The sequence below is a fragment of the Vigna angularis genome, chromosome 6, assembly GCF_016808095.1.
Source record: "Vigna angularis cultivar LongXiaoDou No.4 chromosome 6, ASM1680809v1, whole genome shotgun sequence".
NCBI classification, from domain to species: domain Eukaryota; kingdom Viridiplantae; phylum Streptophyta; class Magnoliopsida; order Fabales; family Fabaceae; genus Vigna; species Vigna angularis.
In genome coordinates, this window is record NC_068975.1 from 30,492,798 (window position 1) to 30,550,575 (window position 57,778).

Sequence of the window (57,778 nt, forward strand, 5' to 3'; positions counted from 1 at the left end):
ACTGTGACAGTTATCTTTCCATTTTGTGAACTGTTTAAGATGATAAATATAAAGAAAAAGAAATGTTCACACAAAAAAAATAAAACTAATTATTTAAAAAAAAAAACGTTATGGACAATTGTTTACAATTTGAAGTGATTTCAATATTCTGTTTTTTACTAAGTATGTTTCTGACTGATAAAAAACGTCTATGTATTATTAAATCGAGTAAGCAATTTAAAAATCGTTAAATTGGTAAGAAAATTATTGATATTTATTTAATATAACCATTGCTCAATAAGTATTTAAACAGTATTGATAAATATACTTTTAATAATATATTAAATATTTAATATATACTAACACAAAACTTCTATAATTTAGATTATTTGAAAAGTTTTGATAGGTTGGCTACAGTTATGAATTGATTTGGTCTGTCTGTCATCATTTTATCTTCATATTGATAAAATAAGTTCTATATTCCATGTAAACAATTAAAAAAATAGATCATTATTAAATAGGTAAAAATACTGATTAATAATTCCATTAATATAGCACTTGTTGAATTAGTATTTAACAATATTAATTAAATATATTTTGATGATAATATAGTTAATGAGATACTAACATAATAGTAATTTAGTTTTGGCCAAAATCTTTTGATAATGTTGTTGTGAGGATATAAGCATTTTCTGTGAAAAGTGATTTGTGAATTGGACAATATTATAGCGATCGACAACATAACTCTAATTAAATATTATTCTTGCAAGTTGCTTTTGAAAAATGAAATAAGTTCATACTATCTATCAAGAATTTGTAAATAAAAAGTCAATACAGATCAATAACATTAATTATGAAGGCACTCAATTTTGAAAATGTTAGCTATATTACAATAATTCAGTTTGACTTTTTTTTTTTCATGACTAACTAACTCGTGATTAACTCGTTTCAGTATAAAAGTCTTAAAAGTAAAATATTATAAAAAAAATTAATATAATGATTTGTCTATTTTACACAATTTGTGTGGACAGTAATTTTTTTTCAAATATTAAAAAGTAATATTTTTAACGGTAAACAACCAACCAAATCCGTAATTGCTTTCACATTGAAGAGTAGTTGCAAGATTTATAAAGCAATCAAACTAAATATCTCATCTTGATTTTGTTGTATGTATTTATTACATATACACTCGTGAGTTTGAGATTTATATATAATATAAATGAAAAAAGTTAAACTAACATGTGGATTAATTTTGACTAAATATAATACGGAAAAAAGTGTTTAAAAAAATAAGCATGATTAAGAGAAATTTTTTTCACCTTTCTTTTTAAGTTTATAATGACATCTTCTCTTTTGAGGTTGTCACATTCTATAAAAATAAAAGGCTTACCCTTTGTTCACTTGAATGGATTTGGAAGAAGTGATTGAGTGTATTTTAGAGGATTTGAAGACAAATTTTGTTGTTGTTTATTTGAGTGAATTTGAAGGTAAGTGAGAGTGAATTTGGAAGCAACGTTTGTGATAATTAGTGTAGGATTTGATTGATGTGACAGATTAAAAAACATTTACTTCCAAATCCACTCTCACAAATTCATTCAAATAAACAAAAAAAAATTATTTTCAAATCCTCTCAAATTCATTCAATCACTCTCTCTCTCCCAAATTCATTTAAGAACAAAAGAGAAATCTGGTTCAATAAAGTATTTTCACCACACTCCTAGTTTTGTTAGGAAGACTATGAGAGGGAAAAAAGAAAAGCATTTTAAGAGCAATAACCACCATATACACATGAAAATGAAAGAATGTATTTTTTTTTTAAGATTTTTGTGATCCTCTCACCACTCTCTCCTGATCATTATTTTTGTAAAAGATACTTTTTAATTTTGTTAAGAAGTTCTTCATCTTTGTATTATTGATAGGATGTTCATCTCTTGATATATTTAAGATTATCCTTCCACTTGTAAAGGATTGTTAAATGAAGAAGTAAAATTATTAAAGTCATTTTTTGTGTGCTTGGCTCTCTTTTAGAGTGAATTACTTTTTAGTCTTATCTTAAACCTTGGTTCATCGGCCACAATCATCACTCATCTTGAGTTGGTCAATCTCTTAAGAAGCGCATGTCATCTTTCTCATCTCTTCTATTATTTTTCTTTTTCATCTTTGATCTTTTATTTCAAATCATTTATGTTTTTCGTCCATTTTATGCTTTTGCAATCCATTGACTTTGTTTATTTTATTATTTTCATTCTCTTAATTGAGTTCATCATCTTTTCTTTTTAGTTGAATCTCTTGAAGTGAATATTAACATTTAGATAACATTGTTAGTTTAATGTTTAGTGAAGATCTTTTTGAAACTTATTTTAAACAACATAAACACATACAAAATGTCTTCTAAAATCAATTATCTCATGTAAAGGAATAGATCTAAAATTTTATTATTTCAAAAGTTATGATGTTTTTGTTTTTTCATATGAATTTATTCATGATCATGGGTATAAAATTTTCTTAGTATTTTTTTCTTAAAAAGAGCCTAATAATATTAAAGTGAAGCTATATGAAGATCTTAAAGGAAGAAACCTATGACATGGTATGTACAAGGAGCTATCGTGATTTAGTAACTGTTTTGTGAGTAAGTTCAAAATTCAAATAAAGTGTTAAGACAGGTTTAATACTTCTAGTGCACGTTTAGTTTTAATTTATTCATATCTTCGATGTTGTTATGAATTTTGATTGATAGATATATTTATGATTGTGTATTATGAGATATGGGATTAGAGAATTTTATTACAAATGATGAAATACTAAAGTTCATATTATTGGTCTTTATATTTTTAATTACATTATATTATCTTATTTTTCGTGTTAAATATTTTTTATTTTAATACTTAGTGATTGTGTCTCAAAATGTTAATAGATGATTAAACAAATATAAGACTTTTACAAAAACAAACATAAAACACTTAAACTAATATTTTTGTGTTATATTTACTTCTTACCATGTTTTGAAAAACACATTGCATACATATAGATTTGTAAACCCTTGTAAGTATGTTTAAATTTAATTATTTTTCATCTAACAACCAGATAATGTATGCAATTGCTATTAAATAAAAATATTTCTTATTATAAAGAAATAATTATAAATATAAATACGTAAATCACAAACTTATTTTTCAATTTTAACTATTTATTTATGGTTTTATGTTATTAAATGTTTTAATCAGAAATGAGTGTTATACGTTCAAGGTGAAATGAGATATGCCTTTAAGATATGGATATCATATTATTTGTTGAATATCAAAACCCATTTGCAAAATATTTTTCAACATTCAAGTTAATAAGAACTTTTTTTTTTAGAAAACAGAAAATATATAAGTGTATTTAGTAAAAAAAGTGAGTGAGTTATCATTTATTTATAATTCTTTGTCACAATAATAAAAGGTTAAATTAACAACCAAACTACTAAAACAACTTTGAGATGTTCCCCTTTCTCTTCTCAATGTGATAGATGGAGAGAATCAAATAGCATGTTCATCCAAGACTACTACAGAAAAGGGATGCAAAATACCACACTGTAGATTCTGCCATATTTTATCTAATTAGTTAGAAAACAGAAGCTGCACAAACTTATCAGTAAAAGGATGGTATGTTACATAGTAAATATGAAGAAAGAAAATGATACACTAAGCAAGACAACTGATTTTACCCACCAAACAAGTTTCTCTATTTTCTAGTTTTAACAACTAAAAACAGTTTTTGAAAATGAAATTCAAGCATACCCCAGTTTTTATTTTTTGGTATAAGCATAACTATGGCCAGTAATAACATCACTTTTAAGGCTAAGGTTGTTCGTTTTCCTGCCACAAACACGATAAGTGGTTTTATTCCTTTTCATATAAGGTAATTGAAATGTAATGAAAACAGTATCAATCTGAGAGAAGTCAACTGCATTTGTTGCAATGACCTCTTTGATAAATACAACTCTTTAACAGTGACAGAAAGTAGAAAGGACAATACCTTGCTTACATTTATGCACTTGTAAAAAAGAAATGATAAGAATGGAGACTACTAAGTTCATATATAGGGAAATGAGGATTGCTCTGAATGTTTCAATTTCAAAGATTGCAATTACTATTCTCTCTATCTTCCCTTTTGACGGCCATGTTCTGATTTTTTGCTTCTTGCCCTTTGAATGCTGTTCTTAGAATCCAAGTCCAACTTGCTGCTTGACATTCTCTCTTCTTTAGCTACCCTTAACTTTTCTGATCCTATCTCTTCAGTGTCTTCTCTTATAACCATCTTTCTTTCCAAATCCAATGCTAACTTAGCATCTGATTGTTTAGCTTTGTATTGACCCTTTTCTCTATCTTCAGCATGAGAGGTTCTTCTTGTGACTTCTTCTTTGTTCATTAAAGACCTCTTGCCATGACTATCTCTAGTGACTGGTCTCATTTTTGCTCCTAGAAGTAGATCATGTGATTTTTGCAGCTTGGAACTAGTGGTTTCCATAGAATCTTTTTCTTGTTCAAAGTAGAGGAGCTGCACCACAGTTCTTAATGGCAGAGATTCATTTTTAACTGCATGTGCACGCACTTCTGGAGTCAGCCTTTGGCACTCCAGAATCCCACACAAACGCTTTTTGTCTGCCTTGCTCAGGTCAGGATGCACCTGTGTATGCATTGAGCATAAGTCACATCATGCATGCACCATAATAAGAACCAAAGTACAAAAAAATAAAAGTTGATCCTTAAACTAAAATTAACTTATATATAATGTTTTGATGTGAAAAGTGTGTTAGTGCATACAGTTGGCATCTCAAGGTCCTCAAAAGAGTGCTAAAATGATGAGCATCTTTATTAGTATGTAATAAAAAAAGCTTAGACATGTTATGTATGGCGTAGAAATTCACCTTCAGATAGATGTTGATAGCCTGGTAAAGATCATCATGCTCTAGTCGGCCAATAGCTGGCACAGTTTCAGCCAGAGATACAAACTTTGACACTGGCATATTATCATCCCTTGCCACCACTTGAAGATAGGAATCAATGAGCTTACCAACATTTCTGATTGATTTTAACAAGCTTCTGTTATCCACAGCACCAGGGTAGAGTCTTTTCCAAAACTTCAAGAAACTTTCCAGCACTGCTTGAACTAACTCGGTGTCATAAAAATTTTGGTCCAAAGAGGATGTTGAAGGACAAAGCAGGTCACTCACTGTTGCCTCCTCAAACTGTATACTGGCTCTCTTCACAAGTTCTGTTTTTGTCACTGGGGAGACTCCAAGAGGGCCTGAAATGCTGAGGAGCCTTAACAAGAAGCCTGCTGAAACTGACCCTCTATCTGCGGGAATCATGCTCACAATTGTCTCCAGAATTTTTCGGTTAATCGCTTTGGATTCTTCTGTTATTGCTGCAGAACCAAGTGAATTTTTAAGCTTTGTGATGCCAGGTAGCCACTTACAAGCATAGACATGCAAAGCTTCACCAATAAGCTGTGGTGGGAGCACATATGTTGATCTAATAGCCATTATTATGCATCTGAAAAGATCTATGTTAAGATCAGACACATCCTCAGTCCACCAATCCTTTGGGACTGAATGATGCTGCTTTCTAGTATAACCAGGCCTTGTGTAGGTGTAGGACCATTTGACCTGCACATAATCAACCTTGTTAAACAAAAATATGTGTCGAGTATCAATCTGTGAAAATAATTTATGGTCTCAGTTCTTGACCTGGGGTGGGGGTGTAAGAATTTTCTCAATAATTGAATCAATGCATTTTCTTGTTATGCCAAGATTCTCGGACCACTCAGGTAACTTGTCAGTGGCCTGCAGTGCTGCAATAGAGTCCTTCCATCCTTCAAGAATGCATGAACTGAAGAAAGCCTCAAGTTTGCCTACAAAGTTTCCCTTCTCAATGGACTCATTCATTTGTAGGAGCTTAGCGGCGCAGAGTGCAGGTACAAAGTTATGAGCACTGATATTGATTGAAACTCCATAGCAGAACTTAGCACAGAGTTCAAAAGCATCTGCACCTCCGGGCATATCATGAAGATCTAGAGGAACATTCTCAGAATCACTAGAATCTGAGCAAAGTCTTTGTAGGAGGCCACATTTTGGAAGAAGCGAAGACTGCGGCCAACAAAAATGAATTATAGATTTAACAAATATCGAGTTACTACTATCTTTTTGCACACTTCACACTCTATCTAATTCTTATACCTTGTGTAGCAGATAAGTAGTATCATTGATTTTTATCACAAGATCAGCTTGTACATCTGAAACCAGACTCCTGCATTTATGATATTTCAATACATGTTAGTTTGTGTAAACATAAATAGAGAGAGGGAGAATAGGTTGCATGCCACTCTCGGACCAAAGCTCGATAAAAATACCTGGTGGCTTGTTCAGTGTAGAAAGTATCAGGCCTTGTACCAAGTTTCATGAACTTCATATTTACTTATTGTGATCTATTTCCCAATGGTCAAGAAAAACCTCTACTTGAAAGCCTGAATAAATTCGCATACCACAACTTTAATGATACTACAAATCCCATAAAGTGAATGTTAAGATACCGTGCAATTGAACATAAAGAAAGACAGAGAGAGAGAGAGAGAGACAGAGAGAACAACAACACGTAATTTATAAGAAATCCCTTTTCATGCTTGAATTAAAAGGGTCATGTAGTAGTGGCAAACTCGAAAGACATGGTGAACAAACATGCTTGCTCGACTTATATCATGGTTCTGGTTCATGATTATGCAACATTCAATCTAAGAGGTGGAGGAGAGAGTGAAGAAATAGCTATAGATGAAGGTCAAAGACCAGGACATGAACTCATTTGATACCATGTCATCCCCATACTACTATGTGAGAGAAAAATCCAGAAAATAAATGAGAAGAAAAGATATGCAAGAAAACCTTACCGCAACTTTCATATAACAATGCCCTCACAACCTCATTTATTTGCGTATAACTCTGCAAGAACTTCAATTTATAGATGTGGTGTTCTCATCTACAGATCAAAGGAAACAAGAAACAATCAAATCCAGCTTTTGTCTATATGCACTGAGAAAAAGTATGCAGAACAGTAACTATATAGCGGTGTACTACTTATGCTAGATGACATGCGTTGATGCAAGTTTGTCTCCACTCTAGAGCCTTTGGAAATTACTTCCAACTTCACGCTAAATTAAGCAAGTGAAGCAAAATGATTAAAATTAGGTGGCTGTCGACACTCTAATTGAGTTAAACCAGGTTTCAGATCTTTATGCTCACTGTGCCAGGTCCAGACATGTAACGACTGATAAGAAACTGAAGAACTCTAAAATTTGAGTACTGATGAATGCGTGATGACTCATTACGCTATGCAACTCATCTGAATTGGGCTGTTCAAGTTTTGAGAAAGGAAAACCTATGTCATCCAACAAGAGAAGCACAAGGAAACTGATATTGGAAAATACTCATATCAATGTTCCCTTATAATAACATGACTGCTACTTAAGCCCCTGTGCCGACAAAGTAGTATCCATTTGATTTTGATTAGAAGTGAAGTTTCTTTGTCCTGTTTCTACCTTAATAGTTATAGCACATGGTTGTTCAAGAGCTTTGTCTCTAAGGCGATCAGTTGATATCTTAAAAAGCCACCCTCTATTATAAGTTATACATACCATTTGGGCAAATATTCAAATGATCTTAAAGGGGTTTGTACCAAACTCTCTATTTATGTCTGCATATATTATTTTCTGAGAAATCATATTGGATAAAGCAACAGCATGATTTAAACTTGACTTAAATTATTGCATATACCAGCATCTTTTTCCTACTCTAAATATCTCCAATGCTTATTGGAAAAGGTGAAAAGTAAAAACTCAATAACTACTCTAAAGCATATAATGCAGAAAACAGGATAAATTTGTAACTTTCCTGCAAACTGCACAGCCGTTTTACATGTATAGCTTGGAAAACTAATGTGGATAAATATCTAGAACTAATACTTGGCTGCACTGCTCAATTTGATTTTGTAGAAGAAAATCATCCTTACATCCAAAACCAACTTTAGGAGTTTCTTGTTGGACAAATCCGAAAGGTGAATCTCCTAACTGATGCATACCTACTTTTACTTTGGTGTCAGACCCTGGTATGCAACTTTGTATAGCGACCTATCCGAATCAAGCTACATTGAATCTCCCAACTGATGCATTCCCATTTCATTACCTTACTAATGTTCCTACAGTTTTTCTTTTCTGGTATTCTAGAAGAAATTTGGCGGTATGTGATATCAAATACGACTCAGTGGTTTCAATTACTAGTACTTGGTCCAATTATTTATCATATAAGATAATGACTGATATCTACTGATGGAAAAAAGCACGAGTAGTTTGTTAATTGAATGATAAACATTGGTAGTCAATAATAAAAACATAAGCAACCAAGTAAGTAAAGATATAACATTATTTCCTTTTTACACTCCTCTCAACATTACATATTGCTCCCATTCTCAAATAAATGTCACTTCAGCAAAAATTTGTTCTAAATGATCTGTTGTTTTTCACTGCCAAGAAAAAATTTATTTCCTTTTTTCCTCACCAAAACTCCCTTCTCCCTCCAAGAGCATAAATTAACAGCATGTGCTTTCAAGAAAATGACAATACTTTCCTGTTCTGGTTTTTTTTCATAGTTTTTCAGAACAGTTGTTCGTTTCCTATCCTTGTACAGTACTCTAAAGTGACACTAATTTGAGAATGGGGGAGTGCAATAAACATTGGTAAAATGAAAAAAATGACAGAGAACCAATTATATAGACAGAAGCACACAAATAATATGCTGAGAGACTTTTCAATATTTTGTGTACTGATGAAAACTCATCCAACCCACCCAAAAAATTATATATGAAGAAAAAAGCAGCAGCATCGAAAAAGTTGCCTTTATACAGCAAAACATACATGTTTTACGTTGATAGATGGTGCCTGAGTTGTGAAGTCGAAAATTAACTGTTATGTGAGACCAAAAAAAAGATACTATAGCTTTAAAAGTGCCTTCCTGTTGGATCGTAAGGGTATATAAATCCAAAGCAAATATGGACCAATACACACAGCAACCTTTTCAGAAAAAAAAAACTATTGATTCCACATATACAAGGATGCATGATTATGTTAAGAAAATACTAGCATGGAAATCCGAGAGAAAGTGATGCTCCAATCACATGACCACTGACCAACAGCTTCCTAAGATAATACAAATGTCATCCATGTATAATTTTTGTGAGGCTACCTTGCTCAGTCGCTGTCATTGTGTATCCAAAGAACTTACATATATATAAACTAACATAAACCTTCTTTTTTCTATTGAAAATTATAATTGGTCAGATTGGTCATTATCCAAAGTTTGGTGTTCTCAATTATCCTACCCTTTATTAAGTACATAGGAACCAAGAAAGACGGACGACAACTTTTTCTTTCTTCCATTATTTCTCTTTTTCTTCCCAATTTTGTTCATATAATAGCTGAAAGAGCACAGCATTATTAGTTCCACAAAAGCAAGTCTTTAGGCAAGCTTCATATAATATAAGGGAATTAAAGAAGAACTTATATACAATGCTTCTGAAAGTTGAGGACAATAGTGCTATTTCTGTGAGGCCTTTTCCACCGTTCATTTGTTAAAATCTGGCATAGAATTTGGTCTGTGCTTTCACAGACAAGTGGAGGCAAAGCAAAAAGCACCGTGTTTGTAGCACAGCACCAATTGCTTTCAACAAGACACAAAAAAAAGGGCTTCATGTGTTTTTCTTCCAAATAATATGGCATCAGAATCTTACAAGGCACTATTTTCTTAGAGGTAATAACTCTCACAGATCCCAATTTAATGATCACCGCCAATACTCAGAAAGTGCATAGTTAATTTCAGCTGCCTTTGCTCAACACAGAACCATTGACATCCCATGTTTGATTCTTTGGTGGCATTTAGCTAATTATGTGGCTCTTCTCTTCTCCAATTGATAAAAGTTCTCTCTACTAGTCACTCTCCTCTCACCCTTCACAAGAAGGTTTTACCACTTCCTTTTTGTCTTTTTTCTCTTGGATTGCTTTTTCAGAAAAACAAATTTATGGCTGACAAAAGTGCTCTTCATCTGTATAACATAATGAAAAAGGTTTTTAACTGGTTGTGAAGTGGCAAGTCAACCAGAAATGCTTTAATAAAAAACGCTCCCTACTCCCTAGTTATCTTCCAACGCTTTCACAATTAGGCCTCTCATCACAGTACTAAGCAAATGCTTTGGAAATGTCCAAAGAAATGTAAAAAGTAAAGAAAGCAGAAGACGTACCCGTGAACACATCATTGATGTTAGTTGAATGATATGAACCAGAGAAAAGCATTCACAACTGAAAAAGCTGCAGTTCCGAAGCAACTGTACAAAACGAAGAAAGTAGATGAAGCAGAAGCAGAAGTTTTTGAAGTAAAGGTAGGCAGAGTAGAGATATGTGGTGGCCTAAAGTCAGAAAGAAGCATATATGCATGGACATGTGAAGCAGGAAAGTGAATGCTTTACTAGTTTCATGCAAGTAATCCTCAGAGACAAAGAAATAGAGAGAGGGTTAGGCTATAGTTGAAAAGGCTCTTGTAGAAGCAACCAGGGAAGGCACCAACACCAAGTGAAGAAAAACTAGTAGCACAATGTCTCCTTACCAAGAGTGCTATAGAGTACAACATTGAAAAGAGAGAGAAGGAGTGGTTCGTTGGAATTAGTCAACATAGTAATGCATCAAAAGCATGGCATGATATAGTCCTTTGAATAGCAAATGAGAGAGAGAGAGACAGAGAGAGAGAGGGGGAAAATTGAAATGAAGTCTTTCAGTCTTCACCTCAACAGCTTCAAAATTGGTGCTGTATGATTAAACCACAAAAAGCATGCAAAGCAAGTGGGTTATGGCATTGGAGTGCTCTCCTATACTAATTGAAAAAGAAGCTTGTAGTGGGACCTAGTCTCAACATAGGTGAAAGATACACTGTGCATTCATCATCATGCTTCCCCCCACTAAACCTTGGGATATTCTTCTTCGATTAGGCCTATGCTTGGGCCACCCTTGTGTGCATGTTGCCCACGTGTCCATTTCTCTGCCGTTTGTTACATCAACCCTCATCAGATTTTCCTCTGACTTCTCTCTTTTGCCTTCTTTTCAATGCCAAACACAGACAAACCTTTCTCTTTCTCATCCCCATTCTCTGTCACTGCATGATTTTATTTTGGTAAAAACTTGCATCCATTTTTCTCTCTCAGGCTGCTATAAGATATTGATGCATGAGAAAAAAACGTCTGTTCATTACTATGCTGATCTTTAACATAAATCTTACCACACGTATTACTAGAATAAAAGTCTAATCTTAAATGAAAACTAAAAGCACCCATAAAAAAAATTGTCTTTTTATATTTGGTTAATGATTCATGTGTGAAAGCTTCTTCTCTCTGCTCCTGTTCATTAATTCATTCGTGCATGGAGTGTTGAGCTCCCCACTGGGGTCCCCAGATGATTTTATTTGGTGTCATAGAGAAGGACAAGGGACCCCTCAGCAATCCCTTCCGCTGAAAGAAGATGGGGTAACCATTATCAAAAAGTCTTTAATTAGCACTAAGAAACAACGAGATAGAGAGCAAAAAACTTAATGCTTTGGTTTTGGTGTCAATCTTAACAGCTAGCTAGCAGAATGTGTATACCAACAAGTGGGTTTAGCAAGAACATAGTCAATTAAGGACTCAACTTTTAGTGAAAAGAAATTATTATTGAAATAGAAAACTAATTCCTTTTTCAGTTAATTATACAAACTCTTGTATTGTTTTTCTTTACCTGCATAAACTAGTTTATGAAAAAAAAAAAATTTATCTAAATGTGTTAATGAAAATATCTAAATATGTTTGGAATTTCATTGTATTTATTTTTATCTAAACGTATAATTATTGTTTGCGTCTGAAACTTATGAAAGAGATGCATGTGGAGGAAAAAAAACAGGGAAAAATGAGAAGAAAATGTAGAAAGATAAGGTGAAAGCAATATATTTGGTTGATTAATTTTTGGTCAAGTCCAACCCAAATGATGTTATGACTAAGGGATGATGGGATTGGAATGATGAAGATGATGATCTGAATAACACATGATCATGATAACGGTGATGATTATCTTGAATTTGTTTATAGTTTGTGAAAAAGATGTTGGTATTATTGTACAGTGTCCAAAGAAATTTACGAACCGACCATGTGACTTTCCATGAAGATTGTCAGTAATTTCTGTGCGAATCCATGCCAACCTGTGTTGTTTATTGTGCATGCACCACTTTAATTAACGTGCTTTTCTTTTCTTTCTGACCCTCCTCAAATTTTTATATATACATACCCTTTTCATTAGTAATAGTGATTTAATTCTATATACATCAAATTAAAAATCGTATTTGTAAAGTTAAATGTCTTTTATTCTTTTAATAATTTAAGTATTTTTAATTTAGATTTTATTAAAAATTATTTACATAGTTCTATTTTTTTTATATTTTTAATTGAGTTTTTGTTATTTAATTTTTTGTTAATTAAACGACAATTTTGTTATATTATTATGTTATTTTGTTTATTTATCTCAACCTAAAAAATTTAAGATTTTTTAGTTGATATAAAAATAATATTAATATTAATATAAATTTATAAATAATTGTTATTATTCTTCTTTGAAAAATTTTGAATAAGAAGATCTTTATGTTGGTAAATAATTTTCATGTCATCAATTAATAATAAATTATTCCATTATTACATATTGTCTTTATTATCAAAATAACAAAAGTTAATTGTAAATTTATATTAAATTACCTTATATTAATTATAGAATCTTATCACTTAAAAAATAAGTAAATAAGTTGACGGAATAAGATAATATACACGTATCACCTGATTCAGAAAAAATTAAAAGAAAAATCAATTAAGAACTATAAATTTAAACACTTAGATTACATAAATATTAATAAAATTCAATTAAAAACCCATAAATTTACGATATAGTTCATTCCTAGTTTTTCTATTTTAATTTATAGCAAATAAGCAAACATATCAAATTAGGGAAATAGTAAAGTTTAGTGAATTCGTACGTTAATACTCAATGCAGTTCCAGCTGTCTTCCTCTCACACCTTCAATTTTCTATGGTCTTATCCTTCATATATATATATATATATATATTTAGAAAACCCTTCTTTTATACAAGAAGAATTTCATTATAAATTGTTTTAAACATAAAATAAATTAATCTAAATAATTATTAAATTAATTTATACCCAAACTATCTTCTTCGGCACTAGTTTTGAATTTGACAATTATTATTATATACAAGTCTCTTTTATATATATATATATACACGACTTTCACTAAAAGGAAGCTTGTAACTTTTTTGTTACATCAATTATTGTTGATATTATGAGATGTTACAACAAATCTATGAAATCTAATGCTTTTAGCCTTTTACAACAGCTTCATGCTTCCATATCTTCTGGTTTAGCTTTTTCTTTTCATTTTCTTTTATTTTGTGGATTAATTAATTACCCCATTTTAGATCTTCCTTTTCATTACTTTTTATTTTATTTTACCCACGCAGCTTCTAGCATATAATAACTATCATAATAATAATAATTATATTATTTATTATAACCTAAAATAATATGGTAATTAAGTATAAATACATTAATGTATATTGGTGGGGAAATAAATGGCTACGGTTCTTACCATTTTCATACATAATATGATGACCCTTTTCTACAATGATGCAAGTGTAGACATGTTTTGACACTTAAAATTTCTTATAATAGCATTTAATTATTGATTATTATGTCTATATTTATGTGAAGTGGGAGATTTTGAAACTTGGCATTTAATTAATGGGTTGCTTTGATAATTTGTGAAGATACATATGGTGAGGCATGGGGCATTAATTAATTGGTAAAGATTTTATCAATAATGGCAATGATATATGTGTAAACCTCCAATTAAAATAATACAGCTATGGTCAAAGGCTACTTCATCATAATGGGTCCCACTAATTGGAAGCAAATTAGGGTTTTTTTTGCTACCCATTTGAGCAGACAAGTAGTTTAGTGCACAAAAGAATGTTTGACAAGGTACAAAGTGATTAATTATATTCTTTTATGTAAATAATTAACAATTTCTTGAAGCAATGCATTCCAAGCCATGACCAATAATAAAAGATGTACCCCACATCTTAGGCTTCTTTCGTTGGTTCTATTCGAATTGATTGTATGTTAGGTTTCCATGAGATGCTATTTGTAAAGAATTTCTTCATTTATTAGTTGGTTTGTTTATGAAACTATTTATCCTTTGATTACTTTTAGAATACATATAAATTGTCCTAATGCAACCATAATAATTATAGAAAATCTATTAAATAAATTCTAGCATGAGTACTCAAACTTTGATTTCGAAATCTATCAAAACTTTACAATTTTCGAAGCTGAACTGAAAATAAGTTAGGTGAATGAGATTTATGTCTTTTTTATATAACTCAGTGCCTTTTGGGATGGAGTCTATAATTAATCCATAACCATACATAATACAATAGGAGAGGAATCTCATTGCATGCTCACAACATGAAAATGAAGATAAGTAATGACAAGATAAGCATGCACTTAATATGCATGTCATTAATCCACAAGCTAAACACTCTCATAATAATAATAATAATAATAATAATAATAATAATAATAATAATAATAATAATAATAATAATATATAGAGGGTTTGTTAATTTATGTAAACTATTTTTTCAGTTAGTACATTTTAATAAAGTGTACCAAGTTTTAGTAAACAAAAAAATCTCCATTTATAAAAAAATACATACTTTAAACACATGGATATTTTAATAATTTTTATTTTTAATTTAAAATAAACAAAATCAGAAACACTCACCTCATTCTAACTCATCTTCCTCACTTATTCAATTTGTTTTTCTCTCATCTTTATCATTTCTCTCACCCACACACAACAATCGAAAGCTTATCTAGTAATTAAATAGAAATGATGAAATGCTCGTTAGATTTACTAAGAAAACCTAATCTTTTATATCTCGAATAATAATATTTGATAAAACATTTGACCATCTTGCTGTTGAATGAATTTTATTGTTATAATTTCCATCAACTTTTGATGGTTTTCTATTGTGATGGATTAACTTTTTAGTAATGTAGGAAACTATCACATACAATTTTAAGTTAAAAATATTTTTGGGGTTGAATGCCACATTTTTTAATTTGAAACTTCTAAAAAAATGGGTTTTAATCTTTATATCTAGGGTTGAATATGTTTTTAGTCCCTAAACTATCAAGCGATTTTAGTTTTAGTCCCTCTTTCAAACTATAGTACACTTTGATCCTTGTTCTTAAGGAAATTATAATTTTTCGTCCTAAAAAACGAACAGCATTAAATATAACATGATGTGGTTAACGGAATGCTACGTGTACACTTAAAAATTTGGAATCTTTTCACAGCAACGACCAGCTCTTCTTTTTATTCTTCATCACCGACGACCAAGCTACATTTCAACTTCCTCTATCTTCCTCTCTCTCCTGTTAAAAGGTATCGCATTTGCTTCTCTCATCTTAAAAACATTTCCATCACATTACCTCCAACCATAAACACACACGCCTCTTCAAAACCCCATTCATTCATCTACAACCAAAACCCTAAACCGCGCCAGAGTGTGTGACAGTGGAATTGATTGAGCGTTTATTTTTTAGTAGAAAGAGAATTGATTTGATTTGAGTTGAAAGTCAACGAAGTCACACAACATATAGTCATAGAGTCCCAGTGTTGTTAACAGCCAGATCGTTATTTTCTTTCTCTGCAATCCCAATCTCATTTTCTTCCATTCTTCCCTTCACTCTCACAATGCGAATCCTTCTCCTTCTCTCCCTCGCCCGCAACCGACGATGACAATGAAGACCTCAGTTTCTGTAACGTCCCGGCAACTCACAGGGACCATCGACTGCCCCCACAGATCACCACCAGGCTTTCCAGTGTGCTTTGTCCTCACTCGCACACTTTCCGGGAAAACTTCCCAGAAGGTCACCCATCCCAGAATTACTCCAGGCTAAGCACGCTTAACTATGGAGTTCTTATGAGTTAGGCTACCGAAAAGCAAATGCATTTTGGTAATATGAGTAGCCAAATCAATCCCTTTAAGCTATCCTTCAACTGTATAGTCCCATACCTACACAGTCTCCAGATCCCTCTCATTCCGGTGTATGTTCGATTCATCCATGTACCCCTTCCACCAGAAGCTGCCAGGAGCCGCTCCTTGTCTGTGCCCCCTGCACCATGCTTCTTGCACCGGCGTCACTCCCCGCCCTCGTCTCCGTGCCCGGGTGTCACATGCCCACCAGCTTTTGCTCTGGTTCGTCCTCGAACCACACCGTACTGGGAGAGGCTAGGCTCTGATACCACATGTGACACCCGGGCACGGAGACGAGGGCGGGGAGTGACGCCGGTGCAAGAAGCATGGTGTAGGGGGCACAGACAAGGAGCGGCTCCTGGCAGCTTCGGGTGGAAGGGGTACATGGATGAATCGAACATACACCGGAATGAGAGGGATTTGGAGACTGTATAGGTATGGGACTATACAGTTGAAGGATAGCTTAAAGGAATTGATTTGACTACTCATATCACCAAAATGCATTTGTTTTTCGGTAGCCTAGCCCATAAGAACTCCATGGTTAAGCGTGCTTAGCCTGGAGCAATTCTGGGATGGGTGACCTTCTGGGAAGTTTTCCCAGAAAGTGTGCGAGTGAGGACAAAGCACATTGGAAAGCCTGGTGGTGATCTGTGGGGACAGTCGATGGTCCCTGTGAGTTGCCGGGGCGTTATAGTTTCCGCAAAGAGGAGACCTCCACACCGAACCACCACCAACACCACTTCGATGACGCCAATGACGACTTCAACGACTTCAAAGACGACTCCGAGGCCTATAAGCAGCCTCAGCTTGACGAGAAAGATGTCGTCGTTTTGAAGGATTAAAACTAAAATCGTTTGATAGTTTAGGGACTAAAAATATATTTAACCCTTATATCTATAATTTTTCTTTTTTGTTCTTATTATTCATTGTTATCAAATACTATGAAATTAACATGAACTTATTATTAAGTGTAAAAATCGTTTTAGAATTTATGGTTAAACATGGTTTTGACTTAGGAAATAATCCGTCACAAAGTAGTAAGTACAATTTATTATCAACATGAACACATTTCTAAATTATTATTCATCTCTAAGGTTCCAGAACTGTAACTGAAGTTTTTTTTTTTCAACTTTTGAAAGACCTGAACTTTAAGTTAGTAAAAGTCATATATTTAGTTAGTAAATTTAGGACTAATTCCTATTTTTACTTGATTTTTTCTAATAAAGAAAAAGTGGATTGTAGAACTTTTCGTGATTTGTTCCATATATCCAATTGACTCAACTAGCTTCCAAGTAAAATTTTCGCGCAAAACTCATTATTAAGAAGCGATTTAAGATTATACCATGAATTTTCTAACTTAATTGAAGTTCTTTTTTTAATCTCAATTGTAATCCCAATAATACAAATTTCAATCACTTTTAAAATGAAACGACAATACTTTAACATGATTTCAGTATTATATTCTTAATTATCAAAATGCTAATCCCAAGAAAAAGAATCTCAAGATGAACCCAATATAAAAGTCTATCAATACTACAATTTTCAAGATTATAATACTTTAGACATGGCTCTTTCTTTACCAATTCAATAGTTTAAAAAAGTCTCCTAATGACAATTACTAAAAGAGATATTACTAATTTTATACACTAAGATATATGAAATATTCCAAAAAGGATGAAAAATTATTTGAAAATTTATGTATACCTAAATCGCCAAAGCATGATTCTAATGACTTTGTCGCGTGCATAATGTATCTAAAGTGGCATTGATAAATACCTACATAATTAAGAAATTAATATTTTCCATAAAAGATTGTTAATGACTAAATCACAAAACGGAATCCAAATATTGCAGAAATGAAAATTTTTACATGAAAATACATTAAAATATAAATTATATAAAAAAAATTGTCATTGACAATTTAAAGATGTATACATTCTATATGTAATTATATAGTTATTTCATATGTATATTAAACATCTTTTTCACATATTTACTACAAAAAGATGCATCACTATTTAGCAAATTGTTTTTATGTGTTAAAATATAAAAAAATATAGGAAAGTTAACGGTATAAATAATAAAAGAGTAATTAATTTTATTTTAAACTTTGAAAATATAAGTTTAATATGAAAAAAAATCAATAATACGATATTTAAAGATAAAAATATGTTCATGTTAGCAATATTAACTGTAAAAAATATAATCTTAATAAGTAGTTTGATCAAAATAGTATGTATAAGGGTAAAAGAAGTGGATGGAAAAATACATTAAATGTTTGGGTAAACTTTATTTATTTGTTTATTTCAATGAGATAAAATAAGTTAGACATTGAATAAAATTTAGTAAGAAAAAGTTTTCTGCAAAATAAACAATTTTCATGAATTGACTTATAATAGATATGAAACTAATTATGTTAAAAATGTTTTGAATAAACTTAAAACTACTTACAATTATAATTAATTATTAAATAATTAAAGTTTTGCAATTATCCTAGATAGCTTGTGTTGAAAATGATTTGAAGAGAAGGAGGTTGGTCTAAAAGTTGGGACAGATAAAAGTTGTGTGTTGAAGGATGTCACCTCAGTTCTCTATTGGGTTATGCTGTGTTTGTTTCAATCATTAGAAAAAGTGCTTATCACTTCCTCTGCTTCTCCATTCGCTTCTCTTTTTTGACTGCAACAATTTTCTTTGACTCTTACTCTTTTTTAACTTTAATCGTCTTTTCCACTGCAACTATACATGTCAAATTCCATTTCGCAGAAATTAGTGCATATAATTTTTTAAAAGTTTCTCTTAAATATATGATCATTTCGTTGAAAGGCATTGTTTGTTTTTTTAGTCCTCGATTAGATTAGAGATAAAGCCAAATTATAATATATAAGTGATATGTAAATCTTACTTTACAAGTCGATTTTATGGAATTGAGTTAGGGTTAAAAATTCACTTTCTAATATGGTATCAGAACCATAGTTAGAGTCTATCCTAACAAGTTCTAAGTGGACATTCTATTCTTCTATTCCACCCGTTATCAGGTTGATCCTTTTTGTCTGTGTACTAAAAACACAAGAATTAACATTATCAACCATATTAATTGTAAATTGACACTAGGATCATTTTAAAACTTAAACCGAGTTACTTTTTTCTATCCCTGAACAAGATTTATCATTAGTAAAATTTGATCAGAAATTGTTTTGCACAAAAGTCAAATTTAACCTAAGTTTAGTAAATAAAACTGAACCTTTTAAAAGATAAAAATAATAGCTTGACTCAAAAATATGATAAATAAAAGTGAATTTAGCCATTTATTATCATATTTACTAGTTAATATGTTTTTATTCATATAATAAGTGTGAAATTAACAAAATGTCAATGAGAACAAAATGTGAAAAATGAAGACGTGTAGTAGAAGGAGAAACAAAAGTAACGTACACATTCAACATCTTCCATATAGAAGTTGTTACTAGATTTCAAAATTTAAAATTGAAGTCTTACAAAATAGTTTAATTAAAACATACTAAAAATGGAGATGATTTTAAATATAAAACTCACTCTTAAAAGTTAAAAAATATTTTCACTTTTGTGTTCTCATTACATTTTGTTAATTTCACTTCTTGGTATGAATAAAAACATATAAAAATAATTATTAAATTTGACATGTGTTTTAAAAATTCCAATCTCAACATAATAATTAAATGAACTTTTTAAGTTGTAAAAAATTGAAATACAAATAATAAATCATAAAAATATAAAAAGTTCTAATGGAAAGAACTCTTGTAAGAAAATCTCAATAAGATGATAAAATAAGACGGATTTAGAGTAGAATAAGAATAGATGAGAGAAGAAAGAAAGTCATGATGGCAAGGAAATATTCTACTCATTAAAATAGATGAAAGAGAGATAGGTTAGATAAGAGGAAAATACGACACTTAAATCAAGTTTCACATGTGTTGTTTTCACCGAAAGATTTTCCCTAAATACAAGGCAAAAATAGGGGTGGACAAATGGAACTGAACTATAAAACTGTTCAAACAAACTGAACTGAACTATTTTTTGTTTTATCAAACTATATTGAACTGAATTATACTAGATTGTACTAAACTACAATATAAACTGAATTGTACTAATTTTAACACAACACTAGTTCTAAAATATGATTTTAACACTATCTAATAACAAAGTAACTGTCTATACAGAACTATATGACTTACTAAACTAAGGAAAATGTAACAGAAAGTATCTCAACATGATAAAAATTAATATGCAAAAATTACTATGCAAAGCTGAAATTTAAAACTAATCTACTAATTATCAATTAGAATGAGCATATAAAATTTGAACAGAAATAACATACTTAACTGAAACAAAAATGTTATAAGTTCAGTTTTTAAAAACTAAGCCATAAAATAGTATACTTAACTTTTATTAATTATTTAAATAGTCTAAAGAAAAAAAAATTATTAAAATTAACAAAATTAAAACTTTATTAACTAAAACGACACATGAAATAAACAGTTAATTAAAATTAACAAATAACTTTATTAACTAAGACGAAGCAGTCATATATTATATTATTTGACATCTGACCCAAATATGTCGTAAACAGTTAATAACATTGTAAAACAATATATTATTATTATTATACAGTTAAACACGCTTAAAATAGTGAAATATAAAATTATTACAAAAATATATTTTATTATATTTATTAATATGTTATTATATTTTGAGCTATCTTATTTATATTATTATACTAATGTACAAAAGTCTATAAATATCATTTATAGCGGTGCTAATCTAACTCAATATTTATTATTATTAAAATATTTATAAGAATATATTTTACTCATTTGAGTGTTAGAGTCTTTATAAGTAGAATATTTTTTTTTATAATTAAAAACTCGAATACAAGTTAAGGACAAGTTCAATCACATATAAGAATTCAAAATCTGTTATAAAATATTAATAAATAATAAATATTATAAAATCTTTTCTTATTTTAATTATTTATTTTATTAAAATATAAAATAAAAATATTAGTAAAATATTAAATTAAGTTATTTATTTTAATATTTTCTGTTTTAGTTATTTATTTTATTATTAAAATATTAATTAATTAATTTTATTTATCATTTTACTTAAGTTTTTTATATAATATAAAAATATATACCAATATAATTTTTAAAAACATGATATAAACATTTTATTATATATATATATATATATATATATATATATATATATATATATATATATATATATATATATATATATATATATATATATATATATATATATATGGGGTTTGCTAACGCGCGTACTCCTGTTTTTCAGTTGGTACATTTTAGCAATGTGTACCGGATTTTAGTAGACAAAAATACCCTTATATATCATGGATTCTAAGATTTAAGGTTAAGGGTATTTTAATAATTTTCATTCTCAAAACTTAAAAAAAAAAACCCTCAAACCCTTACTCACTCTCTCATTCCTCTGAATCTTTTCTCTTTCATCTCTCTCACTCCAACTTTTTCTCCGTTATCCCTACTGTAGTTTTGAAAAAATTAGTAAAGAGTTGAGTCATTGACATATTCACCTTCAGACAAAGGTTCATTCAAGATCTCTTCAATTTCACGTTGAATCATCATCTCTTAAAAAACCTTCCAGGCCAATTACCAATTCTTTTGGATGTCATTATGCTTGTGAAAATTAAATAAAATTATATACGACAAAAATTATAAAATGAAAACTCATTATAAAGTCATTTTTTGTAAGAAATTGTTTAACAATGAGTGCTTCTGATTTTTTTCCAGGCCAATTACCAATTCCTTTGATGTCATTATGCTTGTGAAAATTAGATAAGACAAAAATTATAAAATAAAAACTCATTATAAAATCATTTTTTGTAAGAAATTGTTTAACAACGAGTATTTCTGAGTTTTTCCAAGTCAATTACCAATTCCTTTATGCTTGTGAAAATTGGATAAAATTAGATAAGACAAAAATTATAAGATGAAAACTCATTATAAAATCATTTTTTTGTAAGATTGTTTAACGGCAAGTGTTTTTGATTTTTTCAATTAGGACTACAGTAGGGATGACAGAGAAAAGATTGGAGTGAGAAAGATGAAAGAGAAAGGGTTGAGAAACTTTTTTGATTTTTTCAATTGGAGCTGACAGATAGAGAAAAGATTAGAGTGAGAAAGATGAAAGAGAAATGGTTGAGAGGAATGATAGAGGTGAGTAAGAGTTTGGGGGGTTTCTTTTTTTTTAGTTTTAAGAATAAAAATTATTAAAATACCCTTAACCTTAAAACTTAGAATCCATGATATATAAGGATATTTTTGTCTACTAAAACCCGATATACATTGCTAAAACGTACCAACTGAAAAATAGACATACGCACGTTAACAAACTCCATATATATATATATATATATATATATATATATATATATATATATATATATATATATATATATATATATATATATATATATATATATATATATATATATATATATTCATTCAGTTAGAGAAAGAGAGTTTATTATTATTATCTTCACTTTATTTGCAAATCATAATGTTTCCCAGTAAAAAGTTTATCATCTATTTTAATTTCCTTTTTCATGATTTTCCTTTTTCATAAATAATAAATAAGACACTCATTTACAATAATTTAAAGATAGAAAAAGATATTTAAAAATACATGAACAAGAGAACAACGTTGAGGTAGAAATAATTTGTATAATACAGTTTTAGCAATTAACTGAACTAAAAATGTTACAAGTTCAGTTTTTAAAAACTGAACCATAAAATAGTATACTGAACCATAAAATAGTATACTTAACTTTTAGTAAGACTTTTAGTAAGAGTGGATCAGTTTTTTTAATATAATATAATACAATTAAGTATAGTACAGTACTGATAAGTTATTTTTACCCAACCCAAAGATGAATGCTTGAAGCTTGACAAAAACACCAAAGCGTGCGAACATCAAGTTCAAGACAAAACAACACAAGATGTGGCTTTCTGGTCAATCCGTATTAGGGATGACATGTCAGTATAAGGATAGCAGAAAGAAAATACTGACAAACCAATACTTAATGTCTCCATACAAAGTTAACACACCATTTAGCCATGAATCTGCTGTCTTTTAAAGCAAATGGGGGAATGCAATGCAAATAATCAATAGCTATCTATGGCTATGCATTGAAACAATTAACTCCAGAAGACAAGAAGCATGCAACATAATTATTTGCATGTTTTGAACTCCCTATGATGTCATGCTCATATAGAGCTACTACAAAAGTATCTCAGTACCCAGTCTGCGTAAGTTCAATGATCACCCAAACAAATCATCATCATCATCTTCATCTCCATCAACAGTGTTAGGATTACTTTCTCGCTTTCCACTTCCTTCACGGTCCTTATCTGGAACTCGTTCACCAGTACTGAGTGCAGGTGAATATGCCCAGGAAGATCCAACTTTCGTAGATAATGATTCTCCATAAAGGTCATCGTAAATGCCGGTTTTAACTGGGGTTTTGATCTTTTTTAAGACTTCTTGTAGTTTATCAGTCACACCTTTTGGGGACGACTCTGCCTCCTTGGCAGAGGTCTGCTCTTTCCCCTTTGGTATTACAGTTATCTGTACAAGAGATTCATATTTACCGACTAGACTACCTTCTTTGACCCCAACTGGACCAGGTTCTGTTTCTACATCTGCGCCATCTGAAATTCCAACCACCTCAACTAACTCTCCCCCAACTTGATCCCTGAAGGCAACTCTTGTTTTCCTAACTCTCTTGGCCGGTCTTTCAGATTGATAGTCTTTAGTTCTACCACTTGCTGAACTACCAGATTCACCAGATTTGGACACTAGATCAGCCTTGTTGATACCATAACGATTCAGTAGCGTATTATAAGCTACAACAGCTTCTTCATCAGATGGGTCAGGTGGAGGTGGGAAATTTATCTCTGCTGGTGGTGGAGGACGAGGGAAAAGAGCTGCATCATTCTTTCTTAATATGTATGTTCTTGTTGATGCAGCAAACCGCAAAGATTGTCCCACTTCAAGCTCAACTGGTGAATCCTTAGTCAACCTCTCATTTGCAACAAATGTACCATGTGCAGACCCCAAATCAATTACATATATGCTGTAATTAAAAGAAACTGTTAAGGCCAATGAATCACAATTTGCAAGGGATTTTCACTTTTCATAGGACTTAATTAAACCCAAAAAGAGAACAACTAATCTATGAACTCCAAAACATGGCATGTGCCTGCCCTTTAACAATGAAAGATAATGTTTCTTTTCCTTTCAAGCTCCCCTGAGGTTCACACAGACACCACTCCTAAATTTTACCAGAAATGTAATTACCTTCATTTTTGTTGGAATGGCTGGGTAACAGAAATTAACTTGTTTGACCAAGGTTTGAGACAGTTTATTCAGAATATGCAATTCACAGGCATGTCAATGATATTCATATCCCAAAGTAGAGAATCCATTCTAGTAATATTAAATTAGCGGGAGCAAAGTTCTAACCTCCCATTCTTGTGAGGAATAACAGCAGCATGTTGGCGAGAGACAGATTGATGATCGAGCACAAAATCACAAGTCTGGATTTGCCTCCCAAAGATACTCCTCCTTCTGTCCAGATTAATCTGGTCTAGCACCTGACCATCCTTCAAAACTTCCAGGTAAAACACACCTGGCCGTGGCTCAATCGCCCAATCTGGTGGCTGCCATGTTGACTGCCCTCCCCCAACCTGAGTTGCCTGCTGATTTTGTTCCAACAAGGGGGCTGCCTCCACTCCTACAGTCTTCTGAGAAGCCTGCTGGTGCTGGGATTGGTGCCCAGAAACATGAGACTGTGGAGGCCAAGCAGAGGAATGACCAACAACTTTACTAGAGGGTTGGGCTCCATTTCTGGAAGATGATGAGTTGACAGAAACAGAGAACGGTTCCAAGGTCTGAGCCTTCTTAAATCTATCAAGACCGGAAGAAGCCCTTCCATACATTCTCTTCAAATGGTCTTAGAACATGAGCTCCTTCAGCTCCTTCTCAGTATGAGCTCACAATATCACCATGACATCAAAAGGAACCAATGAAACAGGCAACTTTTAAAACATACCTTAAGAAAATGCTACAAAGCTCTCTCTGCACATATCATAAAAGGTTGTTAAGGAAAAAAACGTCAAATACACCTTGTGTGTAAGAGGACCAAGAAATGACAACAAAGAGATTCGTCGTAAAGGATAAAAGTGACACATGGTGATTATAAGCCAAATGAGTAATCGAAAGCAAGATCGCTTTGAATGAATCTACCCTAGACAATAACATGGAATTAATCTGCTATAATATTGGGGGTAAATCTAACAATAATTGTAGTCATTCAAAAGCAAATTGAAGTCTAAGTACGAAAGTGTAATCGAAATCCTGAAAAAAGTATAATTTTTGTGGTTTCCTGGAGGAAATTGGGAGTTGGAGAATCTTACCGATTAGGGTTTTAGATAGCTGCGTCTTTGAAGAGTGGAAAGAGAGAACGAGAAATGCTGATTTTTTACAAACAACTGTTTATTTTCCTACAAAATTGCTCAATTAACATATTTATAAATTTTAATTACAATTTAATGAACACTATTTTGTAATAGTTTAAAGTTTTATATATTCTTATTATAATCATTTTAATCCATGATAGATTGATATATCCATGAAATTATGTGACTAATAAAAATAATTGGTCAGAACTTGTCAAACTACTGATTGTAGAAATCAATTACAAACAAGTGGAAAAATATATTAAAAATTAATTTAATTTAAAATATATTTTAAAATAAATCAAGTTCATATTAATAAAATTGTAGATAAATAAAATATTAGTATTAAAATTATGTAATTTTATAATTATATTAATATATAAATTATAATATGTTGAACGTTAAAAAGTGATATTCTATTTTAATTTTTTAATATTACTAAATATTTATTTTATCTATTGTTTAATTATTAGCAGGAACAAATAGTTTATTATTCATTTGAACCAAGAGAGAGAAAATAATTATATAATTGATTTGATAAAAGAGAAACAATAGAAGAAAATTATTGTTACAGTCATATGTGATCCAATCAAATAATTTAATCATTTAAGTTACAAGCAAGTAATTTGTTGACCCTACAGAACCATTTTTTTTTTCAGAAAATAATTCAGAGGACTTAATAGCAATATAAACTATTGAAAGATCAACATAGCAGTGTACTAAATGAAGCAAATGTTATATTTATGATTTCATATCATACAAGAGTTCTTCTCTTAGTCTTATTACTTAACTGTTTTGTAACAATTTTCTGAGAGTCAAGTTTAGAATTTACTTTCTTGTGTTTTTATATCGAACTTTATACAGTCTTCTCAAACCAGAATAGAAGAATGCTATCTAAGAAAATCAGCAATTAACAAATTCTACATGGCATAGTCAGAAGGCCACAACATAATGAATAATTCTAACCAATGAATCTCTACAAGGAATAGCTTCGTGTCATGAAGGTCTTAGGCCTAAAAATTAATCTTTTACAACATTTCCCATATGACCAAAGTCTCAGCTGTTGATGATATCTTGTAACAATTAATAACTGAGGCAACTAAATGGTGGTGAGCTTTGTAATATGATGTTTACAGCAACAACAAAATACAAAATTTGAATTGCTTGCAACAGGGGTTGGAAATCTGATCTGAGTGAGTATCTTCTGCCAGAGTCAAACTAGTCATGTACAGTGGAACAAATGGTAGCCTTTTCTGTTAGTCTTTGGTTATCTGGTTCAAAGAATAGAGTTGATAGGAAATCAGCACATGACAACAACTTTCAGCATCATTATACAAGTTCCCCCATACTAGAAGGTACTTTTTTTCAACTGATATTTTCAATGAAGTAATGGATAGTGTTGGAAACCAACTCCAAACAGCACAACCACACGAACCTTATGATCTGATGCACCATATATTCCAGTCCAAGCCAACATTTTTGGTAACAGAATTTCAGATAGCTCCAATACTTGTTAAAGTCATATTACAGGAAGATTCATTTCCTATTTTGGTGAAAGCTCTTTCTCAGCTAGACTAAAGGTCACCTTCAAACGTTCCTGCACATTTTGTAGGATGTTCTTTGTAAGTCTTTTCTGATTCTTTGAGCTTTTCAACCATTCCATTCCAAATAATACTTGCACTTTGCATCCCTTTACTTTTGGTGGTAAATCCTCAATTTGGTACCGTAGGTGTATCTGTGTGGCATATAGGAGACAATTCAGTGGTGGTGCAAAAGGTGAAAACAAACAGAAGGATAACAACAACAGGAAATCACGAAAAACAAGAGATAACAGACAAGCACTGAAAGTCTAGAAATAAGCTACACTTGGCTAACTCACATTGAAGTAATCACCAAGAGGAACTCCATGAAGGTTCATAAGCTCTTCCACAAGCCAACCCTTTCCATCTGAAAGGGGAGATCTTTGCTGAGTACTTGTCACTTCACCTTTATAACTTGAAATACGCTTCTCAAATTTGTAATATACAGCTCTCTCGGAGATATCATGGTTCTCTGATACCCAAGGAGTATAAGAATAATTAAGATAACCAAGTTTTTCCATGACGCGTCGGTCCAACTCACCCCCACTAAATATCTCCATGAGGTAACTTGCCTGTATTAATGAAAGGAAAAGAACTATAATCAAACTGAAACATTTAATAAAGAAATGATGAATAAGACTCAATAATTTGCAGTTATGGCAATAACACACAACATGCATGGAATATAGTGCATATTTTTGCACGATGAGAGAGAGAGAGAGATTACAGGAATTGAAAGCGAGCAAGAATAGATCTCAGACATGCTAACATCATCCAGACCAAGGAATGAGCCACTCTCTTCACTTATAAGGCTTTTGCTATCAGATTGTTCTTCAACAAACTCAACCTTCTGTTCAGGACTCAAAGATCTGGCTTTCCAGAGAGCCATGATAGTCCTGCATCACAGAAATATTTTCTTAGTAACATGTGATATCTTCTATTCTATTCTTTTTTAATCACTACACCTTAAATTTTTTCTATATGCCAGCATCTATAGAGAAGAATCTCATGAGATAAGCCTCCGAAAACAAAGGAATCATTTTGTGGTGGTTAAGAAAACTTTCACACCAAAATCTATGTGGAGAATAGGACAGTTGAGAAGCAACTGGATTTGGTGAAAGATAATTTGGAAGGAAAAACCTCCAGATATTTCCATATAACAAGCTCTCCTTTTCATTATTCATGCGCTGTACAAAAAAGTTACAAAACCAGACCTTTGTCACCATTAGACAAAATCATCATAATGATACGGTTCTTCATCATAGTAATACAAGAAATGAAAGAGAGACTGAACATAGAATAGAGATATTTTAACACAAGTTGCAGATATATAAGAAATAAGTTATTCGTCAGATGTTATATAATTTTCTACCTGTGTGCAACGTTGAAAGACACAAATGACTGAAAATGGAACTTCAGCCTGCCTTGTTCATCTTGTGTTTTTGCACCATGCCTTGCATCCACACCTCTACCCTTCCGAAGAGTTATGACAATTATTGGACTCCCCATTGAAGAAAATGTAGGAGGAACGACCTGAATGTCTTCAATATCTTCCCAAAGGAAAAAGAATCTCGTCTTCTTTCCAAACAAATTTGCATGAAATCCAATAATTCTTGCTGAAAGAAACAGGCGGCCCTGCAGAGAAATATTCACAATTTGATGAGATTATACTAAACAAGCACGTACCAGTAAAATCCAGAGTAGGAAAATAGACCATAATTTCAACATCACATAACAGAATAACCACACCTGCAGGGGCATTTTTCTTTTCAAATGACAGGTGAAATCATTGATGAGAAATTCCTCAGCTGGAAGCCCAAAGAGTTTCTGAAATGCTGAATTTGTTTGAGGAGACCGCAAGTTAATCTACAAATTTTTTAAATAAAAGAATAAGCCAGAAAGAAAGGTGACAGACAGAAAGTACGATACAACACAGAGACAGTGTTTTAATACCTTCTTCCCCACTTCTTTCTCCATTTTACTTAAATATTCCTTTGCAACATTGCCACCTCTAGTGTTGTCCAAAAAAATTCTTAGGTGCAACTTAGACTGACATGCCAAAGCCAACTTTCCTTCAAGGGGAACCCATACATCAGCAAGATCTGCTATGTTTGTTTTCAGAAAATTAATTTCAGCATGTCCTAGAGATTCAGCATCATCAAAAGGTCCATCAAAGTCATAAACAACCGCATCCAACACAGAAGGAGGATCATCCATTGCATCAAACTCAAATATTTCTGCAAAGATTGACAATGTTCTTAACAAAAAAAATCATATAAAATACATATCCCGTATAGGGAAAACTGGAGTTACGTATTGCACTATTAGATCACTGGATTCGAACATTTGATCCAGGTAAACACTCACCATTCCATATAGGATTAGATTTCTGGAACTTGATTGAACTAGTTCTTGTTTTCCCATTGCAAGTAAACACCACATATGGATCAGACAACCCACTAGAATCAACAGAAGCTAAATTACATCCTTCAATTAAGGCAACAGTTAGCAACCACCCATCTCCTTGTGCTTTGATTCCATGGTCACTTCCTAATATTGGAGTACCAAGAAAAATCAATATAATCACAGACTCATGGTCATTAAATGAAGCAAATAGGCGCTAAACAGTAAAAAGACAAAAGTGACAAACTCATCATCTTTTTATTAAAAGCAACACTAAGTCAGTGAGAAAAAGGAAAACCAGATTGCTGAAATGTAAAGTATATTAAAACTGAGATTACCCTTTTGTGCTCTGGCCTTTATAAACCGTGAGATTATACCCAGCATGCGTTCACCTTGAAGAACAAAGACTGCACAGAAAACAAATTCACCAATTGAATCTGGCAAGTCCAGCCCACCAAACTCAAGCCCTTGAATTGTGCTGGGTGCAGCCAGCCAAATGTGAACAAGAACATACAACCCCATGAAAACTGTGGTGAATACTGTGAAATTAGCAAAATACTGCACTGCAAGCCTCCAATCTGATTCAGGTTCTGCATGTAATGATGCCAAAGCTTGCTCTTTATTGGAACTAAGGTCCTTTGGATCAGCAGGTTTAACAGTTTGGGATAACAAAGTGGCATACTGATCAAAGCTTTCTTTCATGCCTTGCCGAGCCCCACTTTCTATCATTCCTTTCATCATTGTGCTCTGTAAAAAATTCATTCGCCATGATACAATCAGACGTGAACACTGTTCTCCTGTAGGCAACTCCGCTCCGGGTGTGATTACATAGAGTATTTCTACCCTAAAAGTACCCCCGTACATAACATCAGGAGTGCTGACACTGGCTAGAACAGCAAAGTTCTTGCCATCGGCTTTTAAATATGTGTGCTCCTCGTAGGCTTTGACAGCTTTAATTAATTTACTAGGAGCCTTGAGATAAGAAACTAATCTTTTGAAGATCTTCCCATCATTCTCAAACTTCCAAGGTCCTATTTCTAGTTCTGTACTACCCTGTACCTCCGCCAATGACTTGAGAAAATTTGAATCTGATGAATATAGTAACTCGTTCAAGTCTTCTGGTGCAATAACATATTGTTGATCAATAAACACTCCCGCTGGTAAATTGTTAGGAATTTCATTGCCTTGATCTTCAGACTGTATTTTTCTCATAGCTTCTTCAAATGTCACATTAGAGGACTGATCTTCGTCATTCACCTCACTAACTTCAACTTTGTCAATTTCAGATTGATCCAAGTCAATGCTTCTGTGGGTTGAATACACATCAGTGCTCTTATTAAAAATTTGAGCAATTCTACCTGTTATTGTTTTCTGTGTACTAGATTTTTCATCCTTAGCAGATGTAATTTCTTCACTGGAAGGGGAGGACGAGCTTGAACGGGCTGGGGATGATCTTGAAGGTGATTCTTTTGTTCTTGGATGTGATAATAGATCATCACTACTACCGTGTGTCTCCATGGATGCATTCTTTTGTGAAAAATATATGCTCAAACGAATCTCACCTGCCAGGAAAAGGTAAAAAGAAGAAGGAATTTAAGTTCAAGGTAAACAACAAAACCACGTTTCATATATTCATGTTCAGAGTTGGTGACCAAATTATTTTCCAGATGGTGTTTAAGTGGATAACCCTTTGAGAGGTATGATCCAGATTTCATAGTCTCAAAATAGACGTAATGCAATTTAAACCATTTTATCAGTCCCAACTTTAAGCAAAAAACCAATACAACAACAGTATGAGTAGTTTCTATGGAATGAGATTAAACCTCTCATTTCATCTTTTGAAGAGTATGAAACATCATTGTTTCTTGAAATATTACAACGTTAGTTTGGTCCTACTATGATACTTTTTTTCAAAACCAAGATAGTCTAAAAGTTTATGTTCACTAGCAACAAATTGATGTAACGCAATGACAAAATTGTTTGAGTATAAATTTAGTGTCAATATAAAATAATCAAACAATAAAACTGATAGTTTAAAGGGAGAGAGAACAAACATGGTCCCTCAAATGTTAGGTAAGGAGCAAAGTATTGGATAAGGTAGAGGAAAGTACTGTTCAGCAGCTTAACACACCAGATTCCTTGTTCTTGGACTTCTTGCTTTTGGGTTGCAAAGAATACCAAGCAGTGCCAAGGGACTTGATCTCCTCCTCAAAAACAATGGAAATTGGCACCTTAAGTTGACCCACAAAGTCATCATTGAAGAACTTATCTTCATCCATGACAGATATAACCAACTCCTCGTTAAGGTCATCTACCCTAAAGCTAAACTCCTCATTCCACTTTGGATTCAAGCTCTTCTTGATCACTTTGGTCCTGAACCTGTGCTTCCCCAACTGCAGCCTCACGTACGGATCACTCAACCCATTGGGATCCGTCGGTGGCAAGTTCTTTGCTTCGATCACACGAACCACAAGCTTCATTACGACGTTCTAGAACTCAAAAGGGGACCAGAATCAGAATCTTGAGGTAAAAAAGTCAACTTTTTTAACCGCCACGTAAACTACGGAGCACCCTAGAAAGATCTTCCAAAAGGGTAATGCAGTTTATGACAAAGTTGTAGAAAGAATCAACTGAAAGTGGAAAATCATGAATCAAACTGTTCCAAGCAACATAAAATCTTCAGCCAGCAAAAGAAAAACCAAGCCATGAATCAGACACAAACATATGGAAAAACAGAAATCTTGGTTGGGCCAAGAGAATTGCTGATCTATGTGGAAACGAATTCAGAACTAAATTTCTGCGACGAATTAAGCGTGAACGGCTTAAATATTTGAGAAGGAATCAGAACACTTTGTCAACTACCAAAGCAAGAAGGGCATGAAAAAAAGGAACAAAGATTTTGTGAGAGGATAATCAAGGAGATATAACTGCTGGAATGAATGATCGAGACTGGAAGAGAAATAGGATTTTATTTAATCAATAAAAATAAATTTTGGATATGAAAGTGTGAAAAGAGGATAGAACAACATGAAACCAAGTTTTAAGTTGTTATACTTTTCTCATATTAGATTGACAAGTTTTGTTGAACTTTTCTCATATTGGACCTTACCGCGGTATCTACGTATACAGTGCTAATCATATCTACACTGTTATTAAATTATTTTTACTTTTATACAAAGTAACTTTTTTTTTCCTTTTTCTTTTTCACCAACTTATCAATTAAAAAGAAAATCTTAAAACCTGGTTTCAAGGCTGATTTTAAGTAATGAAAAAGCAAGTGTTCTATGGTAGATTGGTATATCCATGTTTGGTGAAGTAATTTTATTTAAATATCAAGTATTTTATACTAAATTATGCTAAAACTTCTGTGTCTTAAAAACGTGGTTATCAAGAAAATTGGATTAAAGATAGTAGATGCTTGTGATATTTTTTTCCCACTTTTTGTTTCTTGCTGAAGTGGTTCATGAATTTAATATTGATTGGAAGAGTTCTCACCCTTTTCTAAGACGACACCACATGCTTTGGGGGTCCAATTTGGAGGGCACCCAAAATATGTAGCCCCTCCTAAGGGCAAAGGCTTAAATTATTACTTTATATTCTTTAAAGAAAAAGTCAATGTAGACTCATTAATGTATCTACTGGGTGTGGTAGCATTTAAAAATACAGGCATATTTTCCTTGTGGGTTGGAAAAAAATTAATCCAATTTATATGCTTGAAGCTATGAACCCTAGAGAAAAAAAAAAACTTTCAAGAAATATATTTAGTGAGATTTTCTCTCTGGGTTATCTGATTTCTTCATGAATTGCATAGAAACCCTTTCATCAATCATGATGTTGATGGAAAAGGAGTGAAATTTGTCGTTGTGTTTGACACGTTCTTGCTCCTCTCTGCCTCTCATCACACATATATATCAGAAAAGTTATTCAACATGTTTTTAGTTTTCTTAAACACTCCTACGTTGTTATTGGATGACATATTATGGTTTTCCGCAAATATAAAGTAATTTTGAATAGTTAATAAAGTATAACTAACCATAAAAAGTTATGTAAAAATGTAGAGTTAAAGTTTACTAATGGGTAAAAAGATTTACTACAAATATATGAGTCTAATCTAATTTATATTGGAGGATGACACTATTTTCAATTTAAAACTTAAAAATAATAAGTTTTGTAACTTTTTTATTCAATTTTTTCATTCTTATTATTTAATGTAAAATTTACATTCGTTATTAGATTTCCAATGTATCTTTAATATAAATGTTTACTTAAATTTGTTAAGGAAATATAAATAATTAAATATTTTAAAGTAAAATTTTATAATTTAGATATGTTTTAGAAAACACGAGGAATGTATGCATTAATAACAATAATACGAATATTTATTTAATCTATTTAAATGTTAATTATTAGAGTTAAATGAAAATCTTATACTAAAAAATTCCACGTAGCTTGGTATTTTATTTTAATGATATTTTAGAAGTTGTAGATTAATCTAAAATATCTTTTAAAAGGCATTATAATGCGATAAAAATGAAATTAGTGTTTAAAATTATTAATTTATAATATTTTTGGGAATTAATTGACACTTATGTGGTATGTTGGTGAAAAGTTAAACAAACTTCTTTCAAATTGAAAATTTTACAGGACATATAAAAGTATGTAGAAAGTGTTGGTAAAATTACATTGATTCAATTTATAAAAGAAAACAAAATTCTAAGTTATTACATTGATTCTTTCCACCTAATTTTCCTATTAAAATAGAGAAAATCTATAAATATAATTACAAGTATACGTCAAGTCTGTTGCCATCGTGGAATTTAATTTCTCAATTATCATACAATTTACTTTCATTTTTATTAGAAATTCTTAATTGTTCTATAATAAATATCTTCTGTACGAAAGCAAATTTTTCATCCAATCATTCAGTTCTTCCTCAAGGGTATGTCATTCTCTAGTTTCAATCATTCAATTTTTATTAATAACTTTATTTTGTTCATTTTATTTTTTAAATAACTTAAATATGATTTAGGTTTTATAAAAGGAATTTAATATATCTATATATGTATAATCATAATAAATTAAAAAAAGTCTGAATCAACTACCAATACCAAAATTATGGAACGGTAGAGATGAAAGTGAATTGATTTCCGTTGCTTTCAACCATCTTCCATACCTAACTGTTTTTATGGGATGTGACTATGACATAAAATAAAATTTCATAATTCTATTTAATGAAAGCAGTAAATTCATTACTATTTATAATCATTAGATTTCAAAAGTGTTATGAGAATAAAAAAATATAAAAAGTAATTTAGTTAGTTTATGATGAACGTTTAAATTTGTAATAAAAAATCACCTTAATTAATCTATCAATTCATTGATATTTTAACATATTTTATAACTACTGAAAATATATTCGTGCACAAAATTCAGTCAAATAAATTTCATTTGAATTGAATGCAAATATAAGAGACTGAGATCAAATATATAAACAAGAATTTACAACTACTAACACATCAAAATGATATTATTTCAAATTTAGAAAAAGTAATAAGTATGAAACAGATTCTTCATAAAATTTTGATTAACGATTTGAATAATTAAAATGAAAAACAATATTCACGAATTTTCGTACTAATATAATGGTTGCTTAACAAATTGAAAATCATAATTTATTAAAAAAAATTATTATTATATAAACCATTTTTTTCAACTTTCTTTCTCTTTTTCAAAGGTTACAAAAATTAACATTATTTCTTGAGGGCAAAATTGTTCCGAAAAACCCGTGTTTCAAAAAAATTATTCTGAAAATTCTATTTTAAAAATCTCATTTCAGAAATCGTATCATGAAAATTTCGGAAACATTGTTCTAAAAGATTTGTAGAACAGGTAATGTCGAAGTAACTTTTACAAAAAGGCAAAACATCATATTAAGAAATATAGGGGTGTAGTTAGAAATTAAGAGTGTAAAAAAAAAAGCTCAAAATGAATTTTTCCAAGATTTGGACTTTTAAAATACTTGAGAGCCCAAGTCAACATTAATTAATAAAAGAAAAACTATTTCAATATCAGCATTAATTGAGTAGCATTGTAATGTGATAGTGAGATTAATTACAAAATAATCCAATGATCTTTCACATTTAAATTCTAAGGTTTAATAACTATTTCATTATATTTATCACATGGCTATGTGTCAGACCTCATTAAAACGCACTCCAAAACCTTTTTTAGTGGAAACCAAGTGTCGATAAAAGAGTTAGAATTTCAGAGAATGAAAAACAGGTGGCTGCAAGGAATTAGACGTTCGGTTTTGGTTAGTAGAAGCAAAATCTGAGTTTCAAAAGTTTACGTAATTCTCTGCATGCAACCATCTTCCTCTCTAATTTCCGAAACTCCATTTTCTCCTCCTTCTTACTACCAAATCTCACTCTTTCTCTTCTTCGATCTCCGTTCAGATATCGTAGAAGCACTTCCGGCGTCAAGAGCTTCAGTTTGAATCGAACGGTTTTGGGTTCTGAACTGATAAGTTCTTCTTTTCCTTTAGACGTTCGTTTTTTGGCACATGCAAACCAAGAGTCTGGTTGCATGAGTTCATAATCTCATTCTGAGCCATTTTTGGTCTTCTGTTTGGTTTAGTTTTTGGAGGATTGTTGAGCATTGAGGGTAGAAGAACTTGTAGTAGGGCGAACCTTAATTCTGCCTTTGTGAACGTCCGGTCACGCTAGAGGTAAGGGAAACTTATTAATTTAATTTGTATGTTATTTGTATTGCATGAACGTTCGTTGAATTGAATGAATTAATATGATATATGATGGTTGCTATGTTTGGATTGTATGAAGTATGGAAATTGAATATAATATGAATGTATGAACTTATGTAGATAAATGTTGAGAAATTGAATTGAGATAAATGATTTCTAAGTATGAAATTCCTCTATGAGAGTGTACATTCGTAACTGAACGGTCCTTGACCGTTCGGTTTTTCTAGTAAACTTGGTTAGAATTGGATTCTTTCATTTGGGAAGAATCCTAGTTGAGGACGAGCGTCTTCGTTTCGAAATACTGTGCATGAGCGTTCGGCCAAGCATAGTTGGTTCTTGGTGTTCGGTTATAAACTTAAGTATATATAAATATGTATTTGTATATTTTCGTTTATTCTTAAACACTACCCCAATAGCATCTTGTTATATATATCAAGCTTTCTAATATAAGTTTAGTAGTGCTCGGTCTTACACCAAGCGTTCTTACTAAGTAGTGCTCGGTCTTACACCAAGTGCTCATTTTATTTCATATAATCTATATTGATGAAAATAGCGTTCGTCCAACTTCAATAAAGTTTTCTCTCTACCGTGCTCGGTCATTGACTGACATTCGGTTTTCTTGATGCTAAACTCAAATAAGCTAGGTATATATATATATATATATATATATATATATATATATATATATATATATATATACGTTCGGTTTGTTCATGTGAATTCTTCTAAGTATTATTCTTTTAATGTCTTGAAGTGTCTGTATCCATTGGTTTCGGCCTAGAGTCTTAGTACTTGGCATGGTCTCTTCGGTGTGCGGTTGGAGCTCTCAAGAGTCAGTTCATTTAATTGGCTCACTTTGTAATTAACGTTCGTTCCATTCGTTGCTTGCGATATCTATTGCACTCGGTTTCTTTCTCAACCTGATAGTAACCTCTCGGTCTTAGTCTATTCTGGAACGGGAGACCTCCCGGTCACACTTCAAGTGTTCGGTCTCGTTAAAGGTTAAAGTTTAACGTTCGGTTTTACTACCCTTGGTGATCCTTGTAGAAATAGTTTAATTGAGATGATTATTAGTGAAAGATGAAGAGAATATGATATGGATGAAATGTGTGGATTATGAACGAGCGTTTCGGGGAGGAATGACTCATGAATGAATATTGAAATTGGTAAAGTATGAATGTGGGCATCCTAAGCTGGCGGTTCATCCTGATGTTCCGTGAGTACTCGTCCTCACGTAGAGGAGGGTAGGTCATGTGTGGGAACGACAGGAGGTCCTAGTCCTTATGGTTAATTTGGACAGATAGGACTAACCTCGGATGGCAACTGTTGAGGGTATCCCAGTTACTACATCACCCGGGTGCACGAACGTCATAGCTACACAGATTTCATATCGTCCGGATAGTCAGTCTAGTATTAGGCTTTGCATGAAACGTATGATGAATTATCTTGTTGGATTGATTGTGTGAAATGTATGTTTATACATAAATTAAATTATATAAGCTTACCATGTGTTTCCTGTCTTGTCTGTTTTGTACGTTCGTCTTTGTCATTGCAATGATAATCCATGTGGATGTGAGCAGAAGGAGACGAGCTGCTGGAAGAGGCGCTGGAAGAAGAAAACCTAGTCGAGGCAAAAGTTAAGACCGAATAGTAGAACGTTCGCTCAATAGTTTAGTTTGATAGTAAGGTGGTCGTTCGATCACCTTCTTCTTTTGTTTTGTATGACCGTTCGGTGTTGGTTTCTGTAAACCGGTCGTCAGAATTACTTATATTGTACAGTTTAAATTTGTAGCTCTTTCTGTAAGGTCGTTCGGCCATAACCGAAGTTTTCTAACACTGATCTGTATTATTATTTAATGTAATTATTCTATTATATAGTTTTAGACTGTATTTTTGGAATGTTACACTGTCACGTACATATGGGTAATGCTCTTTAAAAATAATGATTGTTCCCCTCATTTTCATTACATTTAATATTTTACAATTTAAATATACGTTCCATAAATGAACAGTTATACAATTTTATTAAACAATGTTAAGTTTCATTACATGAGTAATATAATTAATAAGCATATTGAATCTCAAAAACAACTGTTATTATTACTGAAAAACAACTGTTATTATTACTGAAAATAACAACAGATTGGATCGGTTACTTGCAATAAAAAAAAAAAATCTATTTATTATCTATCTTATTTACACGTATTTTAAAATTTGCAATAATTTATAGATATTTACAAATATTTAAAAACAATATTTTATAAATATTTAATAATAAAATTTAAATAAAATTATAAAAAATATATAAAATATAATATAAATTATATTTTATTTAAGTAAATATAATATAATAAAATAAAATTAATTTTAATTTTAATTAAATTTAACTTAATAAAATATAAATTAAATTTTAATTTTAATTTTTAGATAACATATACACGTGTGGATTATTATAAACCAGTATTAAAATACTTGTTTATAATTACCTATAGATATATATATCAACTATTCATTTCAAATTTTATTTACAAATGTGATAACAATTATTTTTATCATGCTTAATTATTACCTTGCATAGCTTTTTATATCCAAGAAACAGTATCTTTATTAATAAATTCATTTATTTTTCTGTTAATTTTATCAACTTCAATTTCTGTGCTTTACCCTATATATCAAATTAAATATGATACCCACCGTCAACTGTCAGGGTGCTAACTGATTTTTGTACTATATTTGTACTTGTTGTGTGGCAGGCAGGTATACATATCTTTGTTTTTTAATATTTTAAAAAAAATCTTCATAAATATCATTTTTATTTATTTTAGAATTTTACTTTTATGAGTAATTTTTGTTATGTTTTTCTTTATATTTTTATTTTACCATTTTCTATTTTAGATTATTACATTATTATTTTAAGAATAATTTATAATTCTGATTATATAAATACAAGTATAATTGTCATGTTTAATTTTATTACAGCTATGTTTTTTGTTCATTATTACTATTTTTAATTACATTACATTTGTTTAATAAAATAGAGATACAGAGGACAGATATTTTAAATATTATATTATATTATATTATATATATATATATATATATATATATATATATATATATATATATATATATATATATTTTGAGAGAAATTTATAAGAAATAAGAAATAAATTAAAGGTTTAATTGTTTGTTTGCGTAATAGTGGATGAGAAATAGATATAACATTTTGAAAATTATCTAATTTAATTTATTTGATATAAAAAAGGTAGAAATGAATATAACTAAATGAGATTGATTAAGATCAATATCTTTCATGAGTATTAATATGCATTAATTCGGATTGACTTAATAGAGATTGAGTTTAAAATGCATCAATTCAAATATCAAATACACACGAAATAGAAATTTTAAAACAAATTCAACATCTAACTCATTCAAAGAATTAAGAATTTCAGAACAGAACACTGCATAATTGTTTTCCTTTTTTTTAAATATGAAAACGAATCAGTTCACCCACAGTCTGTTTAAAATGAACTTGATTTGACCCAAACCAGAACAAATAAATTTGGGTTGAATTTTTTTAGTGATTAGATCAAACATAACCTCACATAAATCATTCAAGTACAAATTGGATCAACTATCATGTTAATATTATAAAACTAACTTGAAAGAAAATGGTTTTCTATTCATGTATATTATATAAAACATAATAATAATAATAATAGTAATTAAAATATATTATTATAAATAATATAACTAATGATAATGAGCAAAAGGATGAAGAGATTATTAATAGTCAAACCAGTATCCCATGACAGCTTACAAGATAGAAGACAAGAAAATCAACGTTGAAAATTTTGCCGGAACAATATTCGGCTCCAGACAGAAATCAGAACTCTAGTTTCTATTGCACGTTAAAACAATTTTGGTCCTCGCCGTACACTCACTCTACTTCTGCCTCTTGTAAATCTTAGCCAAAAAGGACTTCAATACAGCTTGAACTGCTTTGCTAGGATGAGCTTCAATGGAAGTTACAAGCTTCTCATAGCTCTTGCTCTCATACTCCTCAAATGCACCCTATTCATTCGGATTCAGAGTAAATAATCCAAAGAAAATCAACATCAATCATGATGTGCTAGCTAGATACTTGCAACTAAATTATTAACGAGGTAGATGTAAATGAAGTTCAAACCTTAAGATTAAGCTCATTATACAGGGCCTTTACTTTAGCAACATTTTCTGGATCTGCATTACCATAGTTGTCCTGAAAAACCGCAAAAATAAGTGATTTAGTGCAGTGTTATCACAGGAAAAATGCGGGATATATTAAGATGATCACTTACGTATAGAACTTTCTTTTGTTGCTCATTGCTAAGCTCCAAAGCTTTTGCAACTAACCAAGAGCATTTAAAATCTTCAATATCTGTACCTATCTGGTCCCATAGATAACTAGAATGAGATTAAAGAGAACTTGATGTTTCCAGTATCCATTAATTATCCAGGATGCTCACCTTTCCAATAGTATCAGGATCCCCAAAGCAATCCAAATAATCATCCTAAAATTAGAGGGGAAAGGGGAAGAGAAAAGATACGTCAAAATACAGTTTTTATGAAATATTTTAAGCTGATAGTGAAAGTATACACTAGACATACATCATTCTAGAGTCTAAATGGTCTTAAGAGAAGCGATCAAAACTATACTAGCAAAGTATTACCTGTACTTGAAAGTAGGTTCCCATCTCAACAAGAATGTTCTTCACATCAACATGGTTTTCCAGATTCTCACCCGCCATGAGCAATGCACATGCAACCTGTGTAAGGAGATATATGCATAGATAAATAGCAGATCATGTATTCAAATGGCCAACGGGACTGTTGGAAATGAATCTAATAGATAATAAAAACACACTTTTAAGTGACACTCATCGAAACATATCAACTTTCAATTCAGTTGTATGATAGCCTACAGGACAATTCGAAATGAATCAAATAGATAATAATAAAAAAACTACATTTAAATGATAACTCTTTAGAAACATATCGAACTTTCAATCCAGAAGGAGGTCAAAAGAAAATATGTGATTTCAAATGAATAACACATTACATGCATTTTATTATCTGTTTTCTAGTTTAATCAGAAAAGTGTTAAAGATTCTAGCAGTGTAAAATACTGAGCAACTGATAGCTATTTGGCACCAGTGTTTCTAAGAAAAGGGCAAAGACGAAACCAAAAATAGCGAGGTTATACCAAAAAAAGGATAATAATACATACTGGGAGGTAAAACGAATAATAAGCAGTCTTGTACTGAACAATACGCCGATGCCTGCAGAAGATGACATCCATATGCAATCATTATTAGTACTGATTTCTCAAGACAGAAAAGGATAATGGACAAGAAACTGAAGAGAAAATGTATAGATCGCATTGAAACATAGTACATTGCTAGCTAGCAAGAAGAGAAGGAACTAGTAACAAGCAAATTTCACATCATATTCTTCACCACGCCCAGCCAAAAAAGATAGCCACGTCTATATCTAATAGGCATGTGCAGAATCAATTAGGAAAAGCCAGCAGTTATCTCTCTTCTGGTGCCAGCTTCCCGTCAGGTTTTACGGAATACTCTTGATTGAACTCTATAGAACGGACGTGATTTGCTCTCTGGCAGAAGAATTTATACTTTTTTTCTTTTAGTTGTTTTAGTCACATTTACATATGTTCCAGGATTTCATGTTTGTCAAAAAAGTGGTTAAGCAATAATAATTTCTCTCCAATTGTTCTCCTTGTTTTCCCGTACTCACAGAGTTAATGTGTATTTGGAGAGGTCTTTTCCTCCTTGCAGTGTGGTAATCAGATCTATCATCTGTCCTGAAGCAGTCTGGAACTCAACCTAAACGAAAAAAAAAAGCAAGATGGTCACATTTTAGTATATTGACTAGAATAGTCCCACATAATGTAAACTTTGACATTTGTACTACCTCATTAAACAAATCAAGAAGATCTACGTAATATGGCTTTCCCCTAAAATGGTTCTTAAGAATGCGTGGAATATGGTTTCTTAGTAAAACTCCATCATTTGCTGCAATCATCCCAACCTACACGATACAATAATTAGAGATTAATACATTATCAGTGATAATTACTTAATCAGAACAGCAGCATAAAGATAACACAATGGCTCATGTTTATTTTTCTGCAAACCTCGGGCACTCTAAACCAGCATGGTTGACCCCTACGTGTGTGCGAATTATCCATAATGTCATCAAGGACAAGAAAATACGCCTGAAGCTGCAAAACTCAACAACACACTATTTAAGATCCCCCAATGCAATCATCACAGTAAACTCTGAAACCATTAGAACTAGTTTAATCATTTAAACAAGAAAAGCAAAAGCTTTCAACTGCCATACCCATTCAATACACCAACCAAGAGCACTAGCAAGGAAAATTTCGTCATCATTTAATGTCTGTCCTTCTTTCAACAGTTTGTAGCTGTCAATGACTGAGAGTCCCCGGTTCAACTTTCCTGCAGTTATAATCCATCTTTTTATCAATACTCTTTATCTCGTTTTAACAGTGCTTCAGAACAGAACACCCCCTTCCCCTCCACTCTGTTCTTTCCTAGAAAGGAATGCAACAGACAAACAATAAACTAAAAAAATCACTCAACACAAACACATGAAATTCTCAAGCCACACCTCCTGGCACATTGTAGTCCAGCATCTGCAATAAGTTGTAATACATAACACAGTAAGTAACACAACAAAATTCATAACATACATTTCAATGAAATAGCAAACACCTGTAATGCAACAGACACAAGTAATGGTATAACTTAAATATCCCACAATAAACTCCATTGAATCTGAGAAATTTTTAGACCCACATCACATCGAGATTACCGATTAAGTTGACTAAACTTATGTCTGCTGATCTACTACTACGGATTTTTAACATTAAACTGCTTTGAATCTGAGAAATATTCAGACCGACGTCACATCAACCTCAAATTTATCCAAATGAAACACATTTTTTAAACCACACATGTTCTTCACTGAATATAATTGTACTCGAACCAGATAAAAACAATATATTATTTCCATAAAGCTGTTTTATAATTTAACTCGAGATTACTGATTAAGTTGATTAAACTCATGTCTGCTAATCTACTAGTGTGGCCTTTTAATATTAAACTCCCAATTAGTGGTTGATCTACTCAGTCAGTGTTCAATGAAAGACACGCCAGCACCGTAATAAACCAAATCCACTCTCCTTTTTTTGAAATATCAATTACATAACTCTTCTCCATCAACTCCGATTAAATCAAAATGCAGAAACTCGTAAAACTAAAAGGAAAAAAAAATACCCGGTCGACCCATTGGCGAGCGTCATCGGAGAATTCAAAAGCGGGGTCGTGGAGGAGTTCGTCTTTGAGAACGTAATAGACGTTTGAGAATGTGGACTTGAGATCCGCCATGGATCAGAAGAAGAATTAATTACTTAATAGAGGTAAAAATCAGAACAGAGAAATTTGGGTAGGTGTTTCAAATTTTGGTCTTGGAATTTTGAGATCATAAATATGAAATGGCGACAAAGAGGGGAAGTGATGACTTTAAGGAAGGAGGCGCTCTTCACCCTGCATGTGAGTGTGTCTTCTGTCACACGTGTGTAATGCAATTATATAACCCAGGTACCAAAGAAACACCCACAATTTTATTTTTTATTCTTTTTTTTTTTTAAGAAAAACTAATGGGTGGTGAATTGGAACAACACAATAATCAACACTAAAATAAAATTAGCTTTGTTTTGCTTTATTTATTTATTTATTTATTTTAATTTCACCCTTTGATAGTAGTATAAAGTTATAGCTTAAATTACCAACATTGCCACCCCTAACTCTCTTTCGTCTTCTTTGCCAACCACCATCTACTTGTCTTCTTCAAATCACTGTTCCATTAAATTTCATTGAATTTTCGTGTTACTTAAATTAAGGAAGTTTCCAAGTTGTTAGGTGTAATAATTATGAAAACAGGAATACCTATCTTAATAATAGTATCTGAACATTGCTAAATATCCGTCTTTTCAAAATTTATGATTAAAATATTAATTTAAACAGATAAAAGAATTAACATAATCTATATTTTCAATAGTGAAAGTATATGTATAGTCTTCAAAGTCTATTGAATGGATTTACTGTAATTGTTCATGTTTGCTGATGACAGGTTATTTTATATTTTTGACCAAATATAGATAAAGCTTGTATATTAAATTCTTACAAATTTTTTTCCGGTGTTTATAACGTGATTTTTAATAGTTTTACATTAAATTTTCAAATTAATCTCCTTAAAATAATAGAAAATATTCGACCACGACGGCCTCGTTTGTTCTCCACATGAACCCCACGAGGACTGTGTGCGAGTTACGAGATATGGTCCACTGCGTCTCTAAAACTCTGAACCCCTAGATCCAACGGTGGAAGTTAAGCCAATTTGGGAGGTCAAGATGAATCTGGCTGTTGAGAAAAACGTGGATATCTGTATTATTATATTTATAATTTTTTATAACTGTTTTCGTGTTTTTTTAATTAGATAAAAAAAATTAAAATTAAAATTATTTTATTATTTGATAAAATATATAATTTTATACACTTCTTAATTAAAAATAAGTAATGATAATTATACATAAATAAATAACTCCTTATTTTTAGGAAGTTATTTATATTTTATTCTTTTAAGTTGTACTCTTTCACATTGAAAAATATGTGGTTAACATAGTATTAATTAATTATTTAATATTTAATATTTAATCTCTGAGTGTATGGTTCACGTGGCATCTTTATTAAATAGTGTATATCCCTGTCATTATCAATGGTTGATATTCTGGCTCTTTCCTTAGTATGCTAAAAAATCATAAATTAGTATCTTGAGGAACGGATAGAAAATTAACGTCCATTCAATATAAAATTTTGTTAATATAAATAGAACCAAGTACACATTGTTTAAATAAAATAACTGTAATTAAAAAAATCCAATAAAAATACAAGTCATATTCTACGTTATAAAATCTATACTTTGTAATATAACATAATAACATGTATTGATGTCAATATTTCAAAAATTACATTATATTATAGGTAAACTATTTATCTAGTAAATCTGTATTATTTTTATATTGTAAGTGACCTATTTGAGTCTAAGTCTGCATGGTACACGTGGTATTTATTTAATAGATCTCTGAATAATCTGTTGTTATAGTGAAATTGTTGAAAGATAATTGTATTCATGACCCCAAAACAGCACATATTTATAATACAATGTTACTAATCCAAGTGTTATAGTATTTTTTTTCTTAATTACTCATAAATTTTATCTAAATTTAAATTTGCATATATATATTGGGTGAAGACGTGCTATGTATGTTAATAAAGAAAATAAGTTTTGAACCTTCCACTAGAATTATCCCAAATTGCTAGTAATATCAATTCTTAAAAAAGTGCATATCAATTTTTTCACTAAAATATTAATGAGAAATTTAAGTGTAAATATGGTGTAAAATTGAGAAAATTAAACCATATATTAAAAATATTTATAAATATATTATTTGAAGTTTTTACTTATTATAAATAGTAGAATTTGACTTAGATTTTATTGTTGTTTATAGGATTCATCAAGTATATATTAAAAATATTATAAATATACGATGTTGGGGGATAAAGATAAAAATAAAACAAACAAATAGTAATGATTAAGTTTTTTAAAGAAATACGACTGGTTGATAATGATTTAAATAATAATTATTAATAACTCTTTAAAGAAAGAGGATTATAATGATTTAGATGGTAAAATAATTTTTTTTTGTTAAAGTAATTTTTCAATATTAAATTCTATACAGTGAATAGAATAAAAAAGAGTACACACTACTCTTAAAATTAATATCGTTGAATATCATAACATTGAAAATATTGTTGTTTTTTTAACATGAAACCTAAAAACAAAATCGAAGGCATAAAATGTTTTAATCTTAACTTCTAGTCATGTGAAATTATTGTATCGAAATAAATAATAGCTGAAGGTTAATAAAGTTTCCATTTTATAGACAGCTTCGATGTTTTGATCATAAATTCATTGAAATAACAACAGTTAAAATCAATTGCATAATTTATATAAACACGAAATTAAAATATTATCTAGCTTAGAGAATACTAATTTCCCATAGCTTGCAAAATAGCTGTGATAACAATATAAAATTCGTAAATCAAGGAATGTCTTTTACATTCTCAAGTACAATGCTACAAATTTAGGATATTAGCTTGTTGTCATCGTGTGTTGTTTTTAATTTTGAGAAACTGAATTACCATTTGATAGGGAAAAAAAACAATATATACATACTTCAAACAAATATATAAGTTTTATTTATGTTGACATTATAGTTTAACACTTGAAAAATAGTTTTATTTCTGTTTAAGACATTCTAACTTAGCACATAAAAGAGTTTTAAAACGGTATTATTGGTTGAGGAATTAGTCCGAAATTAATAAGAGAAATGCCATGAGGCTCAAAATTTCTTAATAATTGTAGATATTTTTAAAATTACACAAAATATAAATTAGTTACTACCTTAATTACAAAAAATGTTTTAGGAAAATATATATAAATTGTAAACCTTAATTTAGTATATCATCTTATTAATTAAAACATTATATAATTGATAAAAAAACATATATAAGTATATTAGATATATACAATTTAATTATTTTAATATTAACCTTTAGTGAATCAACGTTTTGAAACTTAAATATATATTTTAATTATTACATTATTTTCAATATTTATTATACCTTTTTCATTTTTTATATAATTTGAATTAAAAATGCATTACATATTAAAGTAATAATTTATTACATAATATTATTAAAAAATATACATTAAAAAAATGTAAAAAATAGTATAATATTATTTTCTTAAAATATAAATAATTATGATTCTAAAAATATAAAAATACTAAAAGTTTTGATTATTTTTAAAATTTTAAATTTTAACTAAGAGTGTCAAAGTGAGTCAATTAAGTTTATAAGGATTGACTCACCACAACTCAACCACTTTTTTGGTGACTCATAAATTTTGTAATCGAACTCAACCTACCATAGCTAGATAATGAGTTGGCTCATTTACAAATGTTTTATTTTTATAATTTTTTTATATATTCATAGCAATACAAGTAAATAGACTTGATTTATTTTTTTAACAATAAAATCAAAGTGTTCACCTAAATCTCTAAATGTTATTATAAATATAATATTTAAAGATTAAATTATCAACATATATAACTTAAAAATAAATAAATTAAATCCAAGTTATTCAAACTTAATTTAATAACATTATAGTTTATAAAAAAAATCAAATTGTGAATCTATATAATATAATTATAAGTTGTAAATAAAAACTGTAAATAAATTAATAAACCTCATGTCGAAGTATAGACATCATCTTGAGCGTTAGACGAGACATTGATTGGTGGTCTGATAACGGTCTAATAGTGGGTGGAACAACATGTCCAACAAACAACGAATATCGCTAAGATAAACTCTAACCATAACTTTGATATCATGTTAAGAAGTGGACTTTAAGCCTAACTCAACCTTACAAAATCGGCTTGTAGGTGAGGTTTGCACCCACTTATATATTATAAATTGGTCTTATCTCTAATCGATGTGGGACTTCCAACAAATATTGCTGCTAAAATTGTGTTTTGGGTAATAAGTTAGAATACTGGTTGAAATTGATATATAATTAGTAGGTTGACATGTGAAGTTATGGGGGGATTACTTATCGAGTGAGCTTGAATTCATGTTGTCCCAAGAGTAACTTAGCTTCTTGTGTTGTTGAAATTTGGTCTTTGATATCCTAAGTTGTTGTTTGGGCTTGTGGTGGTTGTTGGTTTAATTTGATGGACCGAGTAACTAGCTAGTTGAGCAAATTGGTATTCAATATGATATTTAAACATGTTTTCAAATCAATTTTAGAGTCAAGAATACCAATTTGGTTATTTGGATAGGTTTTGAGTGCAATCAGATAAAGAATCAAAGTTATTGATTTCTAGCGTGATGATGAGCGTTACAAAGTTAGAGAGCCTCTAGGCTCCAAGGTGCTGAGCGACCATTTTGGACGCTGAGCATTGCAAAGTTAGAGAACTCCTGTATTGTGTGGCGCTAAATGACATTTTTGGGCGTTGAGCATCATTTCTTCTTTGCAGGTTTGAAACCTTTCCTCTATAATTCATTGGGCGACAATGTGGGTTCACTAGGCAAGCATGGTTGCATGAGCACTAGTGTTGAGCATCAGAAATATGTGTTGAGCGCTCCCTACTTCTAAGCCATTACATGTTTTTGTGTTTTTCTGACTTTTCCTCTCTTTGAATTAAGTCACTTGGGATTTTATGCATGTGTATTATTAGTGATGATTCATGGGTTGAAATCTAAATATGAGTAGGTATGGTGTTTATTCACACACGATACATTGTTTATTCAATTATGATATGGTAATGATGTTGAGTTCATGATAAGGAATGTGCATGGTATTTGTGTTTGACGTAATTTCATGAATCTATTGAAGAAATCTATAGTGGTGTTTACTAGTGTAATGTATTGATATAAAAACTCTAAAATGGGAGACGATTATGACACTCTTAATAACTTTTCATCTCAAGTAGAAAATGACGGTTATGTCATAAAGAGTAGCAAGAGGTTCTTATTGTGATGGTCATGTATTAGCCATATATGTTTGACAAATTAACCTCAGTGTATGGTAATTTGTTACGGGCGAGTTGTTTCACCACACATGTGACGGGTCCCCCTAGAGTTCGATATCAATACATGTATTGAGACGATCAAGTCTAGAAATGATCGTATGTTCTAGAATTGATTGATTTATTTGTGTTATATGCTTACTTTTATAAAGGTGAAGTATGCTTGTTTTTTATACATTAACTTATCTTTTCCTTACTGTTTGTGTGTCCATGTATTCTTTCTTATTTGCAATGATCACTTTAATAGTGTAAGCAAATGAAGATCTTCTAGTCGATTCACTGTAGGATGGGAGTGATGCTAAAATATAAAGTAAGATGTTTAGTTTTAGTGTATATTGTTTTTTTTTTGTAAAACTTAATTATGCTTTTAGTTTTTGTGTAATAGTATTCATAGAAGTATAGAATTTTACATGAATATGTTCAATTATTGTTATGGAAAAGATAACTATAATAGGCTTTGTATATATTTTTTAATAAATTTTTATTCTTTCATTCCTTCCTAGGTGATGTTTCTTTTGGTAGTAACATACTATTAAAATAGAATATTACATTTGTAACATCTCATAATCTCATAATTCATAATTTATATATTGTAACATTACATTTACGGTAACATTCCGTAATCTCACACTTGAAAATTTATAGTTGATATATATCTATACATATGTTTTAAACTCAAATTTCAACTACAAACTCATAAATATAACTCGAATTCTTCTAATTTATTCTTCTATCTCTTTCTTCATTGGTACTGGATCAGACGACATTCCTTCATCTGCTCCCGTATAACGAATTATACGATCATCGCACATACACAAACACAAACAAGTAGGGTGAGCTAACATGCAACAAATCATTTATAAAACATGCATAATTACTTTGATACAAACATCATGTAATAATTATGTCAGACACTCTCATACCATCATACCACAATTCCTATTAGACACTCGTCCCACAATACCCAATAAACACTCATCCCACAATACTCAATAGACACTCGTTCCACAATACCTAATAGACACCACAATACCCAATAGACACTCATCCGGATGATACGTTGATGAGCGGTCACGAGAGGTTATGCACTTGTGATGACTTCTACTTCTTCTTACAAATACACTTCCAAAATACTCCATATCATTCACAAGGTTAGTCCTCAACACTATGTCCAAAACCGACACATAGACCAGAACCTCCTGCCCCTCTCACCACATAATTCATCCTTCTCTACTTGAGACTGGATAATTATTAGAGTATCAGGATAACCTCCAACAACAGGACCCTCAACATCAACATATACACAAATACCATATCATTACAGAATCTCTCCACGAGACTCATACCATGCTCATATTCCTCAACTCACATTATACCATTACAAAATCTCCCCATAATACTCATATCATGTTCAGATGCATAAATTCAAATAAAATACAATCATCACAGAAATCATACAAAATGAATGTATAAATAAATTAACAATACTAAAATATCACTATAAATGATCACCGAAGAAGAATCAAATGTTTGACGAATCAAAAACACCATAGACACCAGTACATATGACTAGTCACAACTTACTGGATTGGACCAGGGCTGCTCTATGATCAGGGATGTACCAACTCCGGTTTTTAAGATTCCTCTATCCTACCATCACAATTATAATTCATAATTTCGTATCTACCACAATAACATGAATTCATTCCAACGAGATATATTGCACAATAGTTTAACAGTACATAATCTGTTCAACAAGATTTAAGTTAAAAACTTGTCGAGTAGACTTCTAGGAAAGAGAGTGCGTCACAATGGATAACTTAAGTACCAAGTCTTTCCTTAGCCAAAGTGTTCCTCAACTAGTTTTAACAAATTTCTTATTTACAGATTCAAAACAACAACATATAATATTAACACAGAAATTCAATATAGATAGATATACTATAAGCATTAACAATATTCACACAGAATTTCAAGACATGAAAAATAATAAAACAATACTAAATCATAATATAAAAGCTTAGAAGGGTTAGCTCCCCTACCTCTATTCCAGACTTCTCTTGCTCCGAATTTGATTCCTCGAAAACCCTTCAGAACCTCTACTCTTCTTGCAACAAAAAATTTCTCCCTAACTTTTTCTTCTCTATTTCTCAAGCTCTCACTTGATTCTTCTTCTCTTTGTGGAGAATAACCTCTCCTCTCATGGCTATTTATAGTCCAAAATTTTTACTATTTAACAATTTTTTAATATTATTTATTATTTTAATATTATCTTATTATATTAATATTTTAATCACCACTTGGCCTAGTTGATCCTTCAATAATGCCTTAAAATCTGAGTGCTTTATCCACTATCAATATTTTAATTTTTTTTTTCTTTTTTTTACAAAAAGGTAGAAAAGAGTTTGAACCCATCACCACAAATTTTCTACCAATTAAGCTACCAAAATTTCTTATTTAACTTTTCACATAAACTTATTATATTTTCCATTCACAAAGAAATTTATTTCTACTAGTAATAAAATTGTAAATGGGTCTTACAATATTATCCATCTTTTTATTTTTTCTTGAATTCTTCCACACAAAATTTCTTTTTTTTCTTGAATTTTTTTTCTTTTGAATTTTTTTCTTCAATATTGTTTCGGCATACATTAGTTATGCACCACATAATTAACATAAGAGATTAGTGAGACACTAAGAGAATTTAACTAAGTGCATAGAGAACTCAAACAACTCAATAAGACATTTAGAGAGTTCCGCTAAGTGCATGAAGAACTAAAATAGTTCGAATAGACATACAAAGAGTTCAATAAAGCGCATGGAGAAGTCAGATAGCTTGACAATACATCTCTAATGCTAAGTAACATGCATCAAGAAGTCAAATAGCTCGGTAGGAAGTCTAGTTAGCTTGTAAGATACATTGATAACTCATAGTTCGGTGAAAAGTCCACATTGTTCAATCTAACTTGCCGAACTCTCCAAATATTTGATCAAGCGATTTAACTTCTCAATATATTTTACCAAACTTTTCAGATATCTTGTCAAATTATTTGAATTTTCTATACATTTAATCGAGTTATCTAAATGTTTTACAAAACTATTTAAGTTTTCCACACTTTTAGTTGAACTCTCCTAATAATTTATAAACCTCTTAACCTCTTCATTATATAATTACAAATTTTTACATTATATATTTGTATTTTGCCACATTAACTCACTCTAAGAAAATTAAATATTTATTAATGCAAATTAATAAATTTGGAAATTCACACAAAATTAAAAGGTGTAAAAAGATAACACTCTCTCCCAAACTATTTTTTTTTTCTTTTATTTGGACCACTAACTGACAGACACGTCATTGTTGCTGGCGTTTGAACTTCAAAGCGGCGAAGTGAAAGCACATTTCATCGCGTATCTTCTTCTGCCATGAGTTCCCAACCTCTGTCACCAAGCAATTTCAGGGATCTCTTCGATTCCGTGGAAGCTTTTCTCTTCGATTGCGACGGTTGGTGACTCTGCAACATTCTTCTCACCTACTTTCAATTCCATGTATTGAATCATTCCATCTCGCACTCTTGAATTAGGTGTGATTTGGAAGGGCGATGAACTCATCCAAGGCGTTCCGCAAACTCTCCAAATGCTTCGCTCCAAGGGAAAGAAGCTCATCTTCGTCACCAACAATTCCTGGAAGTCGCGCTCTCAGTACGCTCAAAAGTTCCAATCCTTAGGAATTTCCGCTTCGCAGGTTCTCTTGTCTTCTCTTTCATTCGCTTACGATTTCGACTTCGATGTTCGATGAATTCTTTTTGTAATCTTGTTCTTTTTTTCGTTCCGCAGGACGAGATATTCTCCTCGTCGTTTGCAGCTGCTATGTACTTGAAGGCCAATGATTTCCCTTCCCAAAACAAGGTTCCAAAGTCGTTTCTTTTATTTTAATATCTTTTCGCGGGATTATTAGTTACTCGTGAATGGAGAATGTTCTTGGTGCTACTGTGTGCCATACACACAGAGTCCTAAATTGACTAGGAGTTGAAGTCAAGGTAGTTTATAAGCCTTTGTTTAATTAATTCACCAATGCACTTTTAAAAACTGTATGGCACACACGAGAGTTAAAGTCGACAATATCTACAATATGATGAACATGGAAATGTTGCAGACTTGACATCACACCATTTAAACTATGAGGAGGCATAGGCCATACACGTGTGAGCCTAAAGGCCCCTACCCCTGACTGGGGCCTCTACTGTTTTGGTTCACAGAAAAAGTCTTACAGTACTTAAGTACCGGGACTTGACCGAGGGTCATTGCTAAACACCTTTGTTCCCTAAACAACGAGGCTCTTTTCAAGAACAAGACCATGAGCTCTAGATAACAGACAGTTGATTCTGTTAACTTATATGTAGAAACTCTCTCAGATTAATATCTCCAAAAGTTGTTGTTTTTTTTTTTTTACTTCTTTGAAAAGATAAACACGCTAAGTACCACTGTGGAATAATGACATCCCTACTAAGTTGCCATGCTATATTGAATTAACTTACTCAAGCTAATTTCAGTGTTTGGAAAAACTTATTTCATTTTTTGTCTTATTCTCTTCTCTTTTCAGTACCTGTAGAAAATGTTATATAAACAATACCCGTGATGTAGTGATTGGTGAGTATGACAAGGTTGCAGAGTTAAAGCTCAAACATTAAAATCTGTAATAGAACTTATGATTGATAGCAGACTATTATCATATAGAGTTGGTGAATGAGATGGAAGCATTCATTCCGTTTTTATATCTTACATCAATATCATTTTATTCATGTGTATCTCTTTCACAATTAGCAAAAGTTTGACGTGTTAATTTGTAGAATACTCGGCAATTTGAAATTTTCTTGAATGATATTAAAGAAAATAGTATTCTAAAAAACTCAGAATTTAAGGAACTGTTTTTCTTAGTTGGAATGATAAATGATGCATTGTTTTGTTGTGTTTCCCGATTTTCCAATATGGTTTCAAATCAGGGATGATGGAAAACTGAATCCATGTTGAATGATCATCAAGCTTTATATACAAAGCACATTTGGTGGTGACTGGTGATTAACGGCTAGGCTAACTGAAATAGCACTAAACTGACTTGACATTGAATGGTTGCTAATTAATTAAAACAAAACCAGGGTGATGATTTCTTACCGCAGTGAAAACAGAGAATATTTTCTTCACATTACATTTTCACTTTCCTCTCATTAGACTTTTGCCTTCATAGTAAATCACCCATTTGCATACAGTTATGTGATAATTTTTTCTATTGGTGTTCTTTATTTCAGGTTTATGTGATTGGTGGGGACGGTATACTGGAGGAGTTGCAGCTTGCTGGCATTACAGCGTTTGGTGGACCAGTAAGTTGTGAATTTATGAGTTATAACCTTTCTCCCTCTTTCTCTTTTTCCCTCATTGAAATTGAATTCATGTTGTCCCAAGAGTTACTTAGGAGCCTCGCCTTGCTGTTCCACTAGGCTAGTTTTCTAGTTCATGTTCTGCTTTTGCTTGTAAAGTTTGTTGGTTTGGATGATTATTCACCTTGATTGAGTTGAAACGACTTGTGGATAAACAAGTACTTGTGCTTGTGTTATTTTTGAAAAGGAAACCCTTACACTAATGTTTGGTTCAAGTGATCGTAGTCAAGTCTATTATTAGGCTACGTTTTCTTAAAGGCAATGCATACTTCAAGCAAAACAATAAGAGAGGGATGTGAATCACATGATTGTGACATAAGTTATTCTCGCTAAAGCATTCGTTGGTGCAGGAAGATGCAAATAAAGCGATAGACCTGACGCAGAACTGCTTTGTTAAGCATGATAAGAGTGTAATGACACCTTGCTCATTGTTAATTTGTTACTGAATATCTTCATTGAGATCGGTGCTTGCAGTTAACTGACGGGTTTCTTTCAGGTTGGCGCTGTAGTGGTTGGTATAGACCCAAACATTAACTATTACAAGCTTCAGTAAGAGTATCTATTCCTTTCCTCTTTTATTTAAAATTGTACATTCTGGTTCATATTTCCTGACTCGTGCCTCATACACACACCAATCTAATTATAATTTATGTACAGGATAATTAAAGTAACAAAAAAATCCCTATATATCTGCCAAAATGTATCTTATCCCTTTACACTCAACCTAATCAGATCATATCTTCAACAATCAAATCTTATCTTCAAAAGTTGGAGCATATATGTCATATGTGCCAAGCTTGTTACAAATATGATTAATATGAGACCCCTTGACAGATTTTTGGAACATGTATGCCAGCTGGTTACTAAAGCTAACAAAAATCAATAGTGATTTTTGCTGAGAACACTTCCTCACAAAATGACAGTCTATCTCTCTGTATTTAATCTGTTCATGGAAGACTGTATTAGAAGCAATATGACAAGCAACTGATTGCAGATAAGCTTAGTGCCCTGAATCTCCCCCAATTGGGGCTGCTGAAAGAGTTGTCATTGCGCTTGCAGCTTCTGCCATGACATGATATTTGGGTTCAACAACTGATTTGACAACTATATTGTGTTTCCTGCTCCTCCTTGAGCGTAAAATACCTCCAATAAGAAAACATTAGCCTGAAGTGGATTGTTTGTATGATGATAATTCTGCCTAATTTGCATTAGAGTAACAATCAATTCAGGAATTGACTTTGTTCTCATATAAGCATTCGGGACCTAGTGCGTTCTTGATGTAACAGAGGATGCACATGACGACATTCCACTGACTATCACAAGGGACATCGAGGAATTGACTTACTACATAATGTGACATTGGTCCTAGTGCCTAAGGTCATTGAGTCAGCCAATGACTCTACAATACCTTTTTGGGTTTTCCAAGGTTCCCTTTGCTCGAAAGAATTTTAAGATGAGGATCCATAGGGGTATCACTAGGACAACACTCAAACATGCTAGTCTCAATGAGGATATCGAAAGCATATTTCCTTTGGGAAATGACAATCTTGAAGTAGATTGAGCAACCTCGATGCCCAAAACATATTTGAGCAATCAAAGATCTTTTATTTGGAACTCATTTTTGGATGAGACATTAGTCCGTTGATACACCTCAAAACCATATGCCATCAAGATATACCACCAAATAAAAACATATGCTAAAAATGAAGATTGGAGGAAGAAAATCGAGTGATCAACTTTGCAACAAGTCATACCAAACTGAACTAGAGCTGAGCTAAAATGAGCCAACTAGGCACGGGGAGATTGCTATGAGGAGATTGCTTCAATACATAAAGTAGTGTCACAAGTGACAAACAAAATGAGAGCCACTAGAAACAGTAAATATTGGGGGTTGATCCATGTAGACCATTTCCTGTAGCTCACCATGTAAGAATGTAGTTTTAGTAATCTAATTCCTTAAACTGCCAACCACAGATAACAAACACGGCAAGAAAATAGATTAACCAAAGTAATTTGAGTATAGCCTTTCTCCATCAGACAAGCTTTGAACTGATCAATATTACCATCCAATCCAACCTTGATTGTATAAACCCTACGACAGCCAATAGTAGTATTGCCTGGAGGTAATTGGACCATCTCCCATATGCCACTGGTATGTTAAACAATCATGTCTTCAAATACCATTTGTCAACAGGATTAGCCTTACCTTCACCTATAAACTTGGGAATAAACACAAAATCCAAAATAAAGGACAAATAGTAAAGAGATCAGTTATAACATGGAAAAATGCAAAAATATTTAGGATTGAAGTTTGATCCCTTGTTCTCTCTATCTTTTTCTTTTCTTTTGCAATTATTGTCCTTCATGGTGAGTAATATGTTTGGCATTTCATCGGTACACCCCTCTCATCATGGATGCTTTCTTTTGGCAACCCCGGTGCCACCAATCGCTCATCCACATGTTACCACTATGTAAACCAAACAGGTCTTTGTCCGCATGACATGCTTCGTGCAAAACCATTTTCCATAGTGATCCACCATTCGATGATAGTTATATAAAGTGAAATCCTTGAGAAACAAAAAAGGTTAGGATCTTCTATAATTATGTTAGTTACCTCTAAGTGAGGGAAGTATGTCATTTTATCCTTTAAGAGTGGTAAGATCTTTGTGGTCAGATCTTTAGAGGACTTTAGTTGATAACAATTTGTTTACATTAAAGCTTTGTATGGATTATGGATTATTTGTAGACTGTTGAAATGACTAATAAGTTCATAATACTGTGAGAATGATTTAATAAACAAACTACATTTTTTGAGTACACTAATGATGTGGTAAGAGGTTTTTTAGTTAATTAACCCAAAGCAGAATAACTAAGAATAGGCTTTGCATATAATGTTTTGTTTATGTTAGTTCAAAATAGGTGAATAAAATCATCAAAATCTTATATTTATATATGCCAACATTATCTATTTTTTTAGCAACTTGTACTTAATTACTTGCATTTTTAGTTGTTAGATATTTGGATATTTCAATGTCATCTGGTAGGTACGGAACCCTTTGCATACGAGAAAATC

At 31.4% G+C, this 57,778-nt stretch overlaps 5 protein-coding genes across 18 annotated transcripts in view; 1 reads left to right on the plus strand and 4 right to left on the minus strand.

The window, feature by feature from the left end:
• Positions 1-3,824: 3,824 nt before the first annotated feature.
• Positions 3,825-10,983, minus strand: LOC108343143 (BTB/POZ domain-containing protein At5g47800). 5 transcript variants are annotated; one of them, XM_052879319.1, is made up of 9 exons: positions 10,664-10,962; positions 10,302-10,385; positions 7,091-10,106; positions 6,904-6,992; positions 6,373-6,486; positions 6,200-6,269; positions 5,711-6,109; positions 4,889-5,629; positions 3,825-4,647 (listed from the first exon to the last, which is right to left on the minus strand). In XM_052879319.1, the coding sequence occupies exons 5-9, from the start codon at positions 6,429-6,431 to the stop codon at positions 4,120-4,122; spliced, it is 1,797 nt and encodes a 598-aa protein (XP_052735279.1). In that variant the 5' UTR covers positions 6,432-6,486; positions 6,904-6,992; positions 7,091-10,106; positions 10,302-10,385; positions 10,664-10,962; the 3' UTR covers positions 3,825-4,119. The 5 variants fall into 5 exon arrangements, with proteins under 5 accessions (XP_052735279.1, XP_017436723.1, XP_017436724.1 ...); XM_017581234.2 differs by lacking the exon at positions 7,091-10,106 and having other exon boundaries at positions 10,840-10,983; XM_017581235.2 differs by lacking the exon at positions 7,091-10,106 and having other exon boundaries at positions 6,373-6,520; positions 10,664-10,963.
• A 12,285-nt stretch (positions 10,984-23,268) lies between these two features.
• LOC108340939 (protein phosphatase 1 regulatory inhibitor subunit PPP1R8 homolog) lies at positions 23,269-25,782 on the minus strand. 2 transcript variants are annotated; one of them, XM_052879257.1, is made up of 4 exons: positions 25,684-25,761; positions 25,320-25,345; positions 24,731-25,245; positions 23,269-24,341 (listed from the first exon to the last, which is right to left on the minus strand). In XM_052879257.1, exons 3-4 carry the CDS (start codon positions 25,204-25,206, stop codon positions 23,528-23,530), a joined length of 1,290 nt encoding a protein of 429 aa, XP_052735217.1. In that variant the 5' UTR covers positions 25,207-25,245; positions 25,320-25,345; positions 25,684-25,761; the 3' UTR covers positions 23,269-23,527. The 2 variants fall into 2 exon arrangements, with proteins under 2 accessions (XP_052735217.1, XP_017434004.1); XM_017578515.2 differs by having other exon boundaries at positions 24,731-25,345; positions 25,684-25,782.
• An 809-nt stretch (positions 25,783-26,591) lies between these two features.
• LOC108343072 (C2 and GRAM domain-containing protein At1g03370) lies at positions 26,592-32,751 on the minus strand. 3 transcript variants are annotated; one of them, XR_001833464.2, is made up of 10 exons: positions 31,840-32,751; positions 30,047-31,270; positions 29,673-29,855; positions 29,259-29,542; positions 29,055-29,171; positions 28,678-28,940; positions 28,033-28,201; positions 27,605-27,877; positions 27,161-27,460; positions 26,592-26,996 (listed from the first exon to the last, which is right to left on the minus strand). XR_001833464.2 is itself a non-coding variant. In XM_017581118.2 (9 exons), exons 1-9 carry the CDS (start codon positions 32,186-32,188, stop codon positions 27,269-27,271), a joined length of 3,054 nt encoding a protein of 1,017 aa, XP_017436607.1. In that variant the 5' UTR covers positions 32,189-32,751; the 3' UTR covers positions 26,592-27,268. The 3 variants fall into 3 exon arrangements, 2 of the variants coding, with proteins under 2 accessions (XP_017436607.1, XP_052735042.1); XM_017581118.2 differs by having other exon boundaries at positions 26,592-27,460; XM_052879082.1 differs by having other exon boundaries at positions 26,592-27,460; positions 31,820-31,956.
• Positions 32,752-40,234: 7,483 nt separating this feature from the next.
• Positions 40,235-44,116, minus strand: LOC108341763 (farnesyl pyrophosphate synthase 1). The gene is made up of 12 exons (XM_017579411.2): positions 43,833-44,116; positions 43,165-43,189; positions 42,877-42,992; positions 42,668-42,754; positions 42,445-42,561; positions 42,268-42,356; positions 41,741-41,792; positions 41,184-41,279; positions 40,980-41,024; positions 40,812-40,901; positions 40,661-40,732; positions 40,235-40,545 (listed from the first exon to the last, which is right to left on the minus strand). The coding sequence occupies exons 1-12, from the start codon at positions 43,941-43,943 to the stop codon at positions 40,417-40,419; spliced, it is 1,029 nt and encodes a 342-aa protein (XP_017434900.1). The 5' UTR covers positions 43,944-44,116; the 3' UTR covers positions 40,235-40,416.
• An 8,504-nt stretch (positions 44,117-52,620) lies between these two features.
• The window catches only part of LOC108343216 (phosphoglycolate phosphatase 2), a 7,062-nt gene continuing 1,904 nt past the window's right edge, over positions 52,621-57,778 (plus strand). For 6 of the 7 annotated variants that reach the window (XR_008249894.1, XR_008249893.1, XM_017581344.2 and 3 more), the window contains exons 1-7: positions 52,621-52,775; positions 52,855-53,015; positions 53,108-53,179; positions 54,577-54,648; positions 55,041-55,115; positions 55,202-55,254; positions 57,750-57,778. The exon at positions 57,750-57,778 is cut by the window's right edge and continues 69 nt beyond it. Coding sequence is in view for 5 of the 7 variants with exons in the window: in XM_017581344.2 (XP_017436833.1) it covers positions 52,697-52,775; positions 52,855-53,015; positions 53,108-53,179; positions 54,577-54,648; positions 55,041-55,115; positions 55,202-55,254; positions 57,750-57,778 (541 nt within the window). In the remaining 2 variants the exon portion in view is untranslated. The remainder of the gene's footprint in view (positions 52,776-52,854; positions 53,016-53,107; positions 53,180-54,576; positions 54,649-55,040; positions 55,116-55,201; positions 55,255-57,749) is intronic. The other variant, XM_017581345.2, reaches the window with a different exon arrangement.

Coding starts and splice junctions, on each gene's coding strand:
- LOC108343143 (XM_017581234.2), bottom strand. CDS start 6,431: ATGAAGTTCATGAAACTTGGTACAAGGCCTGATACTTTCTACACTGAA. Junction 6,110..6,199: donor CTACTTATCTGCTACACAAG/GTATAAGAATTA, acceptor TGTTGGCCGCAG/TCTTCGCTTCTTCCAAAATG. Junction 4,648..4,888: donor CTATCAACATCTATCTGAAG/GTGAATTTCTAC, acceptor ATGCATACACAG/GTGCATCCTGACCTGAGCAA.
- LOC108340939 (XM_017578515.2), bottom strand. CDS start 25,206: ATGTATGGAAGGGCTTCTTCCGGTCTTGATAGATTTAAGAAGGCTCAG. Junction 24,342..24,730: donor ATTCCTCACAAGAATGGGAG/GTTAGAACTTTG, acceptor TTTTAATTACAG/CATATATGTAATTGATTTGG.
- LOC108343072 (XM_017581118.2), bottom strand. CDS start 32,188: ATGAAGCTTGTGGTTCGTGTGATCGAAGCAAAGAACTTGCCACCGACG. Junction 29,172..29,258: donor AGAAAGAAGTGGGGAAGAAG/GTATTAAAACAC, acceptor AAAAATTTGTAG/ATTAACTTGCGGTCTCCTCA. Junction 27,461..27,604: donor CTCTTGGTGATTACTTCAAT/GTGAGTTAGCCA, acceptor TATGCCACACAG/ATACACCTACGGTACCAAAT.
- LOC108341763 (XM_017579411.2), bottom strand. CDS start 43,943: ATGGCGGATCTCAAGTCCACATTCTCAAACGTCTATTACGTTCTCAAA. Junction 43,190..43,832: donor CTCGCCAATGGGTCGACCGG/GTATTTTTTTTT, acceptor AACTTATTGCAG/ATGCTGGACTACAATGTGCC. Junction 41,025..41,183: donor GAACCTACTTTCAAGTACAG/GTAATACTTTGC, acceptor CTCTAATTTTAG/GATGATTATTTGGATTGCTT.